The sequence below is a fragment of the Leuciscus leuciscus genome (genome assembly GCF_965113295.1).
Source record: "Leuciscus leuciscus genome assembly, chromosome: 7".
In the NCBI taxonomy this organism is placed as follows: domain Eukaryota; kingdom Metazoa; phylum Chordata; class Actinopteri; order Cypriniformes; family Leuciscidae; genus Leuciscus; species Leuciscus leuciscus.
In genome coordinates this window covers 195,921-261,336 of record NC_138731.1, presented here as the reverse complement: position 1 = coordinate 261,336, position 65,416 = coordinate 195,921, and the positions used below count along the sequence as shown (strand labels likewise).

At 42.8% G+C, this 65,416-nt stretch overlaps 2 protein-coding genes and 1 long non-coding RNA gene across 5 annotated transcripts; 1 reads left to right on the top strand and 2 right to left on the bottom strand.

Annotated features, from left to right (window-relative positions):
• The first annotated feature begins 10,914 nt into the window (after positions 1-10,914).
• Positions 10,915-11,695, top strand: LOC309502722. The gene is made up of 2 exons (XR_014207380.1): positions 10,915-11,330; positions 11,528-11,695. It is a non-coding gene; the product is annotated as an uncharacterized lncRNA (long non-coding RNA).
• LOC309502707 (hyccin 2-like) lies at positions 11,550-64,859 on the bottom strand. 2 transcript variants are annotated; one of them, XM_082175200.1, is made up of 12 exons: positions 64,769-64,859; positions 56,066-56,140; positions 45,530-45,586; positions 43,584-43,685; positions 43,339-43,506; positions 39,860-39,940; positions 34,114-34,229; positions 33,882-33,977; positions 32,770-32,886; positions 30,118-30,205; positions 29,876-30,032; positions 11,551-13,746 (listed from the first exon to the last, which is right to left on the bottom strand). In XM_082175200.1, exons 2-12 carry the CDS (start codon positions 56,105-56,107, stop codon positions 13,247-13,249), a joined length of 1,524 nt encoding a protein of 507 aa, XP_082031326.1. In that variant the 5' UTR covers positions 56,108-56,140; positions 64,769-64,859; the 3' UTR covers positions 11,551-13,246. The 2 variants fall into 2 exon arrangements, with proteins under 2 accessions (XP_082031327.1, XP_082031326.1); XM_082175201.1 differs by lacking the exon at positions 56,066-56,140 and having other exon boundaries at positions 11,550-13,746; positions 64,769-64,819.
• LOC309502705 (zinc finger BED domain-containing protein 4-like) lies at positions 34,776-38,848 on the bottom strand. 2 transcript variants are annotated; one of them, XM_082175198.1, is made up of 3 exons: positions 36,779-38,848; positions 35,382-36,142; positions 34,776-35,348 (listed from the first exon to the last, which is right to left on the bottom strand). In XM_082175198.1, the coding sequence occupies exon 1, from the start codon at positions 38,743-38,745 to the stop codon at positions 37,192-37,194; it is 1,554 nt and encodes a 517-aa protein (XP_082031324.1). In that variant the 5' UTR covers positions 38,746-38,848; the 3' UTR covers positions 34,776-35,348; positions 35,382-36,142; positions 36,779-37,191. The 2 variants fall into 2 exon arrangements, with proteins under 2 accessions (XP_082031324.1, XP_082031323.1); XM_082175197.1 differs by having other exon boundaries at positions 34,776-36,142.
• Positions 64,860-65,416: the final 557 nt, after the last annotated feature.

Sequence of the window (65,416 nt, the reverse complement as noted above, 5' to 3'; positions counted from 1 at the left end):
ATCGTCCAGGCCCTGGTCATCTCTAGGCTTGACTACTGCAATGCCCTTCTGGCTGGACTCCCAGCATGTGCGACCAAACCCCTACAGATGATCCAGAATGCTGCAGCTCGTCTTGTCTTCAACGAGCCCAAGAGGGCCCACGTCACTCCTCTGTTCATCTCTCTGCACTGGCTACCTCTAGCTGCTCGCATCAAGTTCAAGGCACTGACGCTTGCTTACAGAACTATCACAGGCTCAGCTCCCTCCTACTTTCACTCACTCCTACGAGTCTACATCCCTACCAGACACCTACGATCGGTCAACGAGCGACGTCTCGTGGTTCCATCACAGAAAGCCACAAAATCACTTTCCAGAACATTCTCATTTACAGTTCCATGCTGGTGGAACGCTCTCCCCACCCTCATCCGGAATGCAGAATCCCTGACAACATTCAAAAAACAGCTGAAAACCAATCTCTTCCGTGAGCACTTAACCTTATAAAAAAATAATAAAAAAATAAAAAAAATCCTTTCCCTTTGAAACATCACTTATCAGGCTTATGCTACTCTGAATAATACCAGAACTTCGTATTTTGAGCACTTCCTGCGTTGTTGTTGCTTTTGCCTCTTTATGATGACTCGCTGAACTTAGTCCTAATTTGTAAGTCGCTTTGGATAAGAGCGTCTGCTAAATGACTAAATGTAAATGTAAATGTAAATGTTATGGTAACTATTTTCTCTTTAAAACAAAAATATGAACTCAATCTTATTCTGATCTTAATTTAACATTTTAACTAGAACTAATTACTGTGATTTAATTCAGCAGTTTACCCATCTACGATACTAGGCTGACCTAGAGTATGGTAAGTAAACATTTTTTGTTTGTTTTCTGTTTCTCAAAGGATATACTCTTTTGCAGGCAGGTTGTGAAGGAGTCTTCCCGTCACTCTCTTCAGGATCATCAGTTTCTCCAGCCTCTTCTCTGGATGATGACACATCATCTTCTCCCCGTCCTGCTCCTTGTCCATGTTCAACCTCTGGTTCTGCATCGTTCAGCATCACTGTGTCTTCTGAATGAGGTTCGGGAGGTTCTCTGACGCTCTGATTCTCCTTTTTGACTGGCACTTCAACCAGGCATTTCCAATCATCCTCACCATCTGAACTGTCACAGAATGTTTGATTTTGCTGTGTCGATGTTTTTTCAGTCTTGTTTTTTTTTTCAGGTCTTCCAGGTAAACATTCTCTCTCTGCAGGTAAGTAGTCACACGGTGACAATAGGTTCCTGTGTAGTATTCTTGTTTTCCCTTTGCCTTGTTCAGGTCGAACTTCATATACCGGACTATCCTGGTACTTCCTCTTGGTGACGACATAAACTGGTTCTTCCCAAAATGATCGAAGCTTCCCAGGTCCACCTTTTTCCTTGAAGTTCCGAACAAGTACTCTGTTCCCAGGGATCAGTTCAGCTCCGTGTATTTTCTTATCGTACAAAGCTTTACCTCTTTCCTTCTCTTTGTGTGACACTCTTGAGGCTAACTTGTAAGCTTCTGTCATTCTCTTTCTCCAGTCCTCAGCATAGTCATGGTAAGATGAGCTTTGGTTCTTTGCTGGTACACCGAACATGATATCAATGGGCAGTCTGGGAGTACGGCCGAACAGGAGATAATAGGGAGCAAACCCTGTTGCCTCACTTTTCGTACAGTTGTATGCATTCACAACTTTTGCAAGTGACGTCTTCCAGTCGGCTTTGGCGGTTTCTGGTAAGGTCCTCAGCATTGCTAGCAAAGTTCGATTAAACCGCTCAACTTGACCGTTGCCCTGCGGGTGATACGGTGTCGTGTGGGAGCCTTGCACGCCACTGTACTCTTGCAGCTTTGAAAACAGCTTGTTATCAAACTCCCTGCCTTGGTCGTGATGCAGTTTTGTTGGGAACCCAAACTTCAAAACAAAGTCCCCGAACACCTTCTCAGCCGCTGTCTTGGCGCTCTTGTTTCTGCATGCATACGCCTGTGCGAATCGTGTAAAGTGGTCCATCACATCTAAAATGTATTCATAACCTCCCTTACTCTTCTCTAGGTGCAGAAAATCAATAGAGACCAGCTCAAATGGGTAAGTGGTGGTGATGTTTACCAGAAGAGCTCGGGTCAGTTTGTTTGGACGCTTGCTTCTCAAGCAACTACAAACACGTGTGACATAATGTTCCACTTCCTTTTGCATGTGGGGCCAATACAACCGATCTCTGATTAAGTTCAGCACCCTTTCTGCTCCCAGGTGGCCCATGTCTTGATGCAACTCCTTATAAACGAGCTCATGGTATGTCCTAGGCAATACCAACTGATGACGAGTTGCTGTTTTCCGAAACAAGAGACCATGTTCATCCAGGTATAATTTTGCTCTTTCCCTCATCAGTCCCCGAACCTCTCTACCCTGACTTCTGTTCACAGGCCGCGGTTTCATTTTTAGGTATGTAACAGCTTCTCTGATTTCAGGGTCTTCCTCTTGGGCTTTTCTCAGCACCTCCTTGGGGATCTCTATAACTGAAGTGAACAGCTCCTCCTCCTGTTCTCCCGACAACGCAGTTTCAATTGTAAGTGGACACAACCACGGCCCTCTCTCCTGACTCTGTACTACCGCTGACTGAGATAAGCTGACCATGACTTCAGGGTGCACTTCTTCTGAACAGGTTTTCATGTACTGTTCCATATGCATCGGCATACGCGACAAGCCATCCGCGTCCCCATTTGACTTTCCTGGGCGGTATTTGATGGTAAATCGAAAGTCAGCAAGTTCCGCTACTCATCTGTACGTTGTGGCATTTAACTTTGCTGTTGACATCACATATATGAGAGGGTTATTGTCCGTGTACACAATGAATGATGGTGCATGATAGACATAGTCTCTGAACCGCTCACATATAGCCCACTTCATGGCCAAGAACTCCAACTTTCCTGAGTGAAGATGGTAGTTTTTCTCAGGAGGGGTTAGGGTTCTTGATCCGTACGCTATTACCACTAACTTGCCTCTTTGCCTTTGATAAAGCACCGCACCAAGGCCTTCCTGTGAAGCGTCGCAATGGAGTACAAAAGGTTCATCCAGATCTGGATATCCCAGCACCGGTGGGTTAGATAAATAATCAATTAACTCACAGAGGGCCTTTTGATGTTCATCTGTCCACGTGACTGGATGTGATGACGCAAGCTGTCCTTGGCCATGTTTCCCTTTTCCTTTCCGCTTCATCTGTACTTTCCCTGTTGGTGTCTTTTTTTCGGCGAGCAACAGATAAAGAGGTGCGGCCTTGCGGGAAAAGTTTTCAATGTATGACCGGTAGTAGGAGAGGAATCCTAACAACTTTCTCACCTCACCAACTGTCTTAGGGGTCCTTTCTTTCAGTGCTTGGACAGGAGCAACGTCAGCCGGGTCCATCGTGTGCCCATCTTTTGTCACCAGCCTCCCTAGGAATCGTACCTGATTTCGGAACACTTCACATTTTCGAGGCGTTAGTTTGACACCATGATTTTGATAACACTGCAGCACTTTTCTAATGTCCTGAAGATGATCATCAAATGTTTTAGAATGAACTAAGTTATCATCCAAATATGGTTGACATACCTCATCAAGCAATTCTCTCAGGCACTCCTCCATGCTCCTTTGGAATTCAGCAGGTGCATTTGACAATCTGAAAGGAACCCTCACCCATTCATATAGTCCCCACGGTGTAATGAACGCAGTGAGAGGTCGGCTGGATTCCTCTACAAAACCCTGGTGATAGGCTTTGCCTTGATCAAGGACTGAAAACCAGGTGTTGCCTGCCAAGCTGTCGAGCATGTCCTGTATGCGGGTAATAGGGTGTCTATCTGGAATGGATTTCTTGTTTAACTCCCGATAGTCACAGCAGAGACGGAGAGTTCCATCTTTCTTGCGCACACAGACTACTGGTGAAGACTCAAATTTCATCATTTAATGTTTTTAGTATTATTATTACTTTTTATTAATATTCATAATCAGTAGTATTATGTATCTCTTTTATAATCTTTATATACATTCATAATTATTTGTACTCATTGTATTTTGTGAATATGTGGGAGAGACTTTGGGAGACTTTGGACTTGAGTGTGTGCTGCTGGACTGAAATGTATATGCAGTGTTTCACCAAGCATAGCATAAGGGGAATACATTCCGACGTTAATGGAAACCATATGTTCTTCTGCTGAATGTATGTGTTCCTATGGTGATGTAGTTTTTTCCTTGGTCAGTGGTATAAAAACCAAGCCCTTTTGTCCGAAAATCAGGAAGAGATGGAAATGTAGAGAAGATGACTGAGAAGCTGAATTAGACCTTCGCTTGGTCCATTGTCTCTTCCTCCTATGTTTTATAAACCAAATAAATAAGGGATCTCTTGGCAAAATCACTGGTGTCTGTTTCTATGAAATCAAACAACAGGGGAAAGCAAGATTTTTAAATCAACAACTGGTGAAGAATATGGTGACTTAGATTTAGTAATCCACCCCTTATTTAACAGATCCTCCAGATATTCTTTAACCTCTCTGCGAAGTGGCTTCGGGACGGACATGTATGTGTGCTTCACGAATGTGGTATCATGGAGGCGGATTTTTAGCTGGAGAGATGGAATACATCCTACATCGCTGTCATCCCGAGCAAAAGCACCACTCTCCTCCCTTAAAAGCTGCTTCACTTTCTGCTGCTGTTCAGGTTTTAGGTGATCAACGCATACATTTACATTTACATTTAGTCATTTAGCAGACGCTTTTGTCCAAAGCGACTTACAAATTGGGACTAAATTAAGCAAGTCATCGTGAAGAGGCAAAAAACAACGCAAGAAGTGCTCAAAATACGAAGTTCAGGCATTATTCAGAGTAGCATAAGCCCGACAAGCGAGAATTTACAGGAAAAAAAAAATATATATATACATTTTTTTTTTTTTTTTTTTTTTTTTTATGAGGTTAAGTGCTCACGGAAGAGAAGAGTTTTCAGCTCTTTTTTGAATGTTGTCATGGATTCTGCATTCCAGATGCCGGTGGGGAGATCATTCCACCAGCATGGAACTGTGAATGAGAATGTTCTGGAAAGTGATTTTTTGGCTTTCTGTGATGGGACCACGAGACGTCGCTCGTTGACCGATCGAAGGCTTCTGGTAGGGATGTAGACTTGTAGGAGTGAGTGAAAGTAGGAGGGAGCTGAGCCTGTGACAGATCTGTAAGCAAGCGTCAGTGCCTTGAACTTGATGCGAGCAGCGAGAGGTAGCCAGTGCAGTGAGATGAACAAAGGAGTGACGTGGGCCCTCTTGGGCTCGTTGAAGACAAGACGAGCTGCAGCGTTCTGAATCATTTGTAGAGGTTTAGTTGCACATGATGGAAGTCCAGCCAGAAGAGCATTGCAGTAGTCAAGCCTAGTAATGACCAGGGCCTGGACGAGAAGTTGTGTTGCATGCTCAGTTAGGAAAGGCCTGATCTTCCTGATGTTGTGCAGTGCAAACCTGCATGATCGAGCTGTCTTTGAAATGTGATCTGTGAAGGTCAGCTGGTCATCAACTGTTACTCCAAGATTTCTGACCGACCTTGATGGGGTGATTGATGATGAGTCTAGCTGGATAGTGAAGTCGTGTTGCAGAGACGGATTGGCAAGGAGGACGAGAAGCTCAGTCTTTGCCAGGTTGAGCTGCAGGTGATGTTCCTTCATCCATGTCGAGATGTCCGCCAGACAGCTTGAGATCCGTGCAGCTCAGGGCTCGAGACTAACGGCGTCCTATCGTCCTGAGGACGATAGAAAATGTGTTTAGGACGAACAGAAATATTCTCCAGGACGCCTACAGGACGAAAGACATTTTTGTATATGTGTTCATTGGTAACTTACTTAGAAAATGCCAAAATTAACCGACCAAGCGCTGACTACAGCGGAGCGCGTCTTCTCATGCTGTTACTATAGTCACTATCACTGACCGGCTACTCACCCGGAGACTTGTTTCGCGGTACATCTCACATGGCTTATTTTCACAGACGAAAACGAGACGATAACTAAATAAAAACTAGTTTTGAATGACAAAAACTATGACGAAAATCTATTGACATTTTCGTCAACGAATAAAAACTAGACAAAAATGTTAGATAGTGACGATTTGGGAAGCGATCCAGTCAGAACTGATGTCCTGCGTTTGTGGTAACGTTAGATGCGCCCATTTGTACTGTAACGTGCTGATCTACCCAGCGGCACACGGGTTTACATGCGCTGCATGTCTCATAAAACGTTAAAAAATGTAAACGTCTGGGAGAATGAGTAGAGCAGACATATAGATCTGAATAAGAGAGACGACGCAAGAAAAGAGCTCTATTCGGTACGGTTTTCTGTGCGCACACACCCGACCCGAAGCGTGCAGCCATTCACATAGACACCTAGCCTATACAGCGTGCGAGTACAGAATTGAGCTCTCTTTCGTGTCTGAATGGACAAATACACACAACATTATGTCGAAATGTCCGTTTTGGAGAGTATTCACGTAAACTATGTTGGTTATGTCTTAAACAGTTGTGAGTGTATCGGATGTGCATCAGTGCAATTGGATCCGCATGTCATTGGACATGAGCCGATGTCTTAAAGTGACAGTGGGTAATAAACCTAATGCGGTCTGTGTCCTTAATATTGATCAATGCAACAAAAGAAAAAGAGAAAAGCATTCACTGCTCGTTAATAGCTTTAATAAGGATTCATTATATTTAATTCATACAAATAAATATGTCTGCTGCTTGAAAGAATAAAGAATGATTATATTTTTGAGATATGTAGTCACCAGTATTTATTTGTTATTGTTTAATCCAACCAACTCAAAAACGTTTTGAACTGTATGTATTTTTCTCTTAATTTTCGAATGAAAAAAAAAAAAAAAAAAAAAAAAAAGTGTTCTGCATTTACACAAAAAAGCATTTAACTCCTGTTATTTTTTATTAAATCAGTTTTTTACCTGTTTATAGATAACTACTTTGAATGGAGCTAAATAAATATAATAATATATATCATAAACATTTTAATGGTGTTTTTATTATGTGACTAACAACTAACAACTATAGATGATAATAACAAAGTGCAGAAACAACATGTATATTTTGGGACGGTTGACATTCACTTTAGGACGGTTCAAATTGTTTTTCAGGACGGTTCCTGGACGGAGGTGAAAAAAGTTAGTCTGGAGCCCTGGTGCAGCTACTGTGGGATCATCTGGTTGAAATGAGAGGAAGAGCTGTGTGTCATCAGCATAGCAGTGGTAGGAGAAACCATGTGCCTGTATGATGTGTCCCAGTGATGTGGTGTAGATGGATAAGAGGAGGGGACCAAGAACTGAACCCTGAGGAACCCCTGTGGTCAGATGATGTGCTCTGGATGCCTCGCCTCTCCATGCGACCTTGAAGGACCTACCTGTGAGATAGGACTCAAACCAGTGGAGGGAGGTTCCTGTGATGCCCAGTGCTGAGAGGCTGGACATAAGGATCTGATGATTCACAGTGTCAAAGGCAGCAGACAGATCCAGAAGAATGAGAACTGAGGATTTGGAAGCAGCTTTTGCGATCCGTAGGGCTTCTGTGACCGACAGTAATGCAGTCTCAGTTGAGTGTCCTTTCTTGAAGCCTGATTGGTTGGCGTCCAGCTGGTTGTTCAGAGACAGGAATGATGTTACTTGGTTGAAAACAGCTCTTTCAAGTGTTTTTGCAATGAATGGTAGGAGAGAGATAGGTCTGTAATTGTCTAACAATGATGTGTTTAGTGTTGGTTTTTTAAGCAGTGGGGTTACCCGAGCCTGCTTGAATGCAGTAGGGAAAGTGCCAGTATGGAGGGATGAGTTGATGATGTGTGTGAGTGCTGGTAGAAGTGTGGGAGAGATGGCTTGTAAAAGGTGTGAGGGGATAGGGTCTAGAGGGCAGGTGGTAGGATGACTGGACATAATAAGTACAGGAGGGTCCCATAGGTTTTCTTTCTGAACCGTTAACGTTGTATTTGCGTTTTCTGTAGATTGGCTGACTTGTTCACCGTCTTTTTGGAACAGGCTTTGGCTGGTGTGTGCAACAGTTGCACATGCAACCTCTTTCTGAGCGGTCACCGGTCTCACCTCGGCAGGGTAGATGGCTTTTACTCGCTGTATATGGCCCAGAACTGCCCGTGGAGGCAGGTCAATGTCATGAGTAGTATCATTGATCACAGGAATACAGATGCGTGAAAAGGTCCCTCTCTTAAGGCAAACGATGTTTTCCTCCACCCTCAATCCATCTGGCCACTTCGCGCACTCATCCGGTACAAAAAGAGCATCTTGATCAGATAGCAAAGGGCCCGTTTTAATGCAACATTTGACAGCTCTAGCCTGTTGGGCAGGAATATTTGTTACTGACCTTCCTACTTTCACTACTCCATCACTGAACCCTTCGTCTTGGCTTCTCACTAAGTTCAGCAAAACCTCTGCTTTCTTGCAGTCACAGGACAGTGCAGTACTCATGGCTTTGGTCTTTACATTGGTAGGTCGCTCTACACCACTGTTCAACAGGTACTCAATGACATTGTAACCAATGATGGGCTCCTCTGCCACTTCATCGTCACCACATACCAATACCGGTACCTCCAGTTCCAACGGTGTGGTTTTGTCTGTTCCCAGCTTGAATGTCACTTCGACCCAGCTTTCAAACGGGATCACTGTTTGATTTACTGCTCGACCGGTGAGGGTTCCAGGGACTAGGATCTCTTCAAGGCCACGTAGTATTGTGTGTGGGAGATGTTCTTTTCGCCACTTTTCATTCATGAGACAGACTTGTGAGCCAGTATCCCATAGCGCTTTTGTTGCTACACCATCAAAGAAACAGTTCACCATACATTTTTCTCCGATCAAATTCAATAACTGTGCATTATGTTTGGTGGACAGCTGATAAGTAGTTATGGATCTGATATGCTGCAGAGGACACTCCTTTCGCTCCGCTGCTTCCTGAGCTTCCAGCTGCTTAATGCTGTCACACAGGATGTCATGTTGATGTTCTGGCCACAGTGAGGATGTGGTGTGAGTTGTTACTGCCATACTGCTAGCTGAGGGTCCTCTTTCTGTTCTTCCTGCAGGTGGTCCCCTGCACCCTCTGGAAAGATGTCCACTTTGTCCACATTTAAAGCAATGATCAAACTGGTCACCTCTGCCATCATCTTGACATCCACGGCATCCTCGCTTCCTTTCTCTGGGCTGCGTGGAACGGTAAGTACTCATCGCTTTCCTCATTTCTCCGAACTCCTCTTTCAGCTGTTTAACGACCTCATAGAGCTCAGAGTCTTTCTTGTCCATGACTTGTGGCGTTTTCAAAGCTTTTAATTGTGTTCATGTGGACTGTTCTTTACCTCCAACAGCATAACCCATCCTCTCTTGACTTTGACGTAGTTCTACTGGAACCTCACTGACTTTAGTTTCTTTGATGTTGGCATTTTTCTTGAACTTTTGCTGTCGTTCGCACTCAAGACTTGCAGCTTCGTTCATAGCTGTGATGAGAACCTCATCTGTGATTGTAGGATCATCAAGGCAGGTTTTTAGCTGATACTTAATGTGATCGTTTGATAACCCTGTTCCTAGTGCGCGCAGGAATCTTCTCTGTATGAGATCAGGGCTGTACGGTTCTTCTACATCTGGTTCTCGAGCAGCAGCTAAAAGTCTTTCCTTCAACTCAATGGCACGGAATAGGAAGTTTTGTGGTGACTCACGGCTCTCTTGAGTGATGTTTATCAGTCGATGATACAGGTCTGTTGAGCTTTCTTCCTTATAATGGCCTTTCAGAATCGTGCGCAGCTGGGAAAGGGTTAAATCAGTCTTGATTTCCAGCATATCACGCAGGCTCATACCTGGACTCACTGCTCTTATCACTGCATCAATTATTTCAGACTCTCTGTGTCCCTTGTTCACTCCAGCATCAATTTGGTGCATCAAGTTGTTGTATGAAAGCTTATCTTTCTGACCCCGTTCTCCAATTTGGCCATTAATCTTAAAATCACGCCGGATAGTGACTTCAGGAACTGCATGATGATGATGGGGAAACACAGGGGGACTTGACACATCAGGAACTTTCAAACTCAGGCGTTGGATTTCGTTTTTTAACACATTTGTTGACAACTCAAACTGATGCTGCAATTCTGTGTACTGTCTCTTTAAATGCGCGAGCTCCGCCGAATTTCTGTCTGCGTCACCACCGCCATCTTGTACCGCGCGGTCACTGCTTTGCGTCATCTTGCTAGAAAACTCTAACAAATCTTCCACATGTTGACGGGCTACATCGTCATCTTCCTTCTCTATAACATTCTCTACTGATTCACTTATTAATCTGATCAGCGAGTGCCTTTTGGTTTGTCCCTCCTCCACTGACAGTTTCACATACACACACACCTCGTGCAGCTGATCGAGCCGCAGCCGGAGCAACGCAGCGCTCAGCTGATCTTGCAGTTGCTCAATGTCCATGCTCAGCATCTTCGTAGACAACTCACTCAAAACGGCACCGCCGACCCCATCCTCGTCGCCAGTATTTTGTAGCACACTTGAAGGAATGAACAAGCGTGTGATTTGGTTGGGTTCTTTTATTCAGCCAGCGTCATTCGCAACAGCTCCGTACCACACAGTACAACATAACTCAATACTCCAAGTTCCGTTAAAACCTCGCGTGAACTAACTTTTCTTTTCTCTTCTAGGTTTTTCTCCGGGGGTTTTCCTCTGGCTTACTGCCACCAACTGGACCACCCATCACATAGCTGTATACTACAAATTGACATGCATGTACTGAATAATTAAATAACCATTATTAATAAAATAACTGAAATGACAAAAACTATTACATGGGTGGGGGGTCTAGCTTTTAACTCATAATTATCTTATAACAATTATACTATTCTATCAATGTATATTCTAGATTTCCCCACATAAAGTTAGTTTGATTGGTTCACTTCTGTCGCAACGATCATTAGGTGATCATTAGGCCACTAACACGACACCGCTCTAACAGAAAACTCTGAAGTTCTGAAGAAGGCTCTGAAGATTATAGTGCAAATGTAGTCAATGATGACAGAGATGATGACAGAGAACAAGTCCAGGTATTGAGTTATTTTTCAAGGCACTGGATTTCAAGATAAATTAAACACAATGACACTGATCACAGTTAATGCTGACATGTTTTATTCACAGTATAATCTCACATGTTTTTCAGCATCGGTATGTGAAGTGGACCTCAGTGTCGGGAGCTTTGATTACAACAACAACCACTATACACACACACACACACACACACCGGAGACATACTGAAATGAGATTGATGTCATGCTGACATTAACTGACACATTACAGCTGTGTGTGCATGTGAAAGCTAACACACACACACACACACACATACATTACAGCTGTGTCTGCATGTGAAAGCTAACACACACACACACACACACACACACACACACAAACACACATAACAGCTGTGTGTGCATGTGAAAGCTAACACACAGACACACACACACACACACACACACACACACACACACATATATTACAGCTGTGTGCATGTGAAAGCTAACACACACACACACACACACACACACACACACACACACATACATTACAGCTGTGTGTGCATGTGAAAGCTAACACACACACACACACACACACACACACACACACTACAGCTGTGTGCGTGTGAAAGATAAAAGAAACAGAGACTCAACATCATGGACCTCATGCTGTGAAGCCTGAAACTATCAGATGAATACATCATACAGATCCACATTTATGCTGAAACACTCAACACATTGACAGACCTTACACACTCTCTCTCTCTCACACACACACACACACACACACACACAGTAATGTGACTTTATGACCAAAGAGAGTAACTACAGCACATATAATGCACATAACGACACACAACAGCAGCACAGGACATTTTCTGCAGTGTTTCTCAAGAGGTTCTATATCTATATCTGTACGTGAGCCTCAGATACAGGCTGGACAGTGTGGCCGTCTATAGAAACATCCTCATGTCTGATCACACGTTCCTCAGTCCCAGAACAGCCTGACCTGCAGACCATCTCGACAGCAGATCCATGGACCTCTCCTTTATGAACAGCACTGAAACCTTTCAGGAATGGCTTTGAATAAAAGTGTCTTCAAAATACAACACCGGTCGCCCACATATACATTATGTTGCCTTTGGACTGAATGATCAGACAGTACAGTATTTTACATTATTCACACAGTTAAACAAGAAATATCATAATTTATGTTGAAGTTCATGGACTCATTACTGCTGAAACCCGCTAGTTTCTACAAGAAGGAAACATTCTCTGATTTTGGTCAAAATTTGTATAAGTTGTGTATATTGTATATCTATGGGCTGTTCTGAATGGCATAAACTAATAGTAAATGAATCAAGCTAGCAAGCAAAAGTAAAAGTAAAAGCAACAGGTCTGTGTCATAAACAAACATTCTTTGGAATTAAATTTTATGGAAAGTATTTAAAAATACTGACATAAACGCAACTAATGAAAAATATGATCCAAATAAGAGAAAGCATTAAACGCTACACTAACACATTCAAAACATTCAGATGACTTTGGATAATTTATATTGCTGATTGTAATCTCAGAATTCCCCCTTCACGCTGGTCTGGCACTGAGAGGAACACTCAAATCTGTCTGTTTGCTACTTTGGGTTTAAGGGATTGAGCTGCGCTCCATTTACCTCGGAAGAGGCGTGTCGGAGCTGGGAATGAATCAGGGTTGTGCGTCCCCCGTTTCCTAGCTGATACTGACTCGAGTCAGCGTTCCAGTTAAAAGTTCCTACAGAGAACTAAGACTTTCCCACTTCCGAGGACAAATGGAACGCACCATTAGTTCAGCCAACAACAAAACATATAATTTACTCTTGAGTCATTCCAATCCTGTACGACTTTCTTCCCCTTCCAAAAAGCACCATGGAAGTATTCTATATGTTTTTGCAGCTTTGTGTGAGAAACGGCTCCAAATGTTAGCCATTTCTGACACATAACTCTCCCCTTTTACAAAGTCATGTTTTCATGAATCATGCAGAGCTATTCCCAGCCACATTCCTAGTTTGGACCACTTTTATGTTTTCATGGAAAAAAAGAAAACAGTACAGGTATGGAATATCGGGAGGCTGAGTAAATAATAAGATTCCCATTTTTAGGGTAAATTATTCTTTTGAGAATTGACAGTCAAACTAAGTGTTCAGAGATGTGGTGGAGGATCCAGGTCTACACCTGTGTGATGATCTGCATGTTGAAGCTGGGGGACCGGGAGTGCTTGGGTGAGAGCAGCTCTGTCTCGGGCAGATGTTGCTCCTGCAAGCTGAGCTTGGAGTATCTGCGCGCTTCAGCACCAGTTGAGCTCCGTTCTGCGGTGGAGCTCACATCAGGTGCGGCTGACCTGCGGTCAAGAGCCGTCGAGCCCACATCAGGCCTGCAGTCGAGAGCTGTCGAGCCCACATCAGGTACGGCTGGCCTGTGGTCGAGAGCCGTGCAGGAGGTGCTGCTGCTCACCGGAGCTGGACACGGATGGGCTCTCCTGCGACCGTCCCAGTGTTTCTCCGTGGACATGCGGCTCTTCTTACAGCTGCTCCCTCGGCCGGACACACCCGGCACCGCATTCCCACGGAAACCACTTGGCTGGCTGCTATTGGATGCTCCGGACGAGAAGCCCTCATCGGGATCATTCAGGATGAAGGACTCTTCCTCTCTGCTGGGCTGGTCTGGATCTGACAAAAGAATGAAGATGAAATCTCAAATCACACTCATAAGAGATCAAATTTATTTTTGATCTGTCTCCTTCAAAATGTGTCAAACACAATTCCTCTCCATTCAGCACTGCAGACAGGAAGTAAACGCTGCTGCAAAGGAAGTAACAGAAGAGCAAGATTCTCTACACAACGATTGTAGTTGTCAGATCTGTCCTGCATGGTGAATAATCTGACAATCAGTATACAAAAACTATGATGCGCTTAAATATACGATCAGATCTGTGAGATTGTATGATTTCATTGGCTGTGTATTAATAGCTTCGACCAAGGAGCCAGGGCTAGACCGCACATATATGTTCGATATTGTGCACTTTAGGGTTCGCTATTAAACTGACACAGATTGATAAACACATAGAACTTTCACACACACACACATACATACATATATATATATACATATATATATACAGTGGGGAGAACAAGCATTTGATACACTGCCGATTTTGCAGGTTTTCCCACTTACAAAGCATGTAGAAGTCTGTAATTTTTATCATAGGTATTCATACAACTTCAGACGGGCCTGGACATGCGCTGGCTTGAGCAGGGGGACCTTGCGTGCGCTGCAGGATTTTAATCCATGACGGCGTAGTGTGTATCTAATGGTTTTCTTTGAGACTGTGGTCCCAGCTCTCTTTAGGTCATTGACCAGGTCCTGCCGTGTAGTTCTGGGCTGATCCCTCACCTTCCTCGTGATCATTGATGCCCCACGAGGTGAGATCTTGCATGGTGCCCCAGACCGAGGGAGATTGACCGTCATCTTGAACTTCTTCCATGTTCTAATAATTGCACCAACAATTGTTGCCTTCTCACCAGCTGCTTGCCTATTGTCCTGTAGCCCATCCCAGCCTTGTGCAGGTCTACAATTATCCCTGATGTCCTTACACAGCTCTCTGGTCTTGGCCATTGTGGAGAGGTTGGAGTCTGTTTGATTGAGTGTGTGGACAGGTGTCTTTTATACTGGTAACAGGTTCAAACAGGTGCAGTTAATACAGGTAATGAGTGGAGAACAGGAGGGCTTCTTAAAGAAAAACTAACAGGTCTGTGAGAGCCGGAATTGGTGATCAAATACTTATGTCATGCAATAAAATGCAAATTAATCATTTAAAAATAATACAATGTGATTTTCTGGATTTTTGTTTTAGATTCCGTCTCTCACAGTTGAAGAGTACCTATGATAAAAATTACAGACCTCTACATGCTTTGTAAGTAGGAAAACCTGCAAAATCGGCAGTGTATCAAATACTTGTTCTCCCCACTGTATGTATATATATATATATATATATATATATACACACACACTGTGCTGATGAGTTGTTCAAGCATTCGGAAGGACGGGGAACATGCACATGTGACCAGTACACTTGCAAACATGCTCCCTGATCCCTCTCAGGAGTGCAAACATCTCCTGATCAACAGACTGCCCTCGAACCAGAGATACATGATGTGTGTGTTGGATGTTCATTATTTGAACTGCACAGGTGATACATTTTGCTATGTGGGTTTGAGATGAATGTGCTAGGAAAGATACCCGGACTGCAGCCCGTGTTCCCTCAGTAAACATAACAGGAGAGATGAACGTCTCACAGCCTCAGTCTGTCTACAGGTGGGATGCAAAAAGAAATATGGCCGTTACAGTAAAGGGAGCTTTCTGATCCTCTGGCTTTGAGCTATAGTATGGAGCAACAGCAAAGTGAAATGAAAGCAAGCAGGAATCAAAATGAACTCTCTGCTATTGCTGCCAACAGTGCTGGGTAGTTTCTGATGACATGTATTCTGGATTATGTCATCAGATTCCAAAAATGAAGTACTTAAACCAGTAACTGTCTACAATTTGTAAGTAATCTACCCAGCACTGGCTGCCAATGACTAAATTACACAATGAGGAAACAGAGATAAAGGAAAATTACAGCTAAACATAATTTGCAGCATTATATTCAAGTTAGTAATATCTGTAAATCCACAGCTTTAATAAAAACATCACATTGAGTATGTGATGTATTAGAGTACCCCCTACTGCTGTTTTTCAGAGTTATTGTGATAGATGTTTTCTTTAATTCACCCACATAGTGATCTTAATGTGTTTCTGTTAAACAGTTGACAGATGTGGTGGTTATTTTTGAATGAGATAAGTGTATCCAATCAAAGTGTAGAAACGCCTCGGTTAAGTAGGTAACCCTCGTTCCCTGAAGGAGGGAACGGAGACGCCACGCAAGACAGAACCGACTAATGGCAATCTCGCTAGAGAGGCCAATCTACTTAGAGTGTAACTAAACGAGCCAATAAACATTGGCATGCAATGATTTGCAGCAGGTTCTCTGCCTCCCAGCCCGTGTATATAATGAGCAGGAGGTGCATTGCATCTTCAGTTTTTCGCTGAGGAGCCGAGCAGGTGACCTGGCTGCGCAGTGGGGTACAGGAGGTGTGGCGATGGGACTGAACCGACTAATTGGAATCCCTACCAAAGCGCCACAGCTGCTGACCCCATGCAGAGCCCTGTGAAAGTCTCCTGCCCCTTCTTGCCTGGAAGGACGAAAGGAGAGTGCTTACACAGCAGTCTGTCACTGCTGTTCCGTGGTAACCCATATAGTGAGACTATTGGATAACACTGGGAAAGCGTGCCCTTTCCGCTAGGAAGAACATATGTCACCCAGCCTAGACCCGGTCCTCAAGGATTCAACAGATAAAGGCCTGGCGCTGAACGTTCCGCCACGTCCGGCTCCGAGGGTGGTGGAGGACTCAACAGGTTTTTCACTCAGGAGCAATATAAGAGCACAGTAGGGCACAGCAACCTGACAGAGACGGGCCTCTCGGTGCTTCTACCCGTTTAGGGTGAGAACATGGGAGGAGACCGGCTCTAAACGTAGTCTATAAAACCTAGCGAACATGCTAGGTGTCGCCCAGCCCGCAGCTCTACAGATATCTGTTAGAGAGGCACCACGCGCCAGTGCCCAGGAGGATGCAACGCCTCTCGTGGAGTGAGCATGCAACCTTGTGCTTGGTAAGAGAGCAGGACAGAGAAAAGCCCGGGCTGGGTCTGCCTCCTCCAGGGGCAGGGCTTGCAGGTTCACCATCTGGTCCCTGAATGGAGTGGTAGGAACCTTGGGAACATAGCCAGGCCGGGGTCTCAGTACCACGTGGTTGTCACCCGGCCTGAACTCTAGACACGATTCGTCAAACGAAAATGCCTGCAGGTACCCTACCCCTCTTGATAGAAGCCAGTGCAACCAGCAGCAAAGTCTTCATGAACAGAAGCTTTAAAGGGATTTTAGCATAGCTTAGCATAGATCATTGATTCTGACGAGTCCAGTAGCATTTCTTTCAAAATGACCAAAGAGTTTCATATAGGCATATAGGCTTAGAAAATCGCAACTTTTCATTTTCCGTCGATCTTAGTACACGGTTTAACTACAGAAGAGTCAAGTTTTAAATAGGAAAAATATTGAAACTCTTTGGTCATTTTGAAAGAAATGCTACTGGACTCGTCAGAATCAATGATCTATGCTAAGCTATGCTAAAAGTGGTACCGTCAGACCCGGAGTTCGGCTGAATGGATTCTAAAACGGTAAAACTCAACTGTTTAACTCTGGGGGAGTTGTAAAATGAGCATATTTCCGAAAAAAGTGGAGTATCCCTTTAAGTCTGCTGTCTGCAGAGGCTCAAAGGGAGCATCCTGAAGTGCTCAAAGCACCAGGGCAAGGTCCCAAGAGGGTATGGAGGGGGATCGAGGAAGATTTAATTGTCTCGCCCCCCTAAGGAATCTGACGACCAGGTCGTGCTTCCCTACTGATTTGCCAACTATGTGGTTGTGATGTGCTGAAATAGCGGCAGCATGTACTTTGAGGGTGGAGGGAGACAGCCCTCGCTCCAACCCTTGCTGCAGGAAGGAAAGCATGCACCCTATCGAACACCTTCAGGGGTCCTCTCGGTGAGGGGAACACCACTCGACAAACAGGTTCCACTTCAAGACGTAAGTGTGTCTCGAAGATGGTGCTCGGGCCGAAGCGATGATGTTAAGTACCTCTGGGGGTAAGTCACTTAGAACCTCCGCGTCCCGTCCAGGGACCAGACATGGAATTTCCAGAGGTCCAGACACGGGTGCCATAGAGTGCCCCGTATCTGAGAAAGAAGGTCCTTCCTCAGAGGAATGGGCCAAGGAGGGGCTGTCGCGAGGAACACTAGTTCCAGGAACCAGGTCCGGGTGGTCCAATAGGGAGCAACTAGCAATACCTGCTCCTCATCCTCCCTGACTTTGCACAGGGTCTGTGCAAGTAGGCTCACTGGAGGAAACGCATATTTGTGAAGGCCCCAGGGACAGCTGTGTGCCAGTGCATCAGTGCCGAGCTTTCCCTCGGTCAGGGAGTAAAACAGCTGGCAGTGGGAGGTCTCTGAGGAGGCAAACAGGCCGAACTCTCTCTCAGATCAGCTCCCGGGAGCACAGCTCGTGATAGCTTGTCGGCCACACGGTTAAGAGCACCAGAGACATGAATGGCCTGAAGCGACCTCAGATGCTTCTAACTCCAAAGGAGGAGATGGTGGGCGAGTTGCGACATGCGACAGGAGCGTAGACAACCTTGCCAGTTGATGTATGCAACGGTTGCAGTGTTGTCCTTACGGACTAGCACGTCCCTGCCCTGTAGCGGCCTCATTAAGCGGCTCAGAGCGATACGTACTGCTAGCAACTCGAGGCAGTTGATGTGCCAGTGCAGTTGGGGGCCCGTCCACACCCGTTTGACACCGTCTGACACTGCATGCCCGTTGTACGTGGCACCCCAGCCAAAGGCAGAGGCATAGGCATCCGTGAATACCACAGTATGCCTGGACACCTGTTCCAAGGGCACTCCTGCCCGCAGAAGCAATATGCGGGCCCGCTGCTGCCATATGCCCCAGGAGCCTCTGAAAAAAGTAACTGAGTACCATGTCCCTGTGTTTGCATAGCTGATCTCGAGAGTCTGCCAGAATGAGACAATCGTCGAGATAGTTGAGGATGTTCTCTGATGGGAACAAGGGCCCCTTCCGTGACTTTCGTGAAGACGCGAGGAGACAGGGACAGCCCGAAGGGAACGACCTTGTACTGATATGCTCGACCATCAAACACAAGGAGCAGAAACGGCCTGTGTCGAGGGAGAATCGAGACATGAAAGTACGCGCCCTCCAGGTCGATTGCTGCAAACCAATCTCGGGTACGGACGCATTTGAAAATGCGTTTCTGCTTGAGCATTTTGAACGGTTGCTTGTGGAGACTCAAAGAGATTCAAAACTCGGGGGGCTCTCTTTGCGAGGCGGCCCGTAACGGGGTCTGAGTGTGCTGTGCAACACTTATCTGGTTCCACAGGCCAGGGGGCGCAGAAGAAGGTTTGGTTGCATCCTCGAACCGTGTGCTGCTGCCCGCTGGCGACAGAAGAGGAGGATGAGAGTGGTGAGGTTTCTGATCTCCCACTGCTCTCCGTGCCCTCTTGGGACCCAGAGATAGAAGAACTGCTCTCTCTTTTTTTGAAGAATTTGGGTATCACTATGACTCAAGTGGCGGAACAGAATTTTGATTCAAAAGATTCGCTGCCCGGCCCTCCACCGGGGCAGAGAAGCTCCACCCATCTCCGGGTCGCCCATCTCAGGGGTGATTGTTTCACCGACTGCTCCTGCGGCAGACACAGTAGAGCAGGCTGTCCCGGAGTTGTTTTTTTGCAGGGGATGACACCCTTGGTGACGAGTAGACTGAGGGGTGGTCCACAAGGCACTCTGATGGTACGTCGGGGGAAGCTCTTCAGTCTGCTACTGACTGCGGAGAACTGCTGGGCTCAGTCCTCAACAGTGTTGCTGAAAAGGCCACCTTGTGAGATGGGAGCATCGAGAAAGCGTACTTTGACCACCTCTCGCACCTCTGCAAGGCCAGCCAGGGGGCGCTTCTGGACCATCAAGGTGGACATCGTCTGGCCGAGGGCCTGCGCTGTGACTTGATCACGGTCAGTCAACATGCGCAGCTCAACCCTGGCTCAGAACTACCCTTGTGAAATAAGAGTGCCTTGGCCTCGCATGCAGGGCGGAGGTGGCACCAATGTAGTTCCATACTGCTAAGTTTTCCATGTACATCCGAGAAAGACCCGGGAAAGCATGGCTGTCAGCTCTGAAACTGATTCAGCATAAGCACACACACTATTACAGTGGGAACTCAGCATCATCCTCATTTCCAGCGATCTACATCTGATCCTCAACTGGAGCCCTGAATAAAATGCTAGGTTCCCCCATTTTTTTTTTTAAGGACTAGCAATCCCATCCAGAAGCTGCACAGCTTGTGATGCGCTAGAGGGGGAGGGGCCCTAGGGGGTTGGTTCCCCAAAGGAGAAGCCCTCACCTCTCAGGTCACCCAAGCTATTCTACTGAAGTAGACCTCTCCTGGTGGCCACCAGGGAGGGCGCTACAACGGAGAATAGGCAAGGGGACTGTGCACCTAGAGTGCCGAGTGAGCGCTGGGTTGCTGTGACAACCCGCGCTGCAGCCCGGCAGCTCGACGGCACACGATACGCTGAGGAGCGAGAGACCCATCCAGGTCCAGAAAGAAGAGTTGTACCCACGTGGTCACGTGTCATTACCAATTACCATTCAATCGTTTAAGAAGCGTGCCTACATGGTCATGTTCTCATGTGAAAACATGAACCACCAACGAACACAGTCTCACATGTTTTGCGCGAGACCGTGATTGTGGCCGTCAGTGAGGACAGGAAACGACCGCATCCAGAAACACACGGGTGGAATGTCATCTTTAGAAAGACACAACTCACACCCATGTAAGCTCTTTTAGGAGACTCGCTCTCTTGGTGCTGAAGCACACAGGGGAAAAGATCGTGGCAACACTGACTGGGAATTGCAGTCTGTAGACAATGTGCACCCACTCTCGTTGAAGGCGCAGCTTTTACCAGCTGTGATAACAGATTTTTAGCACTCTCAGACATCACACCAAAAGCAGCTGTAAAAACAGCTTTTCAGCGGTCTCAACAGTGCACAGTTACCAGCTGTGAGAGTAGCCTTTTCTTGCTCAATGAAAGGCAAATAATAAGAAATAAAAAAAGAGGAAATCGACCCCACTGCCATGCCATGACACCAATACCGATGAAATCAAGAGTTTCTCCTTGACGAGCTTGCTCGTTCAGAAGACACTGCTTGCAGACAAGAGCATACATGAAACGCTCGGCTCCGAAGCGAAAAGCTGAAGATGCAATGCAGCTGCACTCATTATATACCCGCACTGCGAGGCAGAGCAGCTGCAGCAAATCATTGCATGCCAATGTTCATTGGCTTGTTTAGTTACACTTGAAGTAGACTGGCCTCTCTAGCCAGATTCCTATTAGTTGGTTCAGTCCGACGTGGTGTTGAACGTGACCAACTGAAAGGGAACTGTCCAGCTTGTGCAAAACTTGTGTAATTTGCTGATTTTGGAGCATGATCATCAAGGTAGGAATGTGTGTCGATTCACTCTGCTGCGTCCAACATGGCCGAACGCTAATAAACCTTATTACTGTAAAGAGTATTGTGGGAGTGTGTCTTGATGCTGCACAGCTCAGGAATAGAAGCACTAAAGGATCTACACACTCTTCTGAAGTGTTGAGGTAGTGATAGTGTCTTCTTGGACGGGATGCCGTTGCCCTGGTTAGGTGAAGTCCACCAGAGGAAAAGGTGGTTAGAGTCCACCATAGGCACCTTCAGTCAGATAAATGTAGTTTAAAGAATTCGACACAAGATAATCAGACACATTGAGCATGCTTAGTAAGAACGGTCAAGATGAAATGACAAGCTCAGGGATGAAACGGGTGTCCATGCAGCTGAATGCAAAGCAGAATAATAAGAAGGGCTGTTTGGCCCTTAATTGTTGAAAAGTCTCTTTAAAAAACACTAAGTGAAATTAAGACACTGATATAAACTAGGGCTGTAAATTGATTCAAATCTTCAATTAATAATTGCACAGATTTCTGCACTTAATTGCAATTAATATTAAGATAATACTAACATAAGGAAGTAAGTTGAAATATTTTTTTTAAATGGCATTTTTTACATAAAGTACTATCAAGGCTAATATTGCCAATACCTTTGTGAAATGGATTATTTTATTTTAATTTGAACATGTTTCAATAAACTTCAATCACCCCATTCAACAATAACAAACGTCTCATTTAGCTATGCTTTTTTTTTTACGAGAAAGAACCTTCTCTGCTTCTCTGTCATCACTCTATCCACTCTCTAGTTTAAATGAGATTTGAATTTTGGTATCATGACACACTGACCTCTAGTGTGTGAAAAAAACAAAACTAGGGGAACAAGCTGCACTGAGAATCATTTTGTAATCTAATCATTACCCTTTGAATCAATATCAATTCGAATTGTGAGATATAATTAGAAATAATGTCTCATCAACTACTGAAATAAACTCTCATCAATCCATGAAATTGGTTCTTACATAATGTATTAAACACTTTCATTTATGAACACTATCTGAATGTAAGACAATTTCATGTCTGCATGAAAGGGATTTCAGTTGAGAAACTATTTGAGATAAGCCGAAGTTATGATTGTAATACACTTTCAGCAAATTGTGGAAATTTAGTGTCAGTGATGCAAGTTAATAGAAGCCGTTTTTGTAAGAAGCTTTTCGACAATGTATATGAATGAATTTTACTAACATTAACATCAATGTTTTAATTGCACTTAGTGTTTGCAGGAGACATGTCAATAAATGACAGCCTTCACGGCCCCATGCCACGGCCTGATGCTTCACTCACGTATGTCCTACTAGGGCTTGAGTTGGCATGACTTTGAGGTTTTTTGGGGAGGTACATTCCAGGAAAGCTGAGGTGCCCTAAAGGAGTCTATTGGGTGAGTCTAAGGGGGAAAGCCCGCCTTCATGATCTGACTCCACCCCCTGCCTACCCTCGTGTGTGACTGTGAGAGAGCCCCTCCCTCCTGGCTCATGATTGGCGGCAGGATCCCAGGGGGCGTGTCGGCTGGGGTAGATGGTGAGGCTGAATTCTGCATCACTTGAGAAGTCAAAACAATCTGGGATGTAACAGAACAGGGGGAAATGTGCTTCTTAGTGTCTGTACCCAACGGGAACACGGTAAACAACATGATCAGAGTGCAACAATTTCCCACAGTGTGCTGTGAACCACACAAGAACACAAAGACAGAAAAAGAACAGACACAAATACATCACTGGCACATGTTCCATCACAGGGAACAAGACTTTTCAAATGTAGTCTGGACAGATGATGGAAGTTTATATGAAATGTTTTTGTATTTTTTATGTTGGCTTGAGAAAGCCAATATACTGATCTGGTATCTATACAAAATCTGTATTATTATTATTGTTAATAATAATAATAATAATAATAATATGATACTAAAATTTCTATCGCTAACTCATTCTCAGACACGCTCAGACATTCTGATCAGATTTAAGGCTGGAACACTCTACTCGACTTCTAAAATTTGAACAGATTTTTAAAAAACTAGGTATCATACGCTATCTATCTATCTATCTATCTAGACCAGCGGTTTTCAAACCCTGGGTCGCGACCCTCGGGTGGGTCGCCAGGATGATTTAAGGAAAATATAATAAAATTGAAAAACAAAATTTGTTTTCATAAAATCATAGTCTATAGACTATATGCTAGAACTGTCACACACCGGAGCAGACAAACAGCAATGATCAAGATGAGAAACATCACAGTAACTTGCAGGAAGATGGATAGATACTAACAGTCCCTTTGATCACAGGAAACATGCTGCTGAAGAAGATTAGGAGGCACCACACAATGTAGTTATTTCTTACAAAATCATGACAAGACAAGACAATGGTGTTAAGGTAAGAGTGAGTTTAAATATTGGCCATGACAAGAGAGGTAATGGTGAACAGGTGAAGGTGATCAGTTTTCCGGCAAATGAGAAGGGATTGGGGTGGGAGAACCAGGGGAATGCATGGCAGAACCCCCCCATGGACCGCTCCAAGGGTACAAGACCCTCAACGCAGTGGTAGGCATCTTCCACACGGTGCCAGACACTCTGGATAAGCCACATGGTAGGAGGTAAGTAAGAAAGATGTGGAATGAGCACTTTTGTTCACGCAGATGATGAAGGACCAAACATGCTTAAAGTGTTCCAGGAGAGAAGAAAAAATTTGAATGTCATCAATGTATACAATAACAAATTGAGAGAGATAATCTCAAAACACCTTGTTCATAACCCCCAGGAACACTGATGGAGAGTTAGTCAGGCCTGTTCATTCAGAATTTCCTGGCCATAAAGAAGCTTGAGACCATCAGAGAAGTGGATGGGCAAATGTACCCCTGATGTACGACCTTATAATACTCCTCTATGGCCCTCTGCTCCAGTCACAAAAGGGAGTACACATGGCTGCATGGCAATTTGGCATTCAGAAGGATGTCAATGGCACAGTCCTAGAGTCGGTGAGGAGGAAAGGCTGAAGCGGTGACAGCAAACACTCCACTTCAGGATTTCCCTGGTTTTCCATGAAAGCTGGGAAGCATGGGCGATTAACCAAGGTATCCCTAGGATGATAAAACTAGTGAACTCTGATAGGATGAAGAAAACAGCTCTCTCTTTGTATGTTCTCTAATTTGATGCGTCCAGAAACCAGGGGCTATCCCATGAAAGACTGAATGGACAGTGGGGTTTTTAGATTAAAGAACTAGAGTCAAAATCTCTTGCTGAGGCACTGGTAGATGAAGTTCCCTGCCGACTCCAAGTCAACAAGGGTATCTGTAACAAAAGACATAGTGGCAGTGGGGACGGTCACTGGCATTCTGAGTGTTGAGGAAACTGAAGAGTACTGTTGAATGGAACTCACCATGACTGATGAAACGAACACTCCACTAGGAAGTGATTGGACAAGTCGCAGTACAGGCAGAGCTGTGACTATCTCCAATGCTGTCTCTAAGATGCATAAATATGCAAGGAATACACTTGGACTCCTAAGCCGCACAAACTGATGGTACTTGAGAGGTGGAAACAGTCGAGGATGATGGTTTCCAGCCGCAGCTCGCCAGTTGGTTCAAAACTCTGTAATGAATATTGCATAAATCTCTCCAACCCCATGGTTTTATCAACACCAGACAGTTGAATCTTTAGCCTGGGATTCAAAACATGACAATAGGCAGAAAGAAGAGCAGCCTCATTCCAACCACTTGCTGCCGCTAGGGTTCTGAAGGAAATAGAATAATCCATCACACTCGGTTTCCCACACTTGTGGTGAACACTTCCTTGAAGTGAGAAATAAATCTTGGAATAAACTACTTCCATATCCAACTCCCATTTGCAAGCATGATCAGAGAGACAAGAAATAATAAATTCCACCTTCGCTTTCTCATCCATCTCCAAGGCTATGGAACACTAAAAGGCCCTTGCAGACTTCTCAATCAATCAATCAATCAATTTATTTATATATAGCATACTTAAAAACAACCATGGTTGACCAAGGTGCTTCACAGGTTAAAACAACAACAAATTACTGCTCATACATTTATACAACAATAAAACATGTGTAATATACAGTATACGAGGTAGACTTCTGTCGAGCTGGAGTAAGGCACTGGCAAAGAAACAAACCTAGAAGTGATAACCATGGGAAGTAGCGAAGAAGAATGGGAGGCGGAAGTATGTGGAGGAGCTCTGGCTGATTGAGACAAAACAGATGGTGGATTACAGGTGCCATCTGTGCCACTGGCCGGTGAGGTTAGAGAGGTTAGAGGGCTTGTAGCAGATCTTGCACCAAGGTCTTGATGGTAGCAATAAACAATCTTCCACTGTGTTAGCTCCATGTTGCAGTGTTGGTTTTGTCTTCTGTCACAATGTCTTTGTCTTTGTCTTTCTGTCGAAAATGGAGGATGTTCATCGTAGAACACCAGAGTAGACAAATCCAGAATTGCAATGATCAAGGTGAGAGAGAGCACAGTAACTTGAAGGAAAATGGATGAATTCTATAATCACAGGAAACACACAGATGAGGTAGTGAGGTCTTACAAACTCAGGACGAGACAAGACAATGATGGTAAGGTGAGAATAAATATTGTCCATGACAAGGGAAGTAATAGTGAACAGGTGAAGTTGATCAGTATTCCGTCAAATGAGAAGGGATTGGGTGAGAGAACCAGGTGGAGGTATATCAAGAAGAACATGCTCTGTGTTTTTTTATAGGCCCATCTGACTTATTCTGACTTATGCTGTCTGCCTGACGGTAAAAACTTTTAACTAGCTTCCGGCAGACAGCCGTACGCATAAATTTTTTGTGAAAGACTAACCCCTTGACCTGACGCACAACGTAATGATGAACGCGGAAGCACAGAGGATAGAGCAAAACACCAGTCATGAATTAGAAGTCTAAAACGACAATTTTTAAAGAGAAATGTTTAAAGGGGAGCTTGAGTTTGTTGCCCAGCCCTGTTTGTTTGAACCGCGAGAGGCGTCAAAGCTTACGCTACTCCTACATCCGACGTGATACATCGTCAAGTGTTACTTTTTTGTTGCAAGTCGACTCTCGTAGGCCATCTGCCGGAAGCTAATTATTTTAGTCGATAAAGTTTTAAATATGGATATTTTCTTACACAAACGCATCACTTCACTTCAGAAGGCCTTTATTAAAGGAGCACTTTTATCATGGATGGATGCACTTTATGGAAAATATACATCCATTCACTGCCATTATAAAGCTTGGACATTTTTTTATATAACTTCTATTGTATTCGTCTGAAAGAAAAATGTCATATACACATAGGAAGACTAAAATGACTAGGATGAGTAAATCATTGGCTAATTTTCATTTTTGGGTGAACAATCCCTTTAACAACTCATGTCTGTCCATTAATCACGAGCAATACTACTATTGAGTGGGACCACTATTGGTTCTGTCCCTGAACAAACTGCTGCTCCGAAAACTGAGCATACCCTTTCAAAAGATCACACTACACTTTAAAGGGGTCATGAACTGAGAAATACATTTTTTCTAGATGTTTTCCTTGGTCATTGTACTATAAAAAAATATCCTGTAAGTTTCAGAACTCAAAACTTCCTTCTTAGTCCAAAAATAGCTTTTATTGAAACCAAGCACTGAAAACGACTCGTTTCGGATTTTGTCACATTATTACGTAACAGTGCGATGAGAGACCGCCTCTGCAGAATCAGATCAACGCCTACTTCTACATCATCGAATTCTGGCCCCACCCATTGGATTGTTAGTAAGATGAGATGGAGAGAAAAGACATACAGGATCACTGGACTAAAAATAAAATTACTTTCCAAAGGATCCTAATGCTAGGAATGTGGTTATTTATTTTCAACCATTTGAATGTCTCACTTATTTGTTTGTTTAGTACATTTTACTCTGGATTATATGGTAAATCAGTCGCAATTTCGGCGCAGGCTCTGCTAACAGACTTTTACTCCCCATATAAGATATAGACCCGACAGTGATGCCACAACATGTAAAGTAACTGTGTTCATTCTAATGCCTGATCTGTGACCAGTGATTTCTGATATATATGATTCATGTACAATCAGATATTCTTTGTCTCAAAACCATTTATTGCTGTTTATGTGTCAGTAAATCAACCCAATGACTTTACATTGTCATGGTCAACTTTACATTGTTTCTCTTAGCAGCATGAAAATAATCTGTTATTTAACTTATTATTAAATTGTATACAGAAAGCAATTAAAGAACACTCCTGTAACAATCACCAGTGAGAGTGCCCGGGATTACCATCAGAGGGCACTCCAACCCGGACTATTACCACACCTTCATGGTAGGGGTGCACGATATTGACAAAATGTGATATTGCGATATCGATAATGAATATTGCGATATCGATATTAATTTCGATATTTTTAAACGTATGTAAAATTACAAAAGTTATGGGAAAACGCATCAAAATAGATTCATAACAAATAAAACAAGTTTTCTTACAACATAAGGTTTATTTCAACTGACAGTCATATTGGACGGGTACAACATGAATTAATAAATAATAACCATGTCAACAGAACAGGACATGTTTTACTGGTTGTATGTACACTACAGTATAAAAAACAATAAATAAAGAGCAAGTCTACAGAACAGGACATGTTAGAAACAATAAAAAAATCAATAAAAAAACAAGTAAAAAGAAAATGTCATGATAAACAGGGCCCATCAACAACCGTGTAACCTTTAGAAGGCAATTTGCACTTTCCCTGGCAACTCACAGGTAGATGTTTCGCCGTATGTAAGGGGCTGCTTACACCTGGCCACTTCATGCGTTTTCTGTGATGGGATAGCTATCTGATCGTGAAAAGACCAGGTGTAAATGCCCTCCGAAACGCATTCGAGACGGATTTGAATCCGATCGCTCAAACCACATGAGGAGGAGGTCTGGGCCGCATTCCAGACGAAACTGGACAAGTGTAAATGCATCTGGTTGTTGAAACCACATATGTAAATTTTACTTCTCCCAAAAACGAGCGTTATAGGCTATATGTCAGGTTATGGCCAGATATGACGACGCTACTGCAACACGCATCGCCACAGATGAGCAGCTGAGCATCTATTCATCAAGCCAACGTGCAAACTATCGCAAATCAAAGTAAAAGTAAGTCGCAGACGCTTAACACACAATCATCATCATCAGCTCTCTCTGATTGTGGTCTTTGATTTAGAAATTTTAGCTGATGATCAATAAAATGCAGCTCATAACTGTTGCTTTCGGTGACGTGCACTCTAGAGGGCTGCATTGGGATTGAGTCCCAGGCGGTTTGAACTTTGCTGCGGGCGGGCGGTTTGAACTTTGCTGCGGGCGGGAATGGGCGGCTAAAAACTGTGTGTGGAGACTGTGTGGTAGAGCGAGGGAGAAGTGAGAGAGTGACGGCGATTAGCTTTGAAGTGAGTAGCGACTCTAGAGTCATGTTGAGAGAAACGAAGTGTCTCCCCCGTTCTTTCTGACCACTGTGGGACATCTGTAGCATGAAAAGGTAACCCTCTCCAAGCGACGTGTATTTTTCGAGAGGTGTCGGACGGGACGCATCATAAACAAAATAATAATCGCATAATTATCGCGAGACTTTCAATATAATATCTGGCAACGTGATATCGCGATAACGATATTGAGCCGATATATCGTGCACCCCTACTTCACAGACTCCATTCCCCATAATCCTTTGCCCGGACTTATCAGCCATGATTACATTCAGCTGTTAATCATTAGCCTCCTTAGCTCTGCCTATAAAAGCCGGGTTCACCCTGTCACTCAATGCGAAGTTTTGTAAGTTGATATCACTGCATCTCTGAGCATTTTCCTGGATTCATGTCTCTTGGTTTTGGATTTCTTGCCTGTTCCGTGGATTTCTCTTTTGCCCGTTTTCCCTGCCTTGTTGTGTTTGTTTGTATGGTCTTCCTGCCTGTGTTTGACCTCACCTGTACTTTGGATAACATGTTTGGATTGTCCCTATTATTAAAGCTGCGTTTGGATCTCCAACCCTCTGTGACTCGGAGCAGTTCGTAACAACTTCCTTTATAATCGCTGGAGCTGTCAATCACACAGCACGAGTTTATCAGTGACTCATATTATAATTAATAGCCCCTTTAATAGTCCCATTATAAGTGGATCTCATGAAAAATTATAAAATATGATGTTTAATTTGACCCCTTTAAGGTCTTCTGAAACAAGGAAAAGTAGTGTAGCTGTGATCCAGGAGGATTCAGTCAGTGTTTGTGAGATCCGGTCAGGCGTGTGTGTGTGTGTGTGTGTGTGTGTGTGTGTGTGTGTGTGTGTGTGTGTGTGTGTGTGTGTGAGCGTACCCTCTCTCTTCCAGCGCAGTCTGCGGATGGATGCCGCTGTGATGGTGCAGTGGGAGATTCGGCTGATGGTGGGAGTGGGAGTGTATGTGTGTGTGTGTGTGCATGAGCGTACCCTCTCTCTTCCAGCGCAGTCTGCGGATGGATACTGCTGTGATGGTGCAGTGGGAGATTCGGCTGATGGTGGGAGTGTGTGTGTGTGTGTGTGTGTGTGTGTGTGTGTGTGTGTGTGTGTGTGTGTGTGTGTGTGTGAGAAAGTACCCTCTCTCTTCCAGCGCAGTCTGCGGATGGATGCCGCTGTGATGGTGCAGTGGGAGATTCGGCTGATGGCGGGAGTCTCCTCCACCTGCAGGATCTTCTTCCCCTGGGATCCGTCTGGTTTGCTGTCCGGCAGAGAGCTCTTCATGGCAGTGCCCAACTAAACGTCACAGTACAGACAGAGCTTCAGTCGCAGCAGAGAGAATAATCCTCAGACAGGAACAACAGGTGTGTTTGAGTCGTACCAGCAGCGGCTCAGAATACAGCTCCAGCTGAGCTCTGTACAGGATATCATCCAGAGCCTCTCTCCCAGCATCCCACTCCCCGTTATATCTGCCACACACACACGTTCATACACAAACACACCAGTGAAACACCAGAGCAAGACTGATCACACACTCTTTCCACCCAAGACAGAGGAATAAATATGGGCTGATGCCTCCGCGTGAACCGGTGTCTGAAACGCTTATCTAATCACGCAATCCTATTGGCCGGCGACAGCCTATGACGTCACTACTAGTGCGACCCGGAAGTATATAAGGGGCGCCTAGAGAACATGTCAACAAATTATCGTCTGAAGGGACTGTGCAGGCATCCCCTCAGCATGGCGAAAGACGCAGTGTCTCATTCCCTGTTCTCCTGGAAAAAAACATTTCCCCCTTCGGGTCACATACAGGACAGTGACTGTATGCCACTGCCCAAGCTATATGCCTCAAAAGAGGCCCTCGAGACAATGATGGCCTACAAAGGCCGCTCAAAGACTTGGAACCAACAGCTTCCGTGGAAGGGGTTCCTTTAAGGGACTATGGCCAGGGGGTTCGAAAGGAGTCCCGTCCAGTCACTTTCTGAGGGGGACATTAAGTCAACCCCTACCTTAACTGCCACCAGGGAGGCTGACCTGGTCTATTTTACTGACCTAGTCTTGCCAACAACCCGTCTGTTTCCTAAACAGAGTCTCCAACATTATTTGCCTCACCAATGGAGGCATCCGGTAGGGAGGAATGCAGATAGTGGCAGTAATCGCTCACAGATCGGATCATAGAGACGGGCATTCTGAAGAGTAGAACTCAGCACAGTGCTTTCTAACCCTTGCAAACGAGGGGAGCAACTCTACACGATCCTGGATCTACACAGTGCTTCAAAGCCCTGTGGAGGCTGGGCACTCTAAAAGGGACCCTAATAAGGGAACGCCTCCAGCTCTAGGGTTTATATTGCCAACAGACAGTGTACCCAGCAGAAGTGCTATCGACCCTTTAAAGTAAGGGGAGTACAGTCTTGCGCTACCGGACTATCGAGGAGGCCTACTGTAAGGCCTAGAGCGTCGAATGTCACGGGCATCAGCGACACTATATTATATGACTATTATATGACGAATATTATATGACTGAAGTTCAGAGTTATAATCTCAAAACGACTCTCAAAGTGAGAGGAGACCTGCTGCTCTAGTATAAGGTGGCAATAAAGGTGGCCCCACGAGGACCAACACTTGACTTTGTAGTTCTATCTGTAGCTTGACAGAGTGGTCCTCAGTAGAATAACTCCCGCTAGGGAGGAAGCCATCTCACACAGAAATATCTGTTTGATGCCCAGATGAACGGTAGCCTAGCTAGAGAATTTTCCATGTAATAAAGCCAACCTGTTCATTACTACAGATTGGCACTACCCACTACATAAGCCTGTCGACTCTAACATAAGAGAAGGCCTGTGGGAAGGGTATGCATAACCTACCTATATATGGGAACTTTAGGGCCCTAATTTCAATATTCTATAAAAACCCAACCTAACACTAACAGGGAACCTGTGGTCTACTGTTCAACCTTACTAAAACTCTCGTAAAGGGAGGAGACATACAGAGCTGCTGCCCATAGAGCGATGGCCTAAACGACATTCACAAATGGAGGCCTGTCACCATAAGAGCTTGAAAGAGCGCACTTACCACCACACCAGACGCCAGACCCACAGACGGGTTCCTAAATTGAAGGAATAACTCGCCATAGGTCCAGCCTCAGGGCTGATGCAAGAAGCGCTTGGGGTGAGGAAGTGCAGATTCGGACCGCAGTGTTATGTGGTCCAAATCTGACTGCAGATCAGCCTGGTATGCTTGCAACACCGCCATTGTGTGCAGGGCATCACCAGCCAGACCCGCCGCGTATGCCCTGCCATTTAAGCACGACTTTCTCTTTTTATGGCTTAAAAGGCAGGGCCGGGGCACTTAGTGTCGATGCCTCTCCAGCCGTGAGATCGTTCTCGAACATCTCGTCAACTGGGGCATCGACACATGCCCGTGTTCGTGCATCCCCTCAACATCACCATAGTTTGTGCGCTGATGGTGATGAATGCGCGCTGAATACAAGTTCTTCCATGCCTTTTCGATCTCATTGTGTAAATCGGGCAGGAATGGAAGGCTCACGCGAGTGGAGCTTTATAGCAGTAACGTCATAGGCTGAAAACACATAGTTGGCACAAGCAGATCCCTCAAGAACTGATCGTGCATGCTGAGCCCAAACAGTAAACGCACAAGTTGTGTGTGTCATCAGGTGTCAAATATCTTAGACACGGATCCACACACTTCATGAAGCGTTTTTCACAAACCATGATTACCTTTTTGAAGTTTTCAGGTTGAAGCGTACATACAAAACAGTCCCTGAGACGAAAAGATGTTGACATGTTCTCTAGGCGCCCCTTATATACTTCCGGGTCGCACTAGCAGTGACGTCATAGGCTATCGCCGGACAATAGGATTGCAGTGATTGGATAAGCGTTTCAGACACCGGTTCACACGGAGGCATTCCCCAAAGCGTTATCGACACAGTGCGAGTTCCCTTTCGAAAGGGAACCGTTAGTGATCCAACAGCGCTAAACTGAGACTGGAAGGAATGAGACGTATTCACACTCACATGGCATGATAGACCGCAGTCAGCATTTGCACCATGAACTCTGGGTCCAACAGCACACGTATGCAGGGAGCCGTCCATGCCTTCAGCTGCTGCCGAGGAAACCCGCACACGCACAGCCTGTCACATCACACACCCGTTACACACCAGTTAAACAACACACCAGTTACACAACACACCAGTTACACAACACGCCAGTTACACACCACGCCAGTTACACACCCGTTAAACAACACACCCGTTACACACCACACCCGTTACACAACACGCCAGTTACACATCACGGCAGTTACACATCACGCCAGTTACACATCACGCCAGTTACACATCACGCCAGTTACACATCACGCCAGTTACACACCCGTTAAAAAACACACCCGTTACACACCACACCCGTTACACATCACGCCAGTTACACATCACGCCAGTTACACACCCGTTAAACAACACACCCGTTACACACCACACCCGTTAAACAACACGCCAGTTACACCACACCAGTTACACAACACGCCAGTTACACATCACGCCAGTTACACATCACGCCAGTTACACATCTTACACATCTTGCACTGTACACATATACTATACACTGAATTCTGAAAAGGTTTTTTTTTTTTTCATGGGTGCTTTGGTGTGCATAAACTTATGAAATATATGGACTCTTATATCATTTGGTTATTCTGTGTCCTTTTGGAGTCTCAAGGTGTCCTTTTTTGGAAAGAAACCTAAATTCACCTTGAAAACTGGCGGAAAATACAGTTTTGTGAGAATCATCCATCAATCTGATAGTTTACTTTGCTGGATATAGTGTTAAACAAGAATAATGTTGTATGCTTAATTTCACAAAAAGGGTGCGGTTAATCGTGATTAAAAATGTTAATCTATTGACAGCCCTTCTCCCTGTTCATCCCTCTAATCGGGTACAGCTCTAGGGTTGGCTGAGGCCAGGGCTTCCAATCGCACTCCGACTGTGAGCTGCGTCTGTAATGGAAGTCTGTTCAGGTCAGAACCGCAATCATGTTCGGTCAACTCGGGTACAGTTGTTCTCAGCGGCGGCCTGCTTGTAATATAACGGGTCACTATCTGCTCAAAGAGCGGAGAAGAGATCTCACCGTGAGCTCATTCTGCAGACGGCCTGGTGTGAAGAGGGGGGCATGTAGACCACCACTGAATTATAGCACAACATCAGGAAACACAGTACCTCAAACCTGCAGACACACATTATAACACAAAATCACCTGTACACATGAATAGTGAAAACTATTGACAAATTTGTTAGTTCACTTTACATATCTTTCCTTTTGAAACATCTGAACTGTAAAGAAACACTTATCCAACAATGACCTGTTCTGGGCAGTGAAAGTCTCTCTCTGTGGGTGCAGGCCACTGTAGATCACTCTGATCAGGTCATGTTGACAGAGCGCTCCCTCAGTCAAACCCATGGAGCCCAGACTAGACGGCTAAACACACACACACACACACATTTACACTAAACAGAGATTAGGGACACCACGATGTACATTTTAGGACATCCTCAGACATATGACGAAAGGGCATTGCGCCTCAGACTGAAAGCTTTAGATCTCAGGAAAAGCTACGTTAGGTCTCGTACAATCAGGCGAAACCCCCTCAGACTAAAAGGCATCGGCTGAAACGGACTACAGTGGAAGCCAGTGTGAAAGTTTCACTTTGCCCGCCTCAGTGTGACGTCACATGCACGCGGTTCAGAAGTGGAACAGAACAGATTCAGAACGGTAGAGAGCGAAGGTAAGCTGTACCTGAATATATTTTATTCTTACTGTTTTATTTAAAATTTATGACACGTATTGAACATCTCCCACACCAATTGGTTCTTTCAACGCCGTAGCACCAGCCAATCAGAAGTAACTCCAAATCCACATTATATATCGTACAGTAGCCTGCGACCGGCACGCTGAGTGATATGAAAGCTTCTGTTGTCCCTCCTCCTCCCCAGCACCACCTATAAAGATCTGCTACTGCTACAAAACACATTTGAAGGATACCATTATGATAGGATAAAAGCAAACAGACTCTAAAAGTTATACAAAAAGCATATTTACATATTCATCTAAATGTCGCTCTCAGTCGTGTGAACGGTGCCGGGATGTTCGCTAACAGTACATCAAAGGTATTTCAAACTTAGTTTTACCCCAAGCGAAGTGTTACGGATGCAGACTAGGGATGGCTGACGCGAAACAGTCGTTCCGAAGCTTTGCGAGATCCCGAAGCGCAGATGTTTCGAAACACTGATCCGAAGCGTGATTCAAAACACCCATGTCACGTGACTATGGCCAAACGAAGCCTCGAAGTGTTTCACTAAGTGTTTCATCATGTGTGGTCCGCCGAATCAGCGTTTGATTGACACGGTCGGGAACATACCACACAATCGCACATCTGTATAAAAGTGAAATCAACGCATATTGACCTCGTGGGTTTTTGTGAGAGGAGTTTGATTTTGAGATAGCGGATTTTTGGTGATATAGTGACAGAGTGTGATTTGATTAGTTATAGGCTATTTAGGCTTACATTTAAATTTACACAACACATTGACTGATAGGCTAGAGACAGACAGAGTATACATATAGTGACACATTAATAGATACATAGATTTAAATATATAGACAGCTAGATTAATAGATAGATACATATATAGATTATAGATCATACATATATAAATACATAGATAGATTATAGATAGATACATAGATAGATTATATCTAGATACATATCTAGATACATAGATAGATTATAAATACATATCTAGATACATAGATAGATTCATATAGATAGATACATAGATAGATTTGGATAGGCTAGATAGATAAAATGGAGGCTCCCCAGAAGAGATGCCGTACATCTGTGGTGTGGGAGCATTTCCATTTAGAAACCCCAAATAAAGTGAGATGTGTGTATTGTGATATTGTGTCAACATCAGACCCATCATCATCATCACCATCACCATCATCATCACCATCACCATCACCATCACCATCAACACCAGTAGAAACACAGGACGTATTTGCGTATTTGCAAATGCGTATTTGCCCAGAACTCATGATCCACTAACTAACTGGAAAGAGAGAGCAGTAATCTTTCCTCATTTGTATGTCCTAGCTAAAAAATATATTTGCATGCCAGCAACAAGTGTCCCTTGTGAGAGGATTTTTTCAAAGGCTGGAGAAATTATCTGTAAAAAAAGAAGTAGGCTAAGTCCTTCCACAGCAGAGAAATGAATATTTTTGAATAAAAATCTCTAAAAAAGTGAGACATTGTGGCTTGATTTCTTTTATTAATATTCATTTTGCAGGACCAAAATAACATTATGCACAGTGAGGAGCCTATAGGTTACAAGCTTCACATATTAGAAAAATACAATAATAAAAAAACAACAAATTTTTTTAATGGGTCGTCAAGGTTGTTTCAGATCAACACCTGCAAGTGACCACTAGGTGTCACCGTTGAGACGGGTGTCGGATTGAGTCGAAGCCTCGAAACAATATGGCCCATTTGGTTCAACTGTTTCATTGCTTCACGAAGCCTCGATCTGCCCACCACTGATGCAGACACAGCAGAGGAAGAATGATGGTGAATAGTGAGAGTATTGTCAATAAAGGTGAGGGATGAGGTGAGCAGGTAGGGGAAGTCCAAAGGGTGATCGAGAGAGGCGCTGGAGAGAAGGAGATGAGTCCACATAACACAAACGAACAAGGAACTGTGGTGAGGAGTGTGCCTTTATAGTGGAGGTAATGAGGGTGATGATGAGATACAGGTGAGTGTGATGAGGAATGACGTGCAGGTGGGAACCAGGATGGATGCTGGGAAGTGTAGTGAAGAGGATTGTGACTAGGGTGAACTGTGACACGAAGACCAAACAAAGAAATTTGCAGTGAATATATCGGAGGCCTTGAGTCCATTTCACCCAATGCCTTCATGTCTCTGATGCCTTAAAGTCTGAGGTCGTTTCGCCTGATGCCTAATTGTACGAGACCTGAGACCTGACGTTGTTTTTCCTGAGACCTGAAGCCTTTCAGTCTGAGGCATGATACCCTTTTCATCATATGACTGAAGTCTGAGGATGTCCTAAAATGTACACTGTACGCCACATATCCTAAATGTTAGCACATTTAACAACATTAAACTAGGTACACCAGTGGTTCTCAACCTTGTTCCTGGAGCTCCCCAACTCTACTAATGTTATACGTCTCTCTAGCCGAACACACCTGATTCATGTCATCATTAGTAGAAACTCCAAGACCTGATCAGGACAATGGAAATGTATAAACTGTGCACTGTTGGGGTTCTTCAGGACAAGGGAAAGGAAACACTGCTTTACACTTAAATCATTAATGGATGATATGGCAAAGCTGAGTTTCATTAAGTCACTCTTTTAGGGAATCAATTTTATAATCTCTTAAGTTCTTTCTTGGTGCACTGTGGACAAGAGTAATAAAATACAATTAAATAGTTAATAAACACAATTACAACTTCTGGTGTGTGATGCGAGCAGACTTCTGGTGTGTGATGCGAGCAGACTTCTGGTGTGTGATGCGAGTAGACTTCTGGTGTGTGATGCGAGCAGACTTCTGGTGTGTGATGCGAGCAGACTTCTGGTGTGTGATGCGAGCAGACTTCTGGTGTGTGATGCGAGCAGACTTCTGGTGTGTGATGCGAGCAGACTTCTGGTGTGTGATGCGAGTAGACTTCTGGTGTGTGATGCGAGTAGACTTCTGGTGTGTGATGCGCGCAGACTTCTGGTGTGTGATGCGAGCAGACTTCTGGTGTGTGATGCGAGCAGACTTCTGGTGTGTGATGCGAGCAGACTTCTGGTGTGTGATGCGCGCAGACTTCTGGTGTGTGATGCGAGCAGACTTCTGGTGTGTGATGCGAGCAGACTGTGTGTATGTATGTGGCCAAGACTCGCTTTTGCGCAAAAAGGCTTTCCAGCATATAATATGTACTGTTCCACCTTGTGCTCACATCTTGTTGGAAACGTTTTTGTGGCATTCCGAACTGTTCTTGGATAGATTGTAGGCGCGCATAGGCAAGCGGTGAATGTTTAAAATGGCCAACAATTTTCCTGCCTATCGCTATCACATCTGCTATACTGCGCTGACTCAACAATCCCTCGTTGACCGCCAGTTGAATTGTGTGTGCCATACACCGTATGCCTTTCAGATTGCTATCTTCCATGGCTTTAGCCATATTTCTTGCGTTGTCACTGACTACCGCATGCACTTTAGATCGGTCGATACGCCAAGTGTCAAACATGTTGGCGAGCGCCTCGGATATGGCTACAGCTGTATGGGACCCTCTAAACTCTTGTGAGTGAAGCACAATCTTTTGTAGCTTGAAATCTGTGTCGATCCACTGCGCAGTTAAACTCAGCATACTGGTGGGGCTCACATCCGAGCTCCAAATATCAGTCGTGAAGCTGAGGGCTGCAATATCTGTAGCCAAAAGCTCATGGACGTTAGTTGAAACGACGTTATACATCTCAGGTAAGCACACGTCTGAGAAATGCCGTCTACTAGGGATGGTGTAACGGGGCTCAATATGGTCTATAAGCCTGCGAAATCCAACATCCTCTACAACCGAGAATGGTTGATCATCCAATGCGATGAATTCCATTATCCTTTTAGTAATACCTTTAGCTTTGGCACTGTCATTGGCAAACTTTTTTGCCTTTTCTAAGAAGTCAGCCACAGATGGAGTGGGTGTACTAGGACTGGGAGCTACTTTCCTTTTCGCTGCTGCTGTTGCCGTAGCCGCCGCCGTGTCTTTCTCGTACTCTGCATGATGTTCGGGGTGTCTTGATTTTAAGTGATAAATTAAACTTGAAGTGCTGTACGTTTTTGCAGATGCACCCCCTCTGGACAATTCAGCAGAACAATGTCTGCAAACTGCCGTTTTTGCCTCTTTCTCTGACACTTTAAAGTGCTTCCACACTGCTGACATGTTTGCTGCATAAAGCGCGCGCCTCTCACTCTACGCGGGTTACTATTTGATTGCGTCATTAAAAACGTCATTGTTCGGTAAAATTTATTCGGCCTTTTTACTTATTCTTAATAATTTCGGTTGCCGAACATTCGGTGCATCCCTAATTCATATCATGTATGACACAATACCAGCTTCAGACTACATCATTCAACGTTTTGCCTAAAGAGCAAGTACTGTCCAAACCCAGTCATAGATTTAAGGTGAAGTGACTTGAAGCAATTTGGGGTTAGGTGTCTTGCTCAAGAACACCTCAGTAGTGGGTATTGAGAGCGGCAGAAAGCACTGTTCATTCACTCCCCCACCTACATGTTCCTGCCGGTATTGAGGATCGAACCCGCAACCTTTAGGCCACGACTGCCCCCACATCTGGATCTATTTGTTTATTTATGTTGCACACATCCACCAGATTTGTAGTTTTTTTAACGTTTTTGTTCGTGTTTCTAGTTCTGGACTGAATCCTCCTCCAAAGTGCAATGGGTTGTGGGCAATATTAGCTGTTATAGTGAGCATGGATCCACACTTAAATAGTAGAGCATCCGGGGACTTGGCATACTCTTTTTAACATAATATGCTTTGGGGGACACTTATTCTAATCTCACATTCAGTTTAGGATGAACAGTAGGGTTAGTCCTAACATTGGGACACAGGGCATGTTTTACAACAGTGTTTCTCAACTACAGTCCTAGGGGACGCATAACCTAACGTATAAACCTAGCATCATGTTTTAGATGTCACACTAATTAAAACACCTGGTTCAAATCATCAGCTTCTTAGTGTGTTGAACTGGGAGACATCTATGCCTTAAAAGGTCCCCAAAAGTTTAGAAACTGAACCACATAGTGGTAAAAATAACAAAATGTGTAAAAATCAAAGTTCAAAGTGTTAACTTGAATGTCTAAAACATAAAAACATTAATTACAAAAAAGTAAGTTGAAAAAAGGTTAAAAACTTTCATTCTGCAGAACTAATGTTTTGGGTGTTATTGTGTTTCTTAAGGTGGGAAATGAATTCAGTTTAGAAGTTTAGCAGGAGTAAAACAGAAGGCTGTATGCGTATTATGCATGTTGTTTACCTCATGATATATGGATGGTTTGGACAGGGACGGGATCATGAAAGATAACAGCTTGCTGTTTCCGTCTTTATCCACAATTTCCTGTAAAACACAATATAAACAATGTGTGACACTGAGGGTATATTACAGTACATGTTATGCATTTGTGATGTGCTTTTATTCAAGGACACTGAAGGATCTAAGGATCTGATCTGAGATCTTAAGACAATTTTATTACTATCTTACTTTTCAGTTCTCATCCTGCTATATGGCATGAACGGATACGCATTCCCATGTTGTAAAATTGATATAAGACAACATCTGTATTGCAAACCCCTGCATGTTACGGTTGTTGTTGTTGTTGTTTTTGGCGTATTCCTACCAATGCTACGTCATTGCCACAGAAACCAATGCAGAAATTCCGGAAACGAAATGAGCACACCAATTGGCCAACCTTGAGCTTTATGGAGTTAACCTGACTTTAATGGAGTTTGCTGAAGAGAGATGCTCATCCGTGGAGATACTTGTAGCAGTAGCACTGTGGTATCGGGCTAGCGGGAGACGGGATAACATGCTCCCAAACCTTCGTTATCAGGGGTTCAAGTGTTAGATGAGATCAACATTCTGCCCTAAAAGTGATCCGGCAGACCAAACCGTAAGTCGTAGGGACGTGAAACTTTGAGGAGCGCAGAACATGATCAACATCTTTGTTGACCCTGGAGCAACAATCAGATCTGAGGGAGAAGTTTACAGTTTATGTCAAGTTTAGGCTTACAACCACATCAGTGTTATTCACCTATCATTTCCCTCTGATTTTAGAGATAACCAATTGCTTTAATATGTACTGCTGTACACCCAAAGTGCTTTACAATAAAATCAGGGGATCTCCCCTCAACACCACCAGTGTGTAGCATCCACTGGGATGATGCGACGGCAGCCACAGAACAACGGCACACCAGCTATAGGAGGAGAGGAGAGGAGAGGAGAGAGAGTGATCGAGCCGGTTCAGTGGATGGAGATTATTAGGAGGCCATGATTGGTTAGGGCCGATGGGTGGAATGTGGCCAGGACACCGGGGTTACACTCCTACTCTTTACGAGAAGTGCCATGGGATTTTTAATGACCACAGAGAGTCAGGACCTCGGTTTAACGTCTCATCCGAAGGACGGATGGGTAGGCTAAGGTTTAGGAGTAGGGATATTGTTAGGACTACATCTTCAGACAGGAATGTTCTTCCAGGATAAACAAAATATGTTGACCCAGGAATGTGTTAAACTTGACAAAATCAGGATGAGCGATGTTAGTACCCACCCTGTCAACAACGGCACCAAGGCTCGCCCCAATCAGCCTGAAGGAGGCGCTACAGCCATCACTCAGAACTCTTGAACCATTCATCACAGACTCTTATATCATTGGAATTCTTGGCTCAAGACGAATGTCTCTGAAACTTTTGCGAAATAGTCCTAGGTTTTCACCCGATTGGAACCAAACCAGGGCAGAACGATTTTCTGAAGTCTGATTGTTAAAAATTATTTTAAAAAGTCAAAATGTCAAATCACGTTCACGTCAGGATGCTAAAACGTTTGACGTGGGCGTGGCCAGCTATGACTCTTGAACGGAAAGAGATAACATCACCAAACTCAGTGCACCTATCTATGGGTTCAGTCTGTGCTCGCATGAAAGAGGATTCATTTAGAAAACAGGCGTGGCCAAGTATACCCAACATACTCAGTCCTAAATGAAAACTCAGAACTTCAGAACTCAGCACATGAAATTAGGTGAGCACATGCGACATATGATTCTAAAGAGGCATGCAAACTTTTATGGAGATCAAACCATAGGTGCCACTATAACTAGTGATGCTCCGATCAGCATTTTTGGGGCCGATCACCGATTACCGATCACCAAAATCATGATCTGCCGATTGCCGATCACTGCCGATCACAGAATGGAAATATGCTAGAGTCAAGAAAATCTTGAAGAACCACCAATATTTATTTAATTGTAGTTAGAAAACAAGATAACATAAGGCTACTGTAGGCCACCTTTTCCAAATAAGGCACAGTATAATTTTTCAAAACAAAGAGGGGTCAGGCAGACTACAATGGATGTAGTTGAGGAACTAACTACATCAGATCCAAAAAATAAAATAATGACAATGACATTTGAGGTTATTAAAACAGTAAGTCCCGCCCCTCGACTGCCAAAAATAAAAGTGTTCGAGCGAGCAAAATCAGCAGGCGAGAGGAGATCAAGCGCGAGCGTGTGGGGAATGATCATGCGCGCGCGCGAGGGCAGAGATGTCATGCGCCCGCGCAGGGTTTGAATGAGGGGTATCCTCTCGCGAATGTCATTTACCGTGCGCGCCAGCATCAGTTGGGCGCTCGTTTATAATTGCCATTGAATTGCCGTCATAGGAGAACTCATTTTGCCACTGTTAAGCAAGCTCTGCTCTGCTGTTGTGTTGCCGCGCATGCGGAAAAGTTGCGCGAGTTATTTACGTCACGTGATCGGCTTTTTTGATCGGCGCTTTTGGGGGTTGCCGATCAAGCTATTTTTTGCCAATATCGGCCGATCATGATCGGCGGCCGATCAATCGGAGCATCACTAACTATAACTGTTAAAACCCTTTCATCTAAATTGCCTGTATTGGCTGTAAATGGTCTTTTCCATCTATGATTTAGGTGGTTACAAATTTGCAAAATAAAACAATAAATTTTTACGCATGTGCTTAAAATGCTTGAACCCCGTTATTTGCTGCTTGCAGCTATATCTTTTTTACCGTTTTGGGAGGAGTAAAACTGACATATGTGGCCTCTACAACCAAATGCATTTACACGTGTCCAGTTGCATCTGGAATGAGTCTGGAATACGTCTCAAACCTCCTCCTGAAGTGGTTTGTGCAACTGGAACGCAATCCATCTTGAATGCGTTTTGAAAAGCATTTACACCTCATCTTCATGATCGGACAGCTATCCTATCAGAGAAAACCCGTGAAGCAGCCAAGCGTAAACAGGACCACAGAGTTTACACAGATCACTCGTCAACAGCATGACTGAACCATATACTACAAACCACAAACAAGCTCATCACAGTCTTCAGGATCACTGGAGAGTTACAGACAGGTGAATCTGATCGGGGTTTGAGCCAAGATGGCGCTGTGAGGTTGGCTGCCAGTGAACTGTTCTGTTTTTTCTACTGTTCTCTGTGTTATGCGTTTTGTTTTGCACTTGGAACTAAGTACACAAGTATTAGAAGGCATTGGATGAAGACTGGCATGTTTATAACTGTCTGGACTCTGTCACAGGACCAGGGCTACATTGATTACTCCACAGAACAGCTGCTAGCACTGACACACACTGTGATACTCCTAATGTTATGAGTAGAGGTGGGAGAAAATATAGATTCTCCGACACATCTCGATTCTCTCTTCAGTGATTCTGAACATTTCATACTCTGCTTGCTTCCATTTCCACACACACACACACACACACACTCACCAGGTTGTAAATGCCCAGCAGAAGAGCCTCTATGCAGCTGCTGCTGTGTCTGCGTCTGCGCAGGTAAACCCAGAGCAGCTCGGGGAGGAACTGCAGAGTAAAGCGCCGCAGACGCTCGTCTGAACTGCGGTACAGCTCGAAGAGTTGGTGGCACACAGGCTCCAGCAGCTGTGAACACACAGATGATGCTCAGGAGTCTGAGGAGACGAGGAGAAGGTGTGTGTGTGTGATCCCTCTCTTCTCACCTCAGTGTCGGGGTCCTGAATGACTCTGTAGAGGGCAGGTACCAGCGTATCCTTCTGGGGGAGGATCCCAGCATAACCAGACAGCTGCGCTTCCGACAGGGCCTATCAGAGCACACACACATATTCAGCATCATTAAAAACAAACCAACACAAATCTAAAGAAGTGTTTAGTAGCTATTAAAGGTCCCATGACATGAAATTTTCACTTTCTGAGGTTTTTTAACATTAATATGAGTTCCCCTAGCCTGTATATGGTCCCCAAGTTTCTAAAAATTTCAATCGGTGTAAATCGAGCTTTTGCTATCTTTCTCTGCCTTTGAGAAAATGGAGGTTCATACGCGCTGATCTTGAATCTCCTCCTTATGACGTCATAAGGAGGAAATGTTACCTCCCCTGTCTCTGCTTTGCCCGCCCAGAGATTTTCCGCCCATGAGAAAATGCGCTAGGAAGTAGGAACGCGCGCGCGCGATTTTAGTTTGTCCACGAGACGAGAGATATCATGGCTTTTGAGCGAGCGAAGCATAACAATTGCTCAATAATTGGATGTACAAATGAACACCGAAGGGTCAATACAGAGCTGGGCTTGCTGAACGTCTGAAACTAAAGTCTGGATCACTCTCTTTGGCTCAGCTACACACCTCGGACAAGTAAGTCAACTAATGATATATAAGTGTGTTGCTTTACTGTTTATGGTTAACGTTACCTAGATTTTACACGTAGAATGTGGCTGTAACATTAGCTATGCAGCTATGCAGTTTATGTGTGTGAATACACACACTGTAACGTGAGTGTTGTACACGTCTTTGTTATTTGGATAACCGTTTTCCTGTTGGTTATATGGCGCGCGCGATATCCGCATTTCAAGATCGCAGAGCTTGATGATATTGTAATAAGATAAATACAGACGTTACAGATCTCTCATGAAAAGGCAACAGTAGGTTCGCGTTAGCTACATGATAATAACTAAACCATCCGAATAAAGTACCGTATCCAGACATAATATTTTAAACTGACCATTCGGAAACGTCCTGCTGGAGCCGCTGAGTTGCAACTTCTTCATCCGTTGCTTCTCCATCTGGATCAGATTCTGGGTCAAACTGAAATGCTTGAAAGACTGCGTGTCTTCTTGCCATTGCTATATCCAACGTAAACATGCACGCCACGTTCCCGTTGCGCAAGATGGTCAAGGCCACACCCACCCTCCACCTCGCGCCGCCTTTCTCCTCCTCATTAGTATTTAAAGCTACAGACACCGAAACGGCCTGTCTGAAGGAAGCTCATTCTGGGACTGGCTTGTAGTGGCTATAATTCTGCACCGAGGCTGAATTTTTGGAAAGAGATTTCAGATACAGTACTAGGGACCACTAAGGCCTATATTAAAGCCTACAAAAAGTAGCATGTCATGGGACCTTTAAATAATCTGTATTAGCCCCAAGATTCTATGCGCTTAAATAAAGAGCTCGGAACACTGGAATAAAATACTTTTAAAAAACGCTCCTTTGTTAAACACAATAGCCATAAGATCCAAGAGCGTCTACTTTTCTGGTGTCTTGACCATCATCTACTTGAGAAACTATAAAAAATACCAATATTTAAAGGTCTGACAGTCTGAAAATTGCATATTCACTGGCTTTTACCATCATGGTAATTCACAATTTAGATTTTAGGGTCACAGTTTCTACGGGTCTTTATGTGTTATGTTTGGGGGATTATGCAAGGAGGAATATCACAATAGATTTGATTAATATGATTAATATGTTGATTAATATGTCGAGAACCCCAACATTACAGCCTTCTCCTGAATGAATGGTACTATTCTCATCTGTGTGTGTGTTCAAGCATTGAGATAATAAGGCACAGCATCCTTCCTGAACCAGCAGTCTGTTTATCTGGAAACACACACACACACTCCATCAGGCCTTAATACTGGATGCTACTTGACTCACCTTGAACTCTGAGAGCCAGTCTTCTACTATCCCTCTATCTGTAGCCATCACCACTACCTGAGACACGAGACACACAGAGAAATACTGCAGATTAGATACATGTTTTCACAATCAACTCATCAGTGGGTTCCCTGAATGACTGTCTGATTAGCTGGTATTGAGGAAGCCAGTATAATATGGCTGGTTTAGGTTCATGTCCACCAGACACCAACCAGACGTGTTTCCTAAGACATTTGTTATCAATCAAAATCCAAGAAATTAAAGAGATTCCAAACATTAAGAAAAACTAGTGTTGTTAAAAAATTTAAGAATCAGAGGTGTTTATGATTCCGCTCAACAGCGCTCAAAGCAGCACATTTGAAAGATTTCAGGACCAACTTGGTACCGAAGTCGGTACTTTAGACCAGGGGTTCCCAAACTTTTTCGTTCTAGGACCCACCTAGACAAGTATAATCAATCTCAAGACCCACTTGCACTGGTGCTACCAACTTTATCAGTTGGTCGCACATTTTTTTTTCTACATGCAATGGGATTAATTAATGCATGCTGATGGTCTTAATCTGCATTCCCTAGTTTTGCACTGATGTAAAAAGACTGACAGTGACAAGCCTTCATGTTAGCAAAATATTTAAAACTTTTAACTCTTAAAAAAACATGTATGTTCTTTAATGTTTGATTATAATTTTACCGTCTTCACATAGAGATGGGAAATGATAAGATTGTATCAATAATAATAATGCCACTGACGATTCTGATTATCGATCCGATTCTTTAACGATTCTCTTATCGATTCTTGATAGCACTGTGTGGAAAAATGTAGTCATATGCTTTTCAAAAAAAAAACAAGGGGTTTTATTTATTTTAAAGCTTAAGCTTGAGTAAGCAAACTGTACTTTTTATGTAATTTATGTAATAAATAGAACTTTATTGTAAAGTGTTACTGATTCAAACGTCTCCTGAGTTCACTGTTGGAAAGATCAGTTGTCCATTCATTAAAATTAATCGATCAAAGGAGTCATTAGTTCACGAATTGGACATGTCGTGCGCGTTGTGTGATTATCCCAGCAGTTAGGACATAGACATCCAAGATTTGTGTCAACACAGAAAACATTTCATCACTGGATAGGTTTTTTTTCGTTAAATTAAAGTGTTGTTTTATGTCAGCTGAATGTCTGGGACGCTTTTCAGAGAAGATAAGGCAACAACTTATTTAGCACAATTCACACCCAGCGGTAATTGAGGAAGAAAAAAAAAATCTCCGAATGCTCCACATGAAACTTTGGTCTTCCGACCTTTTACCACCGTGTCGTTTTATTTTGATTAATATGTGCGAGGGAGAGAGAGCAGGACAGCGCTTAGTTTGCAGACGGTGAAGTCTTTTTTACACTTTCGCCTGGCTCCGAAGAGAGAGAGAGAGAACGCGCGCGCGACCGAGTTCTTTCAGTTAAACATGCACTGTGACTCTGTCACAAGCGCAGCAGTTCATCTACATTACTCAGCGATCAAATAACACTTTGGCGGGCGCTAAAACTCATAGTCGTTTGGTCATTAATCGGACTGGTTTTGTTTCACTCATCGTAACGTAAATTTAGCTGCAGCTAAGTGCCTTTGTGCGACCCACCTTTTCTCACTGTGTGACCCACAAGTGGGTCGCGACCCACGGTTTGAAAACCACTGCTTTAGACAACACAAAGAAAAACCCTACCAAACCTTCTCTTTAAACATAAATTAAAAACACACAATTGCAGATTATCTATCCTTATGTTGTTATATTAGTTATTGAGGCATTACATATTTAAAACCGCATAATGCCAAATCTCCAGACTCTATTTAGAGAGTAACTTCCTTTTGGCCCGACCCGTCTCCCAACTTCAGATGACCAGGTGCTGAGTCTGAGTGCACTTTACATCTTACATGGCAAGGCAAGGCAAGGCAAGGCAAGGCAAGGCAAGGCAAGTTTATTTATATAGCACATTTCATACACAATGGCAATTCAAAGTGCTTTACATAGAAGAAATTAAAATAATAAAAAGAAATAAGAATAATTAAAACAGTTTAGAAAAATAAAATGAAATACAGTACAGTACAGTACAGTCGGACGAACAGTGGCACAGTGCTCATTCAGTAAATGCATAGCTAAACAAAAGTGTTTTGAGTCTGGATTTGAATGTGACCACTGTAGGAGCACATCTGATCTCTTCTGGAAGCTGGTTCCAGCTGTGGCTGGCATAATAGCTAAAAGCAGACTCACCATGCTTAGAGTGAACCCTTGGTATTTCTAGCTGATATGATCCTAATGATCTGAGTGATCTGTTGGGTTTATATTCAGTGAGCATATCTGCAATGTATTGAGGTCCTAGGCCATGGAATGATTTATATACCAGTAATAATACTTTGAAATCAATCCTAAATCTAACTGGGAGCCAGTGTAAAGACCTGAGGACTGGTGTGATATGTTCATATTTTCTGGTTCTGCTCAGAATCCTGGCGGCAGCGTTCTGTATGAGCTGCAACTGTCTTATGGTCTTTTTGGGAAGGCCAGTGAGGAGACCATTACAATAATCCACCCTGCTGGTGATGAAAGCATGCACAAGTTTCTCTAAGTCTTGTCTGGAAACAAAGCATCTAATTCTTGCAATATTTTTTAGATGATAGTATGCTGATTTAGTTATTGCTTTGACATGACTACTGAAACTAAGGTCTGACTCTAGTGTCACACCAAGATTCCTGACTTGATTTTTAGTTGTTTGACCCCTGTAGTGAAGGTATGCGTTCACCTTGAGAACTTCATCTTTGTTTCCAAATGCAATGACTTCAGTTTTATCTTTGTTTAACTGAAGAAAGTTTTGGCACATCCAACTGTTGACTTCATCAATGCATTGGCACAGGGAGTCAATTGGGCTGTAATCGTTAGGCGATAGGGCTAAGTACAGCTGTGTGTCGTCTGCATAGCTGTGGTAAGCAATTTGGTTCTTTCTCATTATTTGGCTCATTGGGAGCATATACAGGTTGAACAGGAGAAAAAAAGATGTGGGAAGTGTGTCAAGAGCGCATGTTGATGTTTTAAGGTGCTGTACGGTTTCTACCAAAATTTTGCCATCAATTTTTTTGAAATCAGACAAAGTTACTACTTTTTCAGGTGGTCTGATCTGTCTGACCCCAGCGCAACTCAAGGATGTGCTGATCACCTTTCTGATATTATTGATTTTGTCAGAGAAGAAAGAAGCAAACTCACTGCACTTGCTGTTTGAGAGCATTTCACTGGGAATCTGGCTTGGGGGGTTTGTCAGTCTCTCTACAGTAGCAAAAAGAGTGCGTGTGTTGTTTAAATTGCAGTTTATAATGTTTGAGAAGAAAGTCTGTCTAGCTTTGCCTAGTTCCATATTGAAAGCATGCAGGCTGTCTTTGTAGATGTTATAATGGACTACAAGCTTTGTCTTCCGCCACATGCGCTCTGCTTTTCTGCATTGTCTTTTCATATTTTGCACTGCTGTTGAGTTTCTCCAAGGTGCTTTTTGTCTGCCACTCTTCTTCCTGACTTTCACAGGAGCAATATCATCAATTGCACTTTTAACTTTTGAGTTAAAAGAATCAAGGAGAAAATCAACAGAGTCAGCAGATATGCTTGGTGTTAAGGATATAGCCTTCATAAATAGTACACTAGTGTTCTCATTTAAGCATCTCTTCTTGACAGACACAGATCTAGCTTCAGTGGCAGGAGAGATCAATATATCAAAGAAAATACAGAAATGATCAGACAGTGCTACATCCTTAATAACAATCGATGAAATGTTTAGACCCTTACTGATAAGTAAATCTAGAGTGTGTCCATGATTGTGTGTCAGATCAAAAGTTTTTAAAACAGTTTTGATTTATTTTGCCATATTGTTTTCTGCATTATCTATGTGAATGTTAAAATCTCCAGCAATGGCAAAACAGTCAAACTCTGAGGTAATTGTTGATAACAGTTCTGTAAATTCCTCAGCAAAGGCTGGAGAGTATTTTGGAGGCCTGTAAGTAATGATGAGTAAAATGCGTGGAGCACCTTTTAATACAATACCCAGATATTCGAAAGACGTGTAGTTCCCAAATGATATTTGCTTACATTGATAGATATCTTTAAAAAGAGCAGCTAGACCCCCACCTCTCTTAACAGCTCTGCAGACACTCATAAAAGTAAAGTTAGGAGGGCATGTTTCATTGAGGATTGTTGCACTGCAGCTGTCTTCTAGCCAGGTTTCATTTAGAAGCATAAAATCCAGGTTGTTTGTGGTTATTAAGTCATTGACTAGAAGTGATTTATTTTTAAGTGAGCGGATGTTTAAAATTGCTAACTTAACAGTCTTACTTTTTTTCCCTACACCAATCTTAGTTAGGCGTGCAATAGGCACCAGATTAGTTGAGTTTGCTGTACGGCTATTGAAGGCCTTAGACTTTCTATCTTGTAATAGAACAGCAATAGAGAAAGATACAGGCACACTGGGTTCCCGCTTGTTCTGTAAACATTTGAGAAAGTTACTGTTATCAAAGCGGGGACCCGACACACATCACTGAGAGCTGGTATCAGTTGTTTTTGGTTCACCTCGAGCAGATGGAGGAGGGTGTGGGCCCTGGCGTTGTGGCAGAGGCCGAAGAGCTCTCACAGAGGCAGAGGGAGGGTGAGCTGGGCCTGCAGGCTTTGGTGGTAGCGGTGCCCTACGTTTTTTGGTTGATATCTGGGGGCTTGCAGCAAAAGAGTGTGATAGTCTGGTTCCAGCATGCACCAGTTCTTCCATTTTCTGTGAGAAGCACAGGAGTGGAGTTGCTGGCGAGAGGGAGAAAGTATCTGGTGAAAGGGGCTGTTGCTCTGGTGTTATAGGAGGCTGTGATATGCTGTCCTGGCTTCCCTGGCTGTTTTCCAGGAAGTCGTCCTTGGGTGCTGAATCTTGGAGCAGTTCTGATGTGTCTGTCTGTGATGACCTCTGTGGGCAGGGCTCAGCTGAGATTGTGTCCGTGAGCAGAGGTTGTTGTGGCTCAGTGGTGTTATCATTGTCCTTGTGTGATATGTCAACATCATCTCCATTCTGAAGTGAAGTCCTGTGGTCATTCATACTGTGTCCAGGTGTGTGTGTGCCGTTCTGATTGAGTGGATTGGCACACACTGCAGAAGGATGATTGAGGGAGAAGTCAATATTGTCCTTTAACACTCTTGAACCAAGTTTGTTTGGGTGATGGCCATCCCGATGAAATAGTTGTCTCTGACTCCAGAAGAGATTGAAGTTGTCAATGAAGTTTACTCCTTTTATATTGCAGGTTTTTTGCAGCCATGTATTAATCCCAAGCAACCGTAAAAACCTGTTTGTCCCTCTTGCTGGGAGTGGTCCACTGATGAATGTCTGAACTTTCAGTTTTTTAAGTGTTTCAAAAAGTTCATTGAAATCCTTCTCAAGGAGTTCTGACTGCTCTTTATGAATGTCATTCTTCCCCACATGAATGATGAGTCGATTTGCAGTCTTATGTTTCATTAGAATGTTCTGAAGTTCCCTGTTTATATCAGAAGTTGTTGCTTGTGGAAGGCAGCATGTAGTTGTATCCCTGCTGCTAATGTTTCTGATTATGGAGTCCCCCACTATCAGAGTCTTGGGCTCGGCTGTGCTCTGAGCTGAGTGCCGCTGTCTGCTCGACCTTGAGCGCCAGTTAGCATCAGTGTTAGCTACAGGCTGATTCAGTCTGTGTTCGATCACATTCATCACGTTTGGGGGTTCCTCATTTACATTCATTAGTACTTCAAATCTGTTCTCAAGATGTATAGGTGTTGGTAGGAGACCAGTGTTTGCAATCTTTGTCAGAGCTGTATCTGGGGTAGAGGATGCTACTGCGGTAATATGTGATGCTCGTGACAATCTGATGTCTCGAGTGCCTTTGGGTCTCGCTCCCTGTTTGTGCCATCGATTTGTAAGTCGATCGGCTTGTTTCTCTACCTGTCGAGGAGCACTAGTTTCATGGGACTCACCGGCTATATGCTGAGGGTGTCCATGACGAAGCTCTGTTGTGTGTTCCGTCTGGTTTGGTGGTCCCGTAAATAACTTTGTTTCAAGAACTGCAATCCTTTGTAAAAGTCTGTGGCAGTTAGTGCAGCAAGTAGATTCCAGAAGAGGCATTTTCTCTCTTATCCTTGTAGGCAGTTGTGTTTTCCTTTCCCCGGAATGTAAGCTGGTCGGGTAAAAGAATTCTGCGTTTTTGTAGTAATCCAAACTTTGTCGTTTGAGCACTGTGCTGATTTGCTGAAGTTAAAATTAGGTGATAAAAGGAGCTAAAATTATAAAAGTATAGAAGATAAAATATAAAAGCGATAGAGCAAAGCGCGGAGCAGTAAGCAAGAGCGTCCGAACAGTAGCTGATCAGGAAGCAATCCTCAATCCATCTCAATCCATTTGCACACACAAGCTCCACATGCAACGATGTTATGGGCACAAACTCTTACATTCAGAGTATTCAGTCCACTACAGTATGAACAAATTACCCGAGCCAATCCCAGTTTCTGTTCTTGCAGTAGCAGTGAATATTACCTGTAACCACAGGGACAGTCATTACATTAAATATCAAAGATGGCGACTTCCATATCGCTGGAACGCCTCGTCACAGTTGACACAACATGAGTCAAATCAACCCTCTGAGGTCGGAAAACGCGCCCCCGCGTTTTGCTGGATTTTTTTCACATAGCAGCAACATAAACTTAAATTATTCCGTCATTTATGGTTATACAGAAAAAAGAAATATAAAAAAATAATCTGTGATATTTCTACTTTTGTATGTGTCCACTTACAATCAAATCAAAACATTGTGCTTTTGTAAAATAAAGAAAATAAACAGGGTGTGCGTTCTGCCTCTCCGTCGCGGTGAACTTTTTTTTCTTGAGCACGTCTATAAACCGAAACAAAACTCAGCGAATACTTCTCACACATTTATGAGCCATACACCTTTATACACATTTAAGTGTGTACTTTTAAATGATCGGATTCAAACTGAAAACAAATATTCTCTGTTTAAGTAATTTGTATAAAACCAACAGGATGTCCAGTATCTCAAACGCTTGCTAATTACTTTTTAATTCGACACGCCCACTCGCGCAAAAGAGATTCACATGCAAATCTCCACATGGAACGCGAACGCCCTCGTTACCTCAAACACAAAACACCAAAACACTTCACAAGTCTCTGCTTTTCGTCGAGTTTGGAAGACACGTCTGAGCTTACATTGGATTTACATCAGAAGAAGAAGAACGCGATTTGAAGACAAGAAAGATGTAAGGTAAGAAATTCTTACTTATTAGTTTATGGTATTGTTGCATAAACTTCACATTGCAGTTGAACTGTTGCTAGATATATGGTGAATATTATACTATTTAGACCCGTGTTTACTGTTAAATACTGTTTGTGGATATCTGCTCAAACATAGATATGTATAACCATAATGTTTAATATTTTGGAGCGCGATGGCGTTTGAATGTATCATATTTTGGAGCGCGATGGCGTTTGAAAGGAAAAATGCACCAAACATTAGGCTTTATGTTTTTACTATTATCTCATTTCATATCATCATAACGAATGGAAACATTTGAAGTAACATAAGATAATCAATATATTTTTCTCTAGCATTGTTACTGAAATCTTTTGGAAGATTTATAGGCTGCTTTGTAAAATAAAATTATTTTATGCAGTACTGCACATAGCTTATGCCTACAAGGCACAACAAATATGGTGTTCTTTATATTATATATTGTTGGAAACATTTGTGTGTGTGTGTGTGTGTGTGTGTGTGTATTCTGTGAATTTTAAAAAGCAATTTTAACCAGAAAATCTAAAATGTATTCCCAAAATCGTGCAGGCCTAGTTTCTCTTGATACCAGTATGTTCACTTTTTTCTTTTCTTTCAGGGACCAGATGCAACTGAGTCCTGCTGACTTCAACATTCACATGAGTCTCTGTACATGAACATGGTAAAGTGAAAATCAAACACCTTGGAAATGGTATGTACAATGTTTGTAGGAATGTCTCTGTCTTTGGATCATTGTTTTCAATGTGCTCTTTTGTCATTTGTTGTGTATTTTTGGATTATGTTGTGTTGTAAATAAATCCAAACAATCTAAAAGCCATTCTTTTTTAAATCTCCTCATTCTTTGTGCAAGGTTGCTCTGAATGACAGGGCCTGATCGCTCCTAATAGGGCAGTTAGGGGAGTGTCTTTGTCTTTCTCAGGTGTTAAAAGCTTACATATTCATGAGATGATCACGCCTCTTCGAATATGGCTTTGTCACACAAAACACGTCTTAGAAATTTTAAATCAATATATTGTCTTATCTGAATGAGCAGTCAGGGTGATTTTCACATAGTTTTGGAGCAAATATTCTAGGCTACGTCATACAATTTTCAAAAGTCTTGTGAAGAAATAATCAGTATGGGTTTCATGGCCTTATTTCAGTGACAATTTTTTTTTGTATTTTCACAAACCACGCATAAATGTCATTATCTCAAAACTACAAACTTTTACATACATGCTGCTGATATATTATTGTAGCAGAGTTTGTGCTGAATACAGTGTAATTAGACTTTAGCCATGAAAATGTCACTAGTAACAGAAAAAAACACAAATGTCAGAGCATGTCAGAACACCTCCAGGCCCAGAAAACAGCTCAGACCTCAGAGGGTTAAGGCACAAGTTCATCTGTCAAGTCTTAATGAACTAAAGCAGCTTATATACCTGAGTGGGTATATACCAGCTTATAAACTGCTGGGAAGAGTTGCGGTAGAACAGAGACTGGATCTAAAACTGCTGGGAAGAGTTGCGGTAGAACAGAGACTGGATCTAAAACTGCTGGGAAGAGTTGCGGTAGAACAGAGAGACTGGATCTAAATCTTTTAGCCACTCAACTACAGGCCTGACAGCTGTATTCTGCTGCTGTGTGGCCACTGCTTCCCATCATGCACTGCTGCCTACATCATCAACACCAGGCCTTCCTTGCTTTCAAGGTCAGCAGCCGTACTCATCATGCACAGGGAAATTAATTATTCAACTCTCTCTGCTCATTCCAGTCCTCTCCCTGAACATCTAAATAGGCTCCCAGTGCAGAAGGGCAGATATAACACAATACTGCAGATCGCCACGGTTATGACTGGCTAACACACATTTACAGCCAAATTATTATAGATTAGTTTCCACAACGCATCCCTGAAGTGTCAGCAGAGATTGTGTCAACTAGAATCTCTCCTGTGAAGGCCTCATCGACACGACAGCCATCGGCACTGATCCTCAAACTCGTCTCCATACCGGCGACTCCGATCTTCAACCAGATGGAACTGGATAATATTCTGAGTGTTCCAATCCAATCTGACTTCTGGCCTATAATGCTGTCTGAATCATAATCACACACTGTTCGTTCATTGGCCAGAGGAGAACTGAGCGACTGAGTCTGGTTTCTCACAAGGTTTTTTCTCCATTCTGTCACTGATGGAGTTAGGGTTCCTGTCACTTTCACCTTTTTCACCTTTTTCCACCTTTGTTGCAATTGGCTTGTGGCTTACTTAGTTGAGGACATTAAATGTAACATTTATTCAACAATAATATTGATCTCCTGCATTGACACCATTATATGAGAACTGAACTGAGCTGAACGATGACATCAGGGTTTTCTCCAGAGCGGCTATATATATATATTTTTTACCACAAAATGAAACATCACAACTTACTTACTTAAAGGTGCAGTGTGTGATTTTTAGCGGCATCTAGTGGTGAGATTTGCGAATTGCAACCGGTCAATAACTCGCGGCCTTTCCTTCAAATTGCAAACTCGAATGAGAAGCTACGGTGGCCAACGTAGGATCGGAAGATGTCGTCGTCTGAGTCAGCAGAGAGTAGCAAGTCAAGCAATGAGGTTTCTCTATATTATATTATATTTTATATTAAATTATATTTACTTAATTATTCAGTAAAACCACGTTATTGCGATTGTTATTTTTACTTGTTTATGATTGTGTTAGTCTTTTATTCACTGACTTTACCATAGCTTGTTTCCATGCTAGTTAGTATAAGATAAGAGCATCAAAGCAGCTAACTTTTGCCGCGTCAGGGAAAACCTGAGTATTCTGCTGCGTCTTTTTCTGCTGCTTCTCATTCAAGTTAGTGACGAAACGCGCTCTGTAGCGCTCTGTTCGCTGTCGGCTACGGTAGAAACATGACGTCACAGTATGTCCACCTTCATAGAAGGGGGTGGCCGCGGTTATGTAGATATAAATGACTCATTCTAAGGTAATAAAAACATAACGGTTCATTAAGTAAGGTCTTTATACACCACTGAAAACATAGTTATGGATCTTATATTGCATTTCTGTCAATAGATCCTCAGAAATATCACACATTGCACCTTTAAGCTGGACTGTGACACTATTTTCTTCTGGAAACAAACTTTGTTGCATTTCCCTGTTATCTCTGTAAAGCTGCTTTGAAACACTCTGTTTTGTAAAAAGCGCTGTATAAATAAAGGTGACTTGACTCGACTTACTGTTTGCGATGTGGCTGCAGTCAGATCTGAGACACCTGGCATTGCTTCATCTTTCAACAAGTTTCTTCCAGAACCCTGCAATATATTGTGCCTGGTTAATAATCTGCGGTAAAATGCTCTGAACAAACATATAATCCTCTGAAGAGATCTGGGACATCTTTCAAGTTGAGATGAAATGGAAGCGTTGGATCTTTTCTTCCTTATTGTGACGAACATCACAGTGTAACAGATTATGGAAAAAGAAATGAATGTAGGATGAGACTTGGTTCTGTCCATGGGTTGTTGATTGGAAGGGTTAGAAGGCACTCAGAAGTGTGTGCAGATGTTGATTGGATGATGACATGTGGGCGTGGCACTCAGAAGTGTGTGCAGATGTTGATTGGATGATGAGATGTGGGCGTGGCACTCAGAAGTGTGTGCAGATGTTGATTGGATGATGAGATGTGGGCGTGGCACTCAGAAGTGTGTGCAGATGTTGATTGGATGATGAGATGTGGGCGTGGCACTCAGAAGTGTGTGCAGATGTTGATTGGATGAAACATAAACTGTTCTTTCCTGTTGGCCAGGCGTATATGTTATGATGAAATTAGGTGATGCGTGAATTTAACTACTTCAATCACAGCAGTATTTTCACTGATTTGTTGAAGTTCCAGCCTTGTAAACATGTAATAATTATCATGACAACATAAAGCACTGACAAATAAGCCTGGTGTAAACATTAATATGAAAGTCAGTAACAGATCACACAAACTAAAGTGCAAATTGCAGAAATATAAAAACAAATCTGTGGCTTTAAAGGGATACTTCACCTCTGGAAAGATGAATGTGTATTTAAAATAGGACATTTATGTAGATGAAATGTGAAATTATTTTTGAATTTGGAGCTTTCTAGACTGAGAAAAGCCAGAAAATTTATTTTTGGCTTATGTGGATGAAAGACAACAACTCCCAGAATGCACTTGCTTCGCTGCCCTACGAGGCCACTCCCAAGCCACGCCTACCGGTAAGAGAGCGCAGTTAAACAACTAGGCTAGGCTAGTGAGTCTACACGGGATTTTGAGATCGGCCAAAATGTTCGGGATTCGGCTTTTGCGTTCTACAGTCGCCTTTCATGTTTACTGTGGCGAGCAGGACGAGGTTGAGGGGCGCGGGAGAACGTCATCATATTTACTGTGGCGAGCAGGATGAGGCAGAGGGCCGCGGGAGAACGTCATCATGTTTACTGTGGCGAGCAGGACGAGGCCGAGGGCCGCGGGAGAACGTCATCATGTTTACTGTGGTGAGCAGAACGAGACCGAGGGCCATGGGAGAACGTCATCATGTTTACTGTGGTGAGCAGGACGAGGCAGAGGGCCATGGGAGAACGTCATCATGTTTACTGTGGCGAGTAGGACGAGGCTGAGGGCCGCGGGAGAACGGCGCGAGGCCGGTGGCGTGATTACTGAGACCTACCGGTCTCGTATCTCTCACGGAGGAGCGGGAATTTTCTTAGTAATATTAAAACGCACATCAACAGATCACTTGTTTAGCGTTCATGTAAACACTACATAGATTTCTAATGATCTATTACTAGCAGCTGATGCTGGTCTTCTATCAATACTTATACTTCTTGACCTTAGTGCAGCATTTGACACCATTTCACATCCCATACTTTTGAGCAGGCTGGAATCTATTGGAATTACTGGTATGGCTTTAAGCTGCTTTTGTTCTTATCTCACAGATCGCATTCAATTTGTACAACTTAAACAGTTTAAATCAAAACCCACTTATGTTGTCACTGGTGTTCCCCAGGGCTCTGTTTTAGGACCTCTTCTGTTTATTATTTATCTTTTACCTATTGGCAGCATTTTTAGGAAATATGATATCCATTTTCATTGTTATGCCGACGACACCCAACTTTACCTGTCTTCTAAACCTTCTTCAAAGTTTCCCTCTTCTGCTCTTGGTGAGTGCTTAAGTGAATTAAAAAGTTGGTTTTCAAGTAATTTTCTCAAATTGAACAGCAGTAAAACAGAAATTTCTTCTTGTTGGTTCAAAAAATACAATAAGTAAGTCGAATATTTCTTCTGTGGAAATAGATAACTGTTCTGTTCCTCTATCGAATCAGGTCAAAAGTCTGGGTGTCATTTTTGACACAACTCTGTCTTTTGAATCTCACATTAATAGAGTTACCCGTTCTGCATTTTTCCATATTCGCAATATAAATCGTCTGCGTCCTGTCCTTTCACTCAAGAGTACTGCTACGCTTGTGCATGCTCTTGTAACATCAAGAATCGACTATTGTAATGCTTTGTTTTATGGGCTTCCTTCCAAATCTCTTCATAAATTACAGTTAGTACAAAATGCTGCAGCTCGAGTCAATACCAAAACTTCCACTTTTGAACACATTTCTCCTGTTTTACAGAAGTTGCATTGGCTCCCAGTTAAATTCCGTGTGAATTTTAAAATTTTACTTTTAACTTACAAAGCACTTAACAATTTGGCTCCTTCATATCTTCAAGATCTTCTTCATATACACACTCCTTCCCGCACTCTAAGATCTGCTTCTGCACTTACACTTGTTCTGCCACGCACTCGGACAACTTCTATGGGGTCACGAGCTTTTGGCTATGCTGCTCCCCATTTATGGAACTCTCTTCCTGTAGAAGTTCGCAACAGTTCTAGTCTCTCAGTTTTTAAATCTCGTCTTAAAACGTATCTGTTTAGGCAGGCTTTTATGTGATTTAATGTTGTTGCTGTACTGGTTTGATTGTTAATGTTTAAAAAAAAAAAAAAAAAAAATGTTTTTTTATTTTTTTATGAATTTTGTAAGGTGTCCTTGAGTGCCATGAAAGGCGCCTTAAATAAAATGTATTATTATTATTATTATTATTATTATTACATTCAGATTCACCAATCGGAATGAATTCAGTTAGACTGAAACAAAAGGTGTGCATGTAAACAATGAATGGCGACTGCAGAAAGCAAAAGCCGAATCCCGGACATTTTGGACGATCTTGACGGCCGGACATGTCCGGGAAAAAGAGGATGGTAACCCTTACTACTCAGCTTTCTCCACAGAACAAGAGCCTGCTAGCTTAGCTTCCAAAGAAATACGGCTGATACTGTGTACATTCTGTGAGTGAGATCCCCCTATGGGCGGGTTGAGAACATGCGGGACAGCTCCTACACTACTGGCTGTAGTCTTTAGCCTCTGGCCAAAAAATCCTCTGATGACGCAAAATGACGATTTTTGCGTCATCGGAGGATTTTTTCCAGACAAAAAATACATAAATCTCTCGTCTCAGGGGGATATGAGGGAGGAAAGCACGGTAATTCGAAAATACTACAGGTTTTCTACTAAAAGCTTAATGCTAAATCCTGAAGTATCCCGCCCACCTGACAGTAATATTAATTGTTTTAATGTTGCACTTTCTGCGGTTTTGGATGTTATTAATGATGAAGGTAAACTATGTTTTCTACTTGGTGATTTTAATATCAATCTTTTTCAAAGTGAAAGCCTGCTTTAACAGCTGATTTTTTAAATGTATTGTTTTCATCCTATTTTCATCCTCTTATATGTAAACCAACCAGGGTGACAAACAAAACTGCCACCCTGATTGATAATATTTTTACAAACTCTTTTGATTATGAATCTAATTCAGGAATATTGTGTACGGACATTTCAGACCACTTCCCCATATTTAATTTGAATTTAGGAACTAGTGGTAGCTCAAGAATGTGTGCAGATAAACCAAGCTATCGAAAATTTAGTGAAATGAATATAGATCGTTTTAAATCCATGATTGAGCACACAACATGCGATGATATTTATATTCAACATGATGCTGAATTGGCTTACCAGTTATTTTTTCAAACATTTAATTCTATATTTCATGAGTGTTTTCCGTTAGTTAAGTATAAAGGCAAGTTAAACAAAACTAAGCCATGGTTCTCTTCAGGATTATTGAAGTCCTCAATAAAGAAAAACAAGTTATATAGAAAATTTCTTAAAAATCCAACTCCATATAATTGTGATACATACAAACAATATAAAAATAAATTTACTCACCTACTTCGTATAGCTAAGAAAAATTATTATTCATATCAACTTAAAGAGTCTGCTAGTAATATAAAATCTACATGGAATATCATTAATGAATTACTTAACAAAAAAAAAGGCTCTGTTAAAATTCCAACAAATTTTACTAAAGATGGTATTTCTTTTGTCAACCCTTTTGATATAGCAAATGGATTTAATGATTTCTTTGCTAATGTTGGTAGGCATCTTGCTGAAAAAAAAATTGTTTATACAGATGGTTGTCCAACCGATCTAATTACAGGTTGCTTTCCTGCAATAGGTAATTTTGATCCTCCGACATCTAGAGAAGTGTTTGATATTATAAAAAACCTGAATGACACTGCAGCAGGTCATGATGAAATTAAAGCAAATCTTTTTTTAAAAGTGGCATTAATAATTAGTGAACCATTAACTCATGTACTTATGCTTTCTCTAAAAAGTGGGGTAGTCCCAAAAGATTTGAAGATTGGAAAGGTTATACCTTTATTTAAGGCAGGGGATCCTAGTCTTTTCAATAACTATAGGCCGATCTCCATTTTACCTTGTTTCTCTAAAGTTTTGGAAAAGCTTGTATATGTAAGAATGCTTAAACATCTGAATAACAATGAGATCCTATATAAACATCAATATGGATTTCGACAGCAACACTCAACATATATGGCTCTGTTACAACTCATAGACAAAATTTCTGTAGCACTGGATAACAACATGTTTGCAGTTGGTATATTTTTAGACTTGTCAAAGGCTTTTGATACAGTTGATGATGAAATTCTGATTTCCGAACTTTACCGTTATGGGTTTCGGGATGTTGTACTCAAATGGCTTAGGGATTATTTGATTAATAGAGAGCAATATGTACTTATAAATGGCAGTACCTCCAAGAGAATTAAATTATGTTGTGGTGTACCTCAGGGATCTATTCTTGGGCCACTCCTGTTTCTCATTTATATAAATGACCTAGCTTGGATGTGTGAATCTGCATTGCCCATTCTATTTGCAGATGATACTACTGTTGTTATATCACATGCAAACTTTGATTCCTTGATGAATGAAGCTAATGATGTTCTATTGTATATCGCAAAGTGGTTTCAGATGAACAAACTTTCACTAAATATAGAAAAATCTAATTATATCGTTTTCAGGAATAAAAATAAAAGGTATTTAAAAGAAGATGCTAAATTATTTATTAATAACATTGAAATCAACCAAGTTACAGTAATACAATTTTTAGGGGTATTATTAGATGAAAAACTTTCGTGGAAAAACCACATTGATTATGTGTGTGTAAAAATCATGAAGTCACTTGGCATCATTAGAAAAGTTTGTTCATTGGTAAATCAATCCTGTCTTTTAACTCTTTATTATAGTCTATTATATCCTTACATCTCTTACTGTAACATTGTTTGGGCCAGTAATTACCCTTCTTCTCTTCAAAAAATACTTTTGATTCAAAAAAAGTTTGTTAGATTGGCAACAGTATCAAATCGGTGTGAACCATCGGCTCCTCTGTTTAAGCAATTAAATATTTTATCCATTTTCAGTTTAAATATCTATCAAACATGTATCTTTATGTATAAATATATGGCTCAAAATCAAAGCCTCCCAAAAGTGTTTAAAAACTATTTTTTAATTAACTATAATGTGCATTCATATTCAACCCGACAAGCAATGAATGTTCATCTTCCTTATTATCATACAACTCTTGGTCAATTTTTCTTAAAATATAGAGGACCGTCACTTTGGAATACTATTCCCGGTTTTATTAAAACCAGCTCATCATTGTCAGTATTTAAGTTAAGAATGAAAAAACACTTGTGTGATTGTTAAAATTTTTTATATGTGTGGTGTCTTAAATTGTCTGCCATTATTGTGATGATTGTTGTTATTTATTTGGTGTGATATTAATTGGAAAAACCAAAGGGGAGGTCTTATTATAAGCCCTTGGGGGTTTCGTACCTCTCCTGCATAATCCATATGAATTGTTTAAATAGCTAGGCTATTTGTTTTATTTTTCTGTTCTTGTTTGTGCTAAATAAATAAATAAATCCCTTTAAATAAAATATATATTATCTTCTTGGATCGCGGTTAACTAGAGCGCGTCAAAAAATAAAGCGCAGTTTATTGACATGACAACAAATCGAACACCTGAACACAGAGGAAAGAAACACCTGAACACAGAGGAAAGAAACACCTGAACACCTCCTGAACACAGATGAAAGAAACACCTGAACACAGAGGAAAGAAACACCTGAACACAGAGGAAAGAAACACCTGAACACAGAGGAAAGAAACACCTGAACACAGATGAAAGAAACACCTGAACACAGAGGAAAGAAACACCTGAACACCTCAACACCTGAACACAGAGGAAAGAAACACCTGAACACCTGAACACAGAGGAAAGAAACACCTGAACACCTCAACACCTGAACACAGAGGAAAGAAACACCTGAACACCTGAACACAGAGGAAAGAAACACCTGAACACAGAGGAAAGAAACACCTGAACACCTGAACACAGAGGAAAGAAACACCTGAACACAGAGGAAAGAAACACCTGAACACCTGAACACAGAGGAAAGAAACACCTGAACACAGAGGAAAGAAACACCTGAACACAGATGAAAGAAACACCTGAACACAGAGGAAAGAAACACCTGAACACAGAGGAAAGAAACACCTGAACACAGAGGAAAGAAACACCTGAACACAGAGGAAAGAAACACAGAGGAAAGAAACACCTGAACACAGAAAAAAGAAACACCTGAACACAGATGAAAGAAACACCTGAACACAGAGGAAAGAAACACCTGAACACAGAGGAAAGAAACACCTGAACACAGAGGAAAGAAACACAGAGGAAAGAAACACCTGAACACAGAGGAAAGAAACACCTGAACACAGAGGAAAGAAACACCTGAGGCGTTACGCATCGTTCACATCAAAGACTGTGGCATTAAACGTGAAGCGTCAGAGCCGGATCTACAGGAGATAAACTCCTCAGACCACAGCAGGAGTCCAGACTGGGACCTGTATAACAGCATACTGGACACACCACCCAGTGCACATGTTTATATGACGATAAAGGGAGCGCTCGTACTTATACACACACACACACACAAGTGATATTTGTTTAATAAGCATTTTGTTTTTGTGCTTTTAAGAGGCACATCCACATATGCTGCAGTTTCAGGAGTGATCTGCATTTCAATTATGAAACTGAATGACTGACGTGTTAATGCAGATTAATATAGAAATATATAAAAATATATTAATATAAAAATTAATAATATAAAATGCTGTTGCAATTACTTATACATCTTGTAAATATCGTTCTGTTTCTGTCGTTCAGAAGACTTCATTTCCCCTTCAACAGCTCAGCTACATTATTAATTATTCGAGTAGGATATTATTCTGATCTGCTTTTCTGTCGCAGCGATTCCAGCATTAGATCAACATCACGACTCCCAGCATCAGTCAGTCACACACACACACACACACACACACACACACACACACACACACACACACACACACACACACACACACACACACACACACACACAGCGCGTATGGACTCTTACGTCACGAGTCAGCAAACGAGCACACATATAATCGTGCAGTTATTAGTACAGTATGACGAAACAGCGCCTTCTCGCATCATTAGCAGAATAAAGCCCAAACTTCCAACAGTGTGTGTGTGTGTTAAAGGCAGTAGATGATGAACTCGCCTACTTAGTGTTCCTCGGATGATCATGTGTGTGTGTGTGTGTGTGTGTGTGTGTGTGTGTGTGTGTGTGTGTGTGTGTGTGTGTGTGTGTGTGTGTGTGTGTGTTAAAGGCAGTAGATGATGAACTCGCCTACTTAGTGTTCCTCGGATGATCATCTGTGTGTGTGTGTGTGTGTGTGTGTGTGTGTGTGTGTGTGTGTGTGTGTGTGTGTGTGTGTGTGTGTGTGTGTGTGTGTGTGTTAAAGGCAGTAGATGATGAACTCGCCTAGTTAGTGTTCCTCGGATGATCATCTGTGTGTGTGTGTGTGTGTGTGTGTGTGTGTGTGTGTGTGTGTGTGTGTGTGTGTGTGTGTGTGTGTGTGTGTGTGTGTGTGTGTGTGTGTGTGTGTGTGTGTGTGTGTGTGTGTGTGTGTGTGTGTGTGTGTGTGTGTGTGTGTGTGTTAAAGGCAGTAGATGATGAACTCGCCTAGTTAGTGTTCCTCGGATGATCATCTGTGTGTGTGTGTGTGTGTGTGTGTGTGTGTGTGTGTGTGTGTGTGTGTGTTAAAGGCAGTAGATGATGAACTCGTCTAGTTAGTGTTCCTCGGATGATCATCTGTGTGTGTGTGTGTGTGTGTGTGTGTGTGTGTGTGTGTGTGTGTGTGTGTGTGTGTGTGTGTGTGTGTGTGTGTGTGTGTGTGTGTGTGTTAAAGGCAGTAGATGATGAACTAGTGTTCCTCGGATGATCATCTGTGTGTGTATAGTGTGTGTGTGTGTGTGTTAAAGGCAGTAGATGATGAACTAGTGCTCCTCGGATGATCAGCTGTGTGTGTAGTGTGTATAGTGTGTGTTAAAGGCAGTAGATGATGAACTAGTGTTCCTCGGATGATCAGCTGTGTGTGTGTGTGTTAAAGGCAGTGGATGATGAACTCACCTAGTTACTGTGATGATCAGCTGTAGCTCCTGCTGCTCGCGCATCTCTAACAGAGCCAGTAGCCTACACGTCAATGACGACAAACTCCGCCCCCTTTTACAACCGGAAGTAGAGGCGGAAAATAGATAATAAAAGCATGGCTAATATATATATATAAAACAAACAGGGTGAATTTACTTTTTCCTGCCGATTTACGAAATGCATATTATAAATCTTATTGTGAACAATTCATACATGTGTTTAATTTTTTTATTTGTTTTGACTCTGTAAGTTTAATCAAAATGTTACTGATCTTCCAGTGTCCTCAGTAGCACCTCAATGCAGTCCACAAGATCCAGGGGGCGGGGTTGGGAGATGGGTAGGTTTAGGGGGTGGGTTTAGGGATCAGGAGGTGGAGATGGGTAGGTTTATGTATATGTAAGGTGGGAGGAGTTGGATCTGGATTTTGTGTTCTGCAGTCCTGGTGCCCCCCCCCCCCCCCTCCTACTTTCATGTTTATGAGTTGGGAAGTCCTGTTGTCGACGTCATGTGCATTCAGTCTACTAAAGAATAAGCACAGTGCATCAGGTGTGTTTCGCTTTTTTATGTTCTCAATTACTTTATTGTTACATATTATGTTGTTTTTACAATTCTATTATATTTTGTGCA

What these genes read in the sequence shown, in the direction of transcription:
- LOC309502705 (XM_082175197.1), bottom strand. Translation starts at nt 38,745, where the DNA reads ATGTCAGCAGTGTGGAAGCACTTTAAAGTGTCAGAGAAAGAGGCAAAA.
- LOC309502707 (XM_082175200.1), bottom strand. Translation starts at nt 56,107, where the DNA reads ATGCCAGGTGTCTCAGATCTGACTGCAGCCACATCGCAAACA. An exon ending in ACTGGCTCTCAGAGTTCAAG is followed by an intron (nt 43,686 to 45,529) that starts GTGAGTCAAGTA and finishes GTGCTCTGATAG; the next exon opens with GCCCTGTCGGAAGCGCAGCT. An exon ending in AACCATCCATATATCATGAG is followed by an intron (nt 34,230 to 39,859) that starts GTAAACAACATG and finishes GTGTGTGTTTAG; the next exon opens with CCGTCTAGTCTGGGCTCCAT.